The sequence below is a fragment of the Homalodisca vitripennis genome, chromosome 2 (genome assembly GCF_021130785.1).
Source record: "Homalodisca vitripennis isolate AUS2020 chromosome 2, UT_GWSS_2.1, whole genome shotgun sequence".
In the NCBI taxonomy this organism is placed as follows: domain Eukaryota; kingdom Metazoa; phylum Arthropoda; class Insecta; order Hemiptera; family Cicadellidae; genus Homalodisca; species Homalodisca vitripennis.
The window spans coordinates 61,781,993-61,840,315 of NC_060208.1; the positions used below are offsets into that span (position 1 = coordinate 61,781,993).

Below are 58,323 nucleotides of genomic sequence, written 5' to 3' on the forward strand. Positions count from 1 at the left end.
TCATCATAGTTAGGAACCCAGGAATATTTACTCAATGAAAACCCTAATTCAATAATCAAAATGTTATTTATGTTGAATCTTTACGTCTCACTGTTTTCTAATAACGTTATATAAATTGTCACTGTAATATAAATTTTTCATTGAATATTAATTCTATTAGTACACAAAATATCACATAAACATAAGTATTGCAGGGGAGGGCCAATCACGTATAGACACGAGATAAACCAGTGAACATCGAAGCCTACATAGCTGTAGCTGAGGCTTAAAAGAAAGAGAAAATAAAACATAAGTAATTATACTTTTGAGAAATAATCGAGAAAAACGTTTTTAACAGCTGAAACCCCTTTCTGCACCCAGAAATTATAAAATAATGTTTGTGAAGCCATAACTAACAACATACTAAACAAAATAAAGCATAGAAGGTTTTATTCAGGGTGTTCATACTCTGCACCAAGAAATTAGAATACAATTCGTTTGTGAAACCACAACTACTAATGCACAAAGTAAAATAAAGCAGGGAGTTGTATTCAGAGTGTCCATAATCTGCACCAAGAACAGAAACGACTATTCTGTGAAGCTATTGGTAGAATGATAACAAAAAAAACAACAGCTATATATATATATATATATATATATATATATATATATATATATATATATATATATATATATATATCAACAACATATCTCTGTTTGTATAGCCATGTTCTATTTTGGTACACATGAAGTTCGACTAACTATAATAACTGTAACCTTTAAAATGGTAAGTAGGGTCGACCTATGTTTACGTTTAAGATGTGCCACCGATTTCTTACGGACCATCCCCCTGAGGTGGTGAAGAACATCACTTGGACTTTTTCCAACCCTAATTTTAATTAATTTAAATTTAAAACGAAGCTTTCGTAACCCCAACCGCTTCTGAACGTGGTTTGCACAGTAAGGTTGAAAATCTTTACGCCAAACCCACAGGGGGTTCTTCTTCCAAAAGTAGCTACAAAGAAGTGTCCATCTTCTAGATGATTAGGTCTAGATCTTAGATGTTGGGCCTAACGCCTAACATTATTTCTGAGATCGCACTAATCCTTCTCTGAGATCCTTCTGAGATCTTGATCTGATCATGATCTTTCTGTAAGTCTGAGATCTTTCTTCAATATTACTAAGCCTACATGGTGCAGTTTATAACTACAGGCTATAGCTTCAATCGTATGTATTCGGTATTTTAGTTACAGTTTTATATGGAAAGTAACAACACAAGGAAAGTAAAGATTCAAATATATTTTACAACTACGTTTACCTTTACCTATTATATTTCCGACTCAATGTTGAGTTTCCTTGTTGCCACAATTAAGTAAATATAATTAAAAATGTATATTTATGGTCATCGTAATTTACTTCGATGTTATTATGTTTTGTCCCATTACATTGCTGATTTTACCTCTTTTCTAATCAAGAAAATATATAACTTATACTACACAGCTCTGAGAACCCTACTTTTGTCCAAAGACAACTAATAATTTAGGTTTGATAACAGTCTTTAAATATAAAGTACAGGTTAGACATTGTCTCATTGTGTACACGGTGCAAACCTGTATGAAGACTTCTGGTTCGTGTGAATTATATTTCCAACACTAATGTTGAGTTTCCCTTCTTCCCAAGATCAAGACAAATTTTAAAACTGGTTTATTTATGGTAATTGTAATTTACTTTTATATTAGTGTTTTTCCCATTACATTGCTGATTTTACCTCTTTTCTAATCAAGAAAATATATAACTTATACTACACAGCTCTGAGAACCCTACTTTTGTCCAAAGACAACTAATAATTTAGGTTTGATAACAGTCTTTAAATATAAAGTACAGGTTAGACATTGTCTCATTGTGTACACGGTGCAAACCTGTATGAAGACTTCTGGTTCGTGTGAATTATATTTCCAACACTAATGTTGAGTTTCCCTTCTTCCCAAGATCAAGACAAATTTTAAAACTGGTTTATTTATGGTCATCGTAATTTACTTCGATGTTATTATGTTTTGTCCCATTACATTGCTGATTTTACCTCTTTTCTAATCAAGAAAATATATAACTTATACTACACAGCTCTGAGAACCCTACTTTTGTCCAAAGACAACTAATAATTTAGGTTTGATAACAATCTTTAAATATAAAGTACAGGTTAGACATTGTCTCATTGTGTACACGGTGCAAACCTGTATCAAGACTTCTGGTTCGTGTGAATTATATTTCCAACACTAATGTTGAGTTTCCCTTCTTCCCAAGATCAAGACAAATTTTAAAACTGGTTTATTTATGGTCATTGTAATTTACTTTTATATTAGTGTTTTTCCCATTGCTGATTTTGCTTTTTTCTAATCAAAAACAATATATACATACACAGTTCTGATAACCCCACTTTTGTAAAAAGACAAATAATTTAGGTTTAATAACAGTGTTTAAATTTAAGGTAAATGTCAGACTATATTGTCTCATAGCCTATCTGCATTGCTAGCAGTTACCTGCTATTTTGCACGCGTTGCACTTGTATGACCATTGCTGGTTCGAGTGAATTATATTTTCGACGCCAATGTTGAGTTTGCCTTGTTACCACAATCAAGAAAATACGTCAAAAAATGTATAATTAATATTTCACAACTTTAAAGGCCAGTGGGGATTAGCCCAGAGGGATTATCAAAATAAGAATAGGCCTATATTCATCCCAGGGACCCTAAGAATGTCCATGTAAAATTTCAGCGCAATCGGTCGGATAGTTTACGCGTGAAAGCGTAACAAACAAACTTACTTTCACATTTATAATATTATTAGGATTAGGATTATAAACTATTCTTATTAATCAGTAATCAGAATATAGGTGGCCAACTTGGTAATTAATTAATGTAGATTCTTCATGAACGAATTCAATTCAGGTAATGAGATAATAATGTAGTGATGGAGTTATTTAAAGTAACAAAATAAACAATAGTGTTCGACAACAATATGACAGCTAACAATGAACTTATTGGTTTTGTTGCCGACAAGCAAACTTAAGCTGGAAACAGTCAAAAGCGGCGGACCCGGAACACTTCAGCTGTGTTTTTGAGCAACGGGATTGTAATTAACAACAGAGTGATAGTGTGACTGTTAGTATTTCATTGCCGGAAATATATCTACAGCTTGACAACAGCAGCTTGTTTATAAATTAGAGCCCTGGTGTAAATTATGTTTAGTAAACAAAAGAGACTTTTTAGTTTGACTATACGACATTTGTGTGCTTTACAGTTATGCAATGTTAACCCTTAAAAAACATGAAATTATTTTCTGTTTTGTTCCTTACTAATTAACATATAACTTGTTATCCTAATACGTACTCTAAACCCATGTAAATAGATTCTAACTATGTAGTTAATTCCCAACCATAAATTTATATGAATTAGGAATCTGTCCTGTCATAAAACCTCAGTTAAGTGTTTTTTTATGCTTTATTGGCTCAATACAAAATGTGTGTTTAACATTTTAATTTATTTTAAATTATCATAAATGTAAATGATGAATAATGTTAAATTAATTCTTGAAAGTGTTTACTTAATTAAACAATATATTGAATCTTAAAATGAGTTGGGAAAACACCCTGTTTGTTTGAAAATTTCTTTTAAAAGCGTAAAGTTAGGGTATTTCTCATAGACATATTTTTTGAATAGTGAGTAAGACAGAAAATATAAATTTGCAATACTTTTTTAAGACATTAGAATGCATCCAGAGATTACTATAACTGGATTATGTGGAATTAAAATTTAATAAAATATATAAATAATTGGAAAATTTAAAGATTTAGATTGAACAGCGGTAAGGCCTGTTTACTGGGATAAAAGGATTTCGATTTAAATGTGGCAGAGTTGTTGATAAAGTTAGTATTTACAAATATAAAATTTTCTTTGAGATCTTTTGTGATAACCCCGTTGAGTTTCAATTCGCTCATCCCACATTTAGATGACGACGATTATAAATTAGAATGATTATGATTAGTGTTTGTTTTGTTTTTGTTTGCCCTCCAAGGGCTGCAACCAGCAACAACCAAGCCAGTCATGGTCGTATTTTACTCAAGCAATAAGTTTTATGTTCAAAATTCTTTAATTTATAATAATTAGTTCTGGTGGGCCATTGATCAGTAAAATAAAGGCATTTTGAAATATAGTCTGTTAATTTATAAATTTTTGATTACCAGCTTTAGTTTCTTATAAACTGATATTATTTGATGAATTGAAGGGAACGTTTTGTTTGGACGTCAAACTTTTTCAATATTAGCATTTAACATATTCCGGAGGTGGATCTCCCTCCCCCCAACATTAGGTCTATGTATATCAATAAATGTTCTACAAACAACCACTGGAAACGTAAAAACAACATCGCTCAACAGATAGAAGAGCCGACCGCTTCGCAATGGTCAATGGGCAACAGTTGCTGAAATGTTGCCGCAACCTGTTATCGGTTGGCACAAAAACATCGCAACACGCTGCTGCTAAACAACGACAATTTCGATTCTAACATAGCATTCCACATTCCATTCGACAGTGTCTTTCTATTATAATGAATCAGATCAACGGAAGGACATTATCATAGTTCCGTCATTTGCCACCAGGCGGAAGCTAATAGCTATCTCAATGTTCGCTAGGTGCCGCTTTTGACGTTCTTTCTTCTAATAGTTGTAAATAAATACTTTGAGTTTTTTTTCTAAAATCAATTTTGTAATTTATTTAAAATTTTGATTTGAATTAAAATTCAGGGCTCCATATAAAATTAGTACGATTTAAACTAAACTAAATGAACATAATGTAACATTGTGTGTGTGGTTCTTGCAGTAATTCTCATTCTTAAAAATATCTATATTTACACATACTGACATACAGTATAAGGTTTTAAGACTCTGGTGTAGGAGACACATAGTTGTTAAGGTTTGGAGGCTGCTTGTCTGTTACCTCTTTTCTGAGTACAGACAAGAAGCTCATTACATATCATTTATTACGGTTCATTGACAGTAAAAGCAGTTAGGGGTAATTTTGGGACTGTGTATGGTAGTTGTGGGGCGAATGACCCACGCTACAAAACATCTCTCCAGTGATGCTCCTCTTCGTGCAGGTTGAGTATTGTTATGTTTTAGACTATTGTTATTGTTATTAATAGACTAATAAAGTGTTTTCCAAACTTTTTGGGCTCAATGCTCTCTTTAGTTTGTACTACCCTTGATCCTTCAGAAGGATCTATAATCAAGGGTACTACTTTCCGTGGCTCCCCTCCTCTTCACCAGCTCATCTCAACAGAGTTGATGAAGAATGATAATATTAAAGTATTGAGACCGTATAATTCACATAATAAATAGTTTAAATCCGTAAAATATTTGCTTCTGTGACTACTGTAATTAGCCATCATAAAAATATTACGTAAAAACTGTGTTTTTAATAAATGATGTAAAACTATGTACTAATACCTATTACTCATTTTTTTTAAACATTACTATTATATTGTTGTAACATTTGGAGTAGTGCAGGTAAAGTACAAAGCGCTTAATATTTTGAAATTGTTTTAATAATTAAATTATTGCTTCTTAAAGTCTACAATTTGGCTAGTCAGATTATATCTACTCAAATTCATCACAGTTCATAATATTCTTTTAAAGTTTCACACAAGCCAATCAGACATATTTCGTAAAGTCTATGCGAATAATGAGATTTATCCTGTAATTAGTACATCAAAATCTAAACTCATGTTCGAAACTGTAACACACACTTCTTTTTAAATTTTAAGTTGGGTCTGTATGTTTATTTGATGACTTCCACAGCTGAGAAGTCTGCCTCGCAAACGTAAGAAGGAGTAAAGGGTATCAACACAAGCAACGCTTTTATGGTTTTCGCTACACCAAAACTGTAGTATATAATTCATCTTGAATCCAGTCTTTAAGGAAGTATCTATTTTGAATTCAACCAGTTGTTCACTCTCTTCAACAGTTAGATGCCTTTTTTTGTTAAATGGATTTGATACCTATATAATAGAGTTGACATTGTTGATAGAAAGGTATTCATCAAAATACACTCAGTTTGGAAAGCCTCTTCTTTAATAAACTGTTTCAAGGCTGAAAACCGATTGAGATTTAGACAACCTGTTTTTTATGGCTTGGAAATAAACTAATCCATAAGAATGACACGCCTTGGTTGCCATGGGGTTCTATTTGTCGAGCAATGTTTTGTGGTCAACACTGTCAAATGTTTTAGAAAGGACAAGAAACACACTTAATGTATGATTATGACTTTCTAGCCCCCCAACAACCACATCAACAAGATTCACTAATGTATTAATTATTGTTTTTCTCTTACTGAAACCAAATTGGTCTTCTAAAGGTTGGTTGGTTTTTTCTACAAAACTGAGCATTCTTGACAAAAACAGATTTTTATTGTCACAGCAAGGGCAAAATAGAAACAGGCTGATAGCTATTTACTGAATAAGTATTTTGTTTCCTATAAATTGCATGCACTTTTGTGACTTAGAAGAGAGGGAAAAACTTGTTTGAAAAGATAAATTTGCTTATTTGGCAGTGGCTTCACAATATACTTTGAGCAATGTTTAAGAGCCATATCGACAACAGATCTATATAATTTTTGGGATTTTGTTTGGGAGTTGTTGAATGTTTTTATTGACCTCTTCTTCAAACACAGGAACTAACGCCAATGAAGACGCTGGACTTTGTCTACACCTGGGATCCTTGTGCAAATGATGAACGAGGATCTTGCCCACCAGCTGCAGAAGCAAAGGATGTACTAAACTCATTGGCAACCTCAGAGCCATCAATCACAAGTCTATCTGCATTGCACTTTGTTAATAGTAGGTCTTCAGTTACCAAACCCAATTTATAAATACCTACATACCTTAGACTGAGTAATAATAATAATGAGTTAAATTGATTAACTATGGCAAAGAGTGTTACTCTGCTAACAATCACACAATAAATTACATGTAACAGTGAATATATTTGTTAGTAAGACTAGTTATTCATCTGAATTCCTCATTAAATTAACTATTAGATGAAAATAAAACAAATTATGTAACACGAGTACAATGTAAGTACAAATATCTATCCTGTAAACTTCAATGTGCAGGTCGTTAATAACAAACTAGATGATATTAGTTTGTTTCTGAGTGAGACAGATTCTGATATTTTTGTATTAGTGAAACTTGGCAAAACCAACATAACGCACATTTGCATATCTATAAAATCTACCTCCCTCCAAGCTTCAAGTTTTTAAAGAAGAATCCATAGACATGGATGGTTCATCGACGGTGGTGTGGTTATATTTTCTAAAATTTGTTATGAAAGTTAACAATTTCAATCGGTTAACAAGCTAGCATTGAAGATGGACTTGGAATGTGTGGCTATTATTACACCCAAAATTAAAATAAATTTAATAGTTATAGACCACCCAGAGGGTAATTTCATTTATCCTGAAGTACATTAAAAGACGTATTATTGGTAATACAAAAAAGAAGTTTTAAGTCAATATTAGTATGTGGTGACTTTAATATTGATTTTTTTCTGAAACTCATATAACAAAAGAAAAAGTTTTATTGATTTAATAGAGACCCGTACATTTAAAACATTGATTAATGAACCAGCTAGAATTAAAAATTACAGAAAAAGAATATTAGACAATATTATTGATGAAAACATACTACAAATTATTGCTTTTAGATCATAATGCACAGGTATTGAAGTGTTCTACTCATAATTATTATCCAATGTAATTAATAAAGTTCTGATAACAAAGGAAAAGAATAATTATTACAATAATAAAATAAAGAATTCAGACAATATCTCAGAAACTGTCTGAGATGTTGTTGTTGATAATATGCCACTTATAAGTAATAATAAACAAAGGAAAGGCATTCAAGAATTTTAACATATGATTCTGTAACACAAATATGGGAATGTGGTTGCAGATGTTTTTAAAGAGTAGGAGTACAAGGATGTGTTCATGACACAAGTATGTGAGGTCATTAAGTGGCTGAAGGAAACCCTACTGTTTTTGACATTGTACAATGTAGAGTTTTCAAAAGCACCTTCTCAGGTGTTGCTGTAGTTTACACTCATCTAGTACATGCTTCTACACCTTCCAGTACACTTCATACTATCTATAAATGTACTAAAATTATCCCTGTTTTTCAATTAGAGGGAAAAATTAAGTGGAAAATTATAGAACATATTCAGTGTTGTCGGTCTTTCAAAGGTTCTTGAGATCATAATATGCAAGAAATAGTAGATATTTTCCATGCTAATCATAGATTAAGCCTAAGACAACGTGAGAGTTCATCACAGAAAGATCAACTTGTACTACAATATTTAGTTATTTAGTTATGAAATCTCTGGATGACAAATTTAGTTCTATCAGCACTTCTCTTGATCTTCAGAAGGCATTTGATTCAGTCAGCCACAAAATATTGCTTAGTAAAATGGAGGGTGAGGAAATTTGTGGTATTCTCTTATAGCTCTTTTGTTCCTATTTGACAAGTAGAACCCAAATAGTTCAGTTTTCAGTTGGTGATACTGGGCATTACTCATTGCCATTATCAGTTAAAATTGCTGTGTTCCTCAAGACTCCATATTGGGACTCATCCTTTTTTTCTCATATTATATTAACGATCTGCCACATGTTCCACAAAGCAAAGTGACTGTCTATGCTGATGGCCATACGCTCAGTGTATCTGAGACTACTCTTCCACTTGCCATTCGTTTAGCAAATATAAGGTTAAATGAAAGTTACGCATGGATTCCTCCAATCAATATTAAAAACTGTCATGCGTTTTAATTCTCTGACTCTGAAGGACTCCCTAATTGCATGCTCTGTAAACACAAAATTCCTTGGGTTTTACATAGATAGTGACCATTTTCATAGATGAAATTTTCATGTTCACTTGGTTTGCTGGAGATTAAGATCAGTATATTATGTGATTGACCACTTGCACAGAACTGCAGCATTGACCTACTTAGGAATGTGTACTTTTCTTATAAAGAAATCTATTCTTAGGTAAGGTGTAATATTCTGCAGATTTTCTTCCAAGGCGAGTTTACAGAATGCAGAAGCAGTGTCTTCAAGTCATTATGCAACTCAAAAGCTGTGAATTATGCAGACCTATTTTCAAATCTCTCAATATAAAAAGAGCTTTTGCTGGGTTGGTGTAGTTCGAGGGCTGTATAATTGTGAGGAAGAACTTCTCAACTTTCACAACACATGCAAACACTCATTCATACCCAACAATAATCAGAATTTGATGAAGCATACCAAAACAACATCTGTGAAGAAACCCTATAATCTTTGTGTTAAAATGTATAATTCATTCCCACACTCTGTGAAAAATGAAGTAGACTTTAATTCATTTAGAAATAAGCAGAAACATTATTTTAACAGTTAATGTCATTATAACATTTTAAATTTTTAAATTGTGCTCTATTGTCTGACCAGTTTATATGTAATATATACAGGGTGTATATTATGTCTGGAAACACCCAAATATATCCTTTAATAATTTAAATATAAATTTGAAACCTCTTACAATCGTGATAGAGATTGGGCATCTACTTTTTGGAACAATGTTTTGTTATGTCACACCAACGGGGGACGTCCTGCCGAGGGTATCGTGAATATTCTTAATGGAAGCCTATACCTTGTGATACATAATTTTAAAGGTAATAGCTTACTGAATTGAAATGCCACAAACCGGCATCTCAAAGGAATTATTCTATCAGAAAATAGAGCATTTTTAGTATTGAAAATTTACTGATGTTCAACAATGTAATTTTAACATGGTTCTTGCCACAAAATGTGTTTACACTAATTTTTTAGCATTTTTTAAATGTTCAATTAAAATAAAATAAACAATTTATTTTTTAAGCTGGTTTCATTTAGTACAAATTTACCAGTTTTTATTACAATGAATAAAACTTATGAGTCACTTTTCTCTGATTACTTATGAATCTGTACTTGGTGTTTTCCAGTCAGCAGGAAGGTTTAAAGAGACAAAGGTCACTAGCCTATGAGAAACATTATTGTGTTATTAATCATCTGGTCTACAGGTTTTCAGTTTGTTGAGCATGGAGCTTTCACTAGACAGGTCTAAGCTTGGGAATTACAAATGGACAAAGGTCATATCATTCCTGTCGAGTTAATCAGTGTCTCTGAAGCATTGCTGTCAACAAGTTTATCTAATTACAGTAGTTCAGTTTTTTATTTGGCATTTTTAATGGAATTGTCTGAAAGAGAACGAATTACTCTGTTGATGATGCGAGGATATGGCGATCGTCAAAGATCTTATCGGGAAGTTTGTAATTTGTTTAATGACACTTTCCCAGAAAGGGAATCCCATAAGTGTTTCAAACAATATCAAAAACTATTGAGCGTTTTGAAATGACAGGGAGTGTACGTAATCGGCCAAAGTCGGGTAGGATACAATCTGCAACAGATGAAGAACATGCACTAGATGTTTTGCAAACATTTATTGAAGACCCACATACATCGCTCAGAAAAGCTGCACAGTAACATGATATGCACCCTATGTCTGTGAGTAAGATTTTGAAAATTAATAAATACAAACCATTTAAAGTTCATTTAGTCCAACAGTTAAGTGAGGATGATTACGACAGAAGAGTTGAGTTTTGTGAACTTGTGATGCGCAAATGTGATGACAATAGAGATTTTCTGACCAACATACTATTTTTCTGATGAGGCAACTTTTTTCCTAAATGGCAATGTTAACAGGCACAATTGCCGTTACTGGGCTAGTGAAAACCCACATTGGATTACTGAGGTCCCATTCACAGCAACCACAAAAAAACTGAACGTATGGTGTGGAATTTTAGGTAACAAAATTGTTGGACCCTTTTTCATCAATGGAAATTTAAATGCCGAACTTTACTACAATATGCTCCAAAATGAAATAATCCCAGCTATTCAAATTGCATCAGGAGAATACTTTGATAATGTATGGTTTCAGCAGGATGGTGCTCCACCCCATTATGGGAGACAGGTAAGAGAGTATTTGGATTTAAGGTTTCCTCATAAATGGATTGGCCGAAGAGGAGAAATCGAATGGCCTCCAAGATCTCCGGATTTGTCACCAATCGATTATTTCCTATGGGGTCATTTAAAATCCAATGTTTATAGAAGAAAGCCTCATAATTTGGAAGACCTAAGAAAACAGGATTATAGAGGAGATTGCTTTGATAACTGAAGAAATGTTAGGCAACTCTGTCGAATCATTTTACACAAGATTGGCTCATTGTCAAAGCGTAGAAGGAACACAGTTCGAACAATTGCTTTGACACACCAAATGCAGGTAAAAACGTTTGTTGTAAGACTTTTCTAACAGCATACATTATTTTTTATTTGTAATAAGAAATCAATAACATAAGTATTTCCATAATTGTACTGTAATAAAAACTGGCAAATTTGTGCTAATAGAACCAGCTTAAAATGAAATTTTTTGTTTTATTTAATTGAACATTTAAAAAAATGCTAAAAAATTAGTGTAACACATTTTGTGGCAAGAACCATGTTTTAAAATTACATTGTTGAACCATCAGTAAATTTTCAATACTAAAAATGCTCTATTTTCTGATAGAATAATTCCCTTGAGATGCGGTTTGTGGCATTCAATTCAGTAAGCTATTACCTTTAAAATTATGTATCACAAGGTATAGGCTTCCATTAAGAATATTCACGATACCCTCGGCAGGACGTCCCCCGTTGGTGTGACATAACAAAACATTGTTCCAAAAAGTAGATGCCCAATCTCTATCACGATTGTAAGAGGTTTCAAATTTATATTTAAATTATTAAAGGATATATTTGGGTGTTTCCAGACATAATATACACCCTGTATTGTATTTTGAAGAAGTAGAAGTGACTTGATTTGACTATACCCAATTTAGACTTGTTCCTAATATGAATTGATCACTTTCATTAAATAATTCTGATTAAATTTAATTACTTCTATGGCATATGCAATCTTCGTTCATAAAGTAAAGAAAATTAGTACAAATACATCAATAGGCTATAGCGAGGTGCTTTTTTAGAAAGGTACCGAACATTGCCAAATGTCTCCTGCTGAGAGGGATGTCCAACGGCATGGGACGAGTGATTCTCTTGTTGACCCTACCGTTACCAGCACTGTGCGTGATCTGATTTCATGAAGAATGTTTTATGTTTAGTGAACAATTCATGAAAATAATTTAAATAGTCCTTGAGGTAGATTTCTAAAGTGGACAACAATAAATATCTGGTTACTGAAGAGCCTCGTTAACGAAAATAGTGTGCTGCAGGCATGACATTGGTTCTTGAGGACACTTGTATAAAAAATATGAGTTTATTTGTACATACTTATTCATTTATAATGGTCCGAGTCGTGCAAAAAATACTAGCTAATTTTTACATACGGTCCAGACCGAAAGCTCTTCTTGTACTTCAGCAATACCATTACATCTAAGTACCACCCTTGATTATAGATCCTTCTTTATACTCCTCAGAAGGATCTATAATCAAGGGTACCGCAAACCACCTTAGTAACAACAAGCATAGCAAATCTGACATCACTAGCTAGTGACTTGTTCATTTATAGACTATGTGAAAATCATTAACACAGTTTATGTGCATTGGTGGACAATGCTAATTAGATACACGCTGCAGATGCATATCTTTTTTATGTATGTCATAAATAACTATTCACTTTCTTCAAGTGTCATAGACACACTTGACAGAAAATAGGGATTGTCACGGAGTAGAAGAACACTGGTGGTGTTAAAGCTGTTGTGATCATGGATGTTGACTTGGTACCCCCTTTCATGACCTCAGATTGATGTTACGAGCGAGGGGAGGGTGCTAAATCATCCACACTTCTGATCCGATGTCTGTTTCACTCCGTCCAACTTGTCTGGTACATTCAGAGCCGTTTGCAGAATCATTACAAGGAACTGCACCACAATCAGTAATAGACTCAAGTTGATGATAATAACCATGATTATGAAGGCATTTTCTACAGAGTTTTGTTGACAGTTTTAAATCTGTCAGTGTTGATAGTTGCTATAGGCTATTGTTTGTTCTTTGAAGCTTCTTTTAATACCTTTCAGGAGTCCTCTAGTTCCAAGAATGCTCCTAGGGATGTTATATTAAATAAAAAAAAGGGAAAAAGGGAAAAACTGGTTACTGAAAACTGCTTAGAAACCTCTTCTCTGAGTAATTTTGCCTCTTCGAATCAGATGGCACTAAAAATGTAATCTACTGAAACTTTTTCTTGATTTCTTCCTCTGTCTTAAGACTTATTACAAGTGAAGAAACGTTAGTGAAGAACTACGAATACGCATAAAACAAAGGAGAGCCTGAAACATGTCTACTAGTAGGACTGCTTTCAGGCAGTAGGAATTTTTTACAGAAAGCACCTAATACCCTTGGAAACGAACAGGGAGGTAATATTTATTTTTTTGTTACCATAAATACAATATTTAAAACGTAGATAAAATTAAGTCATAAATTTTATCTTCATTATTAAATTTAAATTAAGAGTAATTGAAGCTTTAATCCTTCTGTTCTAGTTTAAGGACTGTCAAAATATTTTTATTGGAAAATATTGATAAATAGTTTTCTATAAAGATTAGTATTCTGTAGTTGTAATACTGATACATGGATGATCCATTCAACTGATCTAGAACTTGATTTAGACATTATTACTCCAGATTCTGCAGCCAAATTTGTAGATTAAATACAGTGTATTTCAACACAACTCCAAAACAATGAGAGAAAAACATTTTAAAATAAATTAGGACATTTTCTGGTTGGGAAAAAGAGTATTTTTAGCACGATATGAAATGAAAAAGTGAAGGGGCCGATTTAAGCGTATGGTAAAGACCCATTCACATGACGCTAGTTAGGTAGCAGCTCACAAACTAGCGTTGTGTGAACGAAAAACTACCAGCTATAATAAGAAAGCTCTAGTGACTTTTGACATGTTTAATTTTACTAGCTGCTAGTAAAGTCAACAGATCATATATGACTGATTAGCACTAGTGTAGCAGCAAAACAAAAACATTGGTAACCCTACTGAACGTTCTGCTAGCTGTTACAAAGTCCAGTAGTTAAGATCTATATTATGTTGGAAAAAACTAGAGGTTTAAGAGTAATTTGGAGTGTATAGATTCTTAAACATTTGTATTGAGAGTGTAATCGGTTTGCAGATTTAAATAATCTTTTTTGAAATTTTCAAGAAAGTTTTGGTCACATCCCTTAAAATACTCTTTCTGAGGACAGCAAAACTTGAAGAAGGTTTTCTTATTATTCCAAAAGGAGTGGAAAAATTTTTAAGCAGAATTCCCATCAATCTTATAAGGACCAAAGGAAAACTGTTGAAGACAGGGATATAACTTTTTGCAGTATACGTGAAATATGATCGGAGGGAGTGTCGTTTTTTTTATTTATAAAAAAAGGAATTTTCTTAAATTAATTGAATTAAACAGATATAATTTCTATGTCATAAGTGAATAAGAGGCATATCACTTTCTGAGGGATAATTCAAGTATAAACCGCAAAATTTTTACATTTTTATCTTTAGCAGTTTTTATTTGTGACATGCAACAACACATGGTAGCTGTCTGGCCTATATGACTACAACGAACTTATCAAGGTGCAATAAATAATTCGTGACATAGGACTAAGGAAGTACTGACTTCTAATAAGCACCAGAATTACTTGTGCAACGCTAGGTTGTGAAAGAAATGCTTCTTACACAATATAACAACAGACAGAATAAATCACTAACAATATAATGATGCACAGTATTATGTCAATAGCACATTTTACACAATCACTATGAACTTAATATTATATCTAAAACTGTGACGGAGTGAAATGGCTGTAATCGTTGTGGAGTGATGAGAAAATCTTATAATTAATGTTTTTAGAAAAGTTATTTAAAGAGCTATGAATAAAAAAATATTTACCCAACTAAAAATTGATTGCACTATCTGAAAAATTTATGAGCCACACCAAATCTTGTACATGTGATGATTATAAGAAAAGGGATTATGAATTACCCCAACAGAAGCCATAATTTATATACTCTAATACTGCATCATTAAATAACAACACTACAGATAATACTGGTGGCTTTAAAGAACTGTCATGTGATTTAATTAGCTCTGTTTGAACTATCAATTACACACTAGTCATTCTTACTAGAATTAGCAGCTAGGAAATCGTGTGAACGGCCTTAATTGTATGTACTCCTTCCATTCATAACTTATTTACTCCAGGTTTGATGTGATAAGACAAAATCCTGCATATTATTCTTAACAAAATTACAAAAATATAATTCCTACTAATCTGGCTTAAGTGTTAGACTTAGACTTTTAGAAATCTTTAAACGTTCCAAAGCCAATACCTGTATTGTGGTTGTTGAATGCACACAATCATTTTACTATTCTCTTTTTATTTGAGTATTTTGTAGCCTAGTAATAATCAGCATCTAATTCATATGATTGCCCTCTCATGTCGCCAGACCACATCAGTGACCATGCAATGTTCTGTACCTCAGGTAGTGGATTTATAACCATGCCCTGTGCCTTAGCTCGGTGGGTAAGCTCACCAGGCCACTAAATATGGCCCACTATATTGTACAGTTCAAATTCAATTGCACACAAAATTCAATTCTTATCCAGTTGTGGCTGTAAAGTGCTGTAACCTCTCGGCCAATTAAGTAAATTAATATTTGTCTATTTGCAGCATATACCAAAGTATACATCATTCAGAATAAGTTTTTATCCGACAGTCAGTGCCACTGTAGCTGTTATAATGTATCATATCTCCAAATTATCAATTTGGAGGACATTCTCAGAACATTTGACGGTAATATCGTGGTCACTGATGACTTCATTGTGAAAGCTTCGACCTGTACTGTACAGATGCCAGAGGAAGATACATGCTTAACATCGTTGCAAGAACACGACTCGCTATGATCAACGATGGGAGTGTATCCACTTTTCGCCGGCCGGGGTATATGCAGACAATACCGGATGTTAATTTTGCAACAGAGGCATTTGAACTTGATATTGTACGCTGGAGGGTAAGTGAGGACTATACTGGTAGCAATCACCAGTATATTACTTGCAATTCGGCCAAGCAGAGATCTCTTGTGGCCTTCCGTGAGTTCATGCCTACTGGTTGGAACGTGAGAAAAATGAATTAAGTGCTTTAGGAAGTACTCGATACAGGTAAGAATGAGGTATTGGATGGGGCATAGCCGAAGACCTGGTGGAAGTAACCATGGCCTTATTATGGAGGGCCTGTGACGCCTCCATGCCCAAGAAGTCAATGCCACGAGGGAGAAATACTGTGTACTTGAGGATAGATGCGATCGCAGGTCTACTACGGGACAATGTCTGCATCAACGTAAGTTCTTGACCAGAGAGAGGAGAGCAGGTAATGTTGCCGATGAAGCTCACTTAAAATACAGGCATGCAAGAAGAGAACTTAACTTTGCAATAAATTAGAGCAAGCGCCTCAAGTGGGGAAAAGCTTAGACATGACGTTAACACAGACCTCTGGGGTGTGTTGTATACAGGATCGTAATGCAAAAGCTTGGATCTCTGTCGGCCAACCCCATGATGTAAAAAAATTCTCCCTTATATAAAATATCTACATGCATATTTTTGTACACCTTTATTTGTGCAAATAATTTTTTGCTGTTAATTATATTTTTAACTTTCAAAAGTTTTATATAATTTGTAGTGAATTCTATTACCATGTAATGATAGCCTCTTTTAGACCATACAGAATAAATTTAAAATTGTTGGACAATTGTACAACTTCTTCCTAACACAATATTTTTTCCAATAAAGAAGAACTTCTACAATGAGGTCCTTCTAGATTTATTTAAAAGTGAAATTCAGATAATTTGATAAGTCTGTAGCAAATAGGTGTTCCATTTTTTAACTGGATTAATGACCTGGGGAAAAAATATTTGTTAAGACGATTTCATTTTAAGCACCATTATTGCTCTTGTAATCCCATATGAAAACATCTGCTATTGCATATCTATCAAAGTGCGCTCATATTGCAATGCGACAGGGAAAGTCGGACAGGCGTACGATTGACTTAGCTGTGTGCGTACCAGGACTTAGGAGTAGGAAATAAATACTCAATATTCACTTCTGAAACATGTTTTATTGTGCACAGGTTTTGGTATTTAAAGTTTTATACAATCAACTACTCATTATTGAAGAAATTATTTAAACAACAGTTATTGTATTTTTCCAACTTTTAACTATTCAAATCAGTTAATATGTATTTTAAAATAATTTTACTACACTCTGTGTATTAAAACTTTTACCTTATACATGAAATGAAATAAATAAATTTAAACCTGTAATGTTAAGTCACCGGTAACACAAAAGTAGTTTTGAAGCAAAAATTAAGTTTCAATAATTCCACTGAGTATCGTCAAAACAAACAGTCCAGATGTAACATTACTAATATAATAATACTACCATGAATATTAAGAGCCTATGTGTTTCATTATCATCAAAATTAAAATGAAAAAATAAAGAAGTAGAAAACAAACAAATGGTGATTAAACTGATGAATCCTGGTAAATTCTAACTTGCTTCATCTGTGGATGAAGTATGCCAAGTTAGCCGTTCTTCATAGAATTGAATGACGATTTGAGGGCATCGGATGTTAGCCAGCTTTGCAGGTACCAGATCAGCCTCGTCAGTACCTTTCCTGTGGACAGGTTAGTAACATTTACGTATTGGAGTAGTTATGTTTGCAAGATTTATAGAAGAGCTCAAAAATAGTTCATTATTAATGTAACAAAACTAATTAATTAAACTATACACAATTTATATGAAGGTTTTTAATTTCCTAAACTATACAAACTCTCTGCCTCCTCTAACAGAATGGTTTTGGGTGTTGCAACCAGCTAAAGGTTGTAATGACTGTTAAAACTCAGTAAAGTAAACCGTACTGGTTACCTTGTGCCTCCCTATGGACTACATTCCGAGTCACATGTTGGTTACAGTGTCTACATTTTACTTTCCACTGTTCAACAAACTCAATGTATTTCTACCATGAAATATTGTCGGAATGTCTATAGTCACGTCAGTTGGATTCATATTACGATTGAATGCACAGGTATGAATTGTATAATCATTTATACATTCACATCACATAAAATTTACCACCGTTACAGGTGCAACCATCCACAAACACAGTCCGTACTTATATGTGTATATAGAGTAATAATACTAAATAACACGTTGTGACGAGGCTATCGTGACAACCGAGTCCTGAGGACAATTGTACCATATACACAGGTAAGAAATTTTAGGTTTTCCTGTTAACAGCATTATCAGTTGTCTTGAGAGACAGGGTTGCTATTTGTTGCTGCTAAACGAATGGTTACTGTCGCAATATGATTGACATATTATATAGAAAAATGTTGGTTAATAAAGATGTTCATGTTTTTGTATACTTGTTTGTAGTGCCTCTCTGGTTGTTTATTTTTCTTAATAAGCATAGAATGTTTTACTGTATCTGTAACATTTAGCACATGTTTTTAATTATATCAGTGCTTCAAGTGTTATTTAGTTAATTGGATGGTTTCAGATAACTGCCACTCAGTATAATGTATTCGTAGTGTCTGCTCTTAACCACCCACAATAAGTTATACATAAATACAATCAAGCAGTAATATGTCATTTATTGTATACGAAAATAAACTTATGTAATTTAATTCAAATGTTATAAACGGACCTAACAGACAAGTTTTGTCTAATTTGGTGAGATCAAAGCTTGAAAAACTATTGTTCAAATAAAGAATGACATGAAATTAAAGTATTTAGATGGATGTAATAGCCAACCAAAATATTTTATTTTCTAAAATAACACATGACAATTTTTTATTATGTTGTCATCTGGTTTTGCACATTGGTTGGTTTGGTTTATTCTAATTGTTTATTATGAAACAGTTTGTTCACACTTTGTGTGATGATGGATTATGAAAACCTATGTAATTCTAAAGTTTATAACCTTCTCTTTAATGATGATGCGTACTTAAGTTACAGTAATAATGATGAAAGGGTTGAACCAGTCAACCTAAAAACAATATTTGTTCATTCTTAAGTTCCAGATCACAATACAACACAGTCCATCCCAGAACATAGCTATCATCAGTGTTGAAAAAGGAAGTGCAAGACTAGTGAAATGCATGAGCTTGAAAAGCAGTTCAAGAGCCCATGCAGACAAGCAGTCTCTAAGATAGAATGGCACCATACTTGTGCTACAGAATCAGATATATGCAATTTATAACACAATTATACGATATACATTCCATAGAATAAACATGGTTGCCTGCCTAAAACATCCACAATATTAAACTAGGTTTAATTTGATCAATTGTTAAGAATTAACAAGAATGAAGACCGCTTACTTTAACTAATTGCTGAATCTCTTAAGTTGAAAAAGATACCACAAAAAAATGCATGAATTGAATGATCCAACTTAGAAAAGACACAAACACAAGATAACCTCATTTATTAAATCATTTTAACATGTGCTATGAAGAACAACTTAGTATTACCTAAAGGGTCCAGTATCTATTAGACTTGTATTTATAAATAGTTTTTTTATCAACTTGGACTGAGACTTCCAGCTGCCACACAAATGTGACAGAATCAGAATTATGTTGAATGACTGCACAATCATGGGAAATTCATGTCAAATCAACCATGAAAAAATAGTTTTCAACTTAACCATTTCAGATTAGGCTAAAATTCCGTATATTTATATATCTGAGATCCTGAACTAAAATATAATTTTAAAAAAGTGCTAACCCTCATAGTCATTTAGTTACAAATGTTCAAATATCAGAAAAAGCAGTGTTTTTAACGTGACCTTAATTCTAAAATCTGAGAACTGAGATGGCTCATTTTAAAGAGAATTTGATGGGCTTTGATTTGATACCAAACTTGAACACTTTGGATAAAAATTTTTTTGTAAAACTCAAGAAAATGTTTTGGAAAACTTTTTGAATTGGTGTTTTTTTATTTTTATGTTTTCTTCACAGAGACCATAACAGTAAGTAAATAAATAAATACACATTTAAGAACAACGGATTAAAAGATTAGTTATTAATGTACAATATTCAAGATAATTTAATAATATTAAAAATCAACATTTCTAAATTTGTCTAATGCTTACTTTATTCAGTATCACAACCAAATCTAATAACTGTATGAATTCAATGAAACGCATATGGAGGGAATTGAAGTAAAAGTAAATTAAACAAAGTTACTTCTGGTATTTTTTCTCTATTGACATGTTTTTTAAATTTTAAAACCTTAAAAGTATTTTTTTTGCACATATTCATTCCCACATATCTTTTGACCTCAATGTTTACGGGCCATCTTTAATAAAAGAGAATGAGCTGGTTTACTAATTTTATTAAAAAAAGCTCAACGGAATTATGCTTACGTTAGATGGGCAACAATCTGTGAGAGAGTTATTTAAAAATCTAAACATAATGACTGTCTTAAGTTATTATATTTATCAGACTTTCCTTTTTTCAAAACAAAAATATTCATGTTTATTTGGCTATTAAAAACCTAAAAGTCATTGAGACCCTAGATACGTTTGGATAAAATATTAAAATTCACTTCCAAGTTTTGTAAAAATGAAAATAACATCCTTACCACTTCATCAAGAACATAAGTTCTCCACTGGAGTCTGTGGCACCAATCACTCTCTCTGGTTCCAGTCCTCTCTCGAATCCTTTTGGGGTGTCATCCTGCTGTAAAACCATCAATATATGTCAGAAGTTAACCCTTTCAGAACTCATTAAGTGCTAATTTCTCTACCTGGTTGTATTTAAATGTTCAGTAAGTACAGTGTTGTATATTAACACTTTTTATTATGAAAAATGAGTAATGTATGATTTTTTTATGTTTACAGTTTAAATGTAGAATAAAACAATGTTTTTTTTTTTGTTGCACCATTATATTTTTTCCAGTATAATTTTGATTTAATACTGAAAACAAATATTTTGTTGTAGTTTTTAAATCAAAGTCCCAAGTTTAATGTATATTTTAAAGCTATTGGTGCATCAAATCATATTTTTTTAATTGAATGTGTGTATCAACTTATTTCTTCTGTTTTTAAATATTATTTATCCTCCAATATACTGTAAAAGAATAAAATTTATACAAAATAAATTTAGCGGTTTTCCATTTTTTTGCTCTACATAAAACAATGCAAGTACACAACACACAAGCAAGACACACATGCAAGTACATGTGTTTATGTGTTGTAACTATAAAACATGCCAGATCTACACAAATTTACACTTTATATTTTATTTACAGACAACAGATTGTGACTAAACTTTTAGTTTATTTCAGACACTACAGGTGCCTACCTTTAGCAGGTTTTCAAGTTTTAGAGAGTGGGGTAGCGGTTGAGGAGGTTTACATTGAGAAACCAAAGTGTACTCAAAATTTAGTCAACAAATGTGTAATTACTTAAATGTATAAACTTCAGAGGTGTTTTTTTTCTGTTTTTTGAGACCCACTCGTTTCCTGAGCAGCTACGTCTAAATCAATTTCATAATCAGTCACATGACCTACCATGTCATCATCGCTATTGTGAGGGATAAATAGGCCTAGATCAGGTGGAGGATGTAAATCGGTCTCTTCATCACTGGATGTTTTTTTTTTTTATTTTTCCCTTGGGGCGGCCTACTGCCATGCACTTAAGCCCAATGTTAAATCGTCATCTAGTATATCACTAATGTCATTAATTTGAACTCTACTTTTACTAGTAGCCATTAGAAAAATAAATGTACTAAACTATTTAAAAAATAATTAAAACAGTTGTCATACCATGGTACACAGTCTCTGTATACATCGGTTACCTGTGATTTCAACAACTGGCTTACACCTACTCCCCCTCTCCTCCCCACATAGAGGTTCGCCTCTATAAATAAACATATTTTCATTTCATTTCATTTCACATACATCTTGTTAAACCAAACCGATTAAACTCTAGCTTATTATATAATAAATATCTTAGTGACATGTTTGGTTCATTTCAAACAATTTTAGTTTAAATAATAATCTATTAACCACATTAATTGTTCCTCACAGCCCGGATTATTGTATTTAATGCTAAGTTCAAATAATTAGTTCTCTACACCTCATTCATAGTTCATATCATATGTCATCACCTCAACAACTTTTTTCTTCGGTTGTGGTGTTTTTTCTTCTTTCTCTTTCACTTCCTTCTCTTTCCCTTCTTTACCATCCTTGGTTGTTTTCTTTTTCTTGGCAGGTTGTTTGGGTGTTGTTTCCTCCTGCCTTTTGAGCGATTCTTTTTTCTTTCTTGCGTCCTTGAACTCTTGGATCAGCTCCGGACAATCTAAATTCTCTTCTGGTTCCCAGGTATTCTCTTCACTGCAATCAGAAAAAAGCCTTGATCCTTCCGTATCAAGAACAATACATCCTAAAAGTTCCTTATAGCTTTATATCTTAAAAGTTCCTTATAGATTTATCTCTTAAGGCTATGGCTTAAGTTGACTTACTGTAATACCATGTCTAATGATGTGTTTGTATATTTCTATTAATATGACAAAGCTGAATAATAAGACTTGTGGTATGACTAAATATACATTATGATTTATATACTTTCAACGAATCAAAGGAAATGAACTTTCTTCAAATAATCTTTAACCTTAATTTTTAAAATTTACAACCACTTGATATATAAAAATACTGGTATGCTATAAACAAGTGCAAACGAAGCAGAAGAATTGCTCCAGAGATTGTGAATAGAGCTAAGTTTGTAACCGCATTTATAACATTTACAAAAAATTAGATAAAGTCTTGTAAAAAAAAACAGAACAAAAAGAGGTACACAGGATTCCAAAAACTATGTTTACAGTATAAAGTGTAATTGTGTTGGCAACTATCAAGTTGTTAGTGGTTCGTTAATGCAAGCAGCAACAAAAGTGTTGTTCAACATGTATTATTTAGTTCAGTTTATAACAATAAGTGTTGGTTATTAAGTGCATATTTTAAAGATAACATGAAAAGAGTAAAAAAATTAAAGCATAGAATTCTTATTAGTACATAAATGAATTCACCATTTTCTCAACTTACCGGTAAATTATTAAAACTGTTTGAGCATAAATTGGAAATATTCTCTAGCTTGAGTATGGTTGTTACGGAATGCTTGAACATTTGCTGCATATTATGATTTCTTGGTTAGCTAGAATTGGTTAACCTCAAATATTTTTCAGGAATTTGTCTGGCCAAACGCATTTACAGAGTTAAAAAGCAGTTCAGAACATGATGTACAAAATGTTGTATATACGTTAATAAATTATTTTTAAATGTGTCTTTCTAGACGAATTTGATAGATTGAACAAAGAATGGACCAATGTGCCACCAATTTCAATAATCAAGGCTAGTTACACAGTGTACAACCCTAGGATATTCTCTGATACTGAAAGTGGTAATGAAGATAACTCAGTATAATTACCTATGTACATATTTTGGGTGTTCAAGTAAATACAGTAAAACCCCAGTTAACTAAAATAAAGGGGGCAGCCATTTTGGATAATCCAATTACATCTAAAAATAAAGTTTTAGAATTGGTGCATAGGGGGAATGAATTATGTACTAAGGAGTTGACTAATAATAGCGTGAGCTGGCTGGCGTTGCAGTAAGCACTGATGTGAGGCAGCGGTAAAAGCTTAGGAGTGGTGCAAGGCTCAGTGTAGTGTGCAATTGGTTAGGAGAGGTGGGATAATCTCTCAAGGACACGATAGTCGCACAAGTCGCTACACACTACGCACGCACTCACTCTTCAGCGGCACAGCGTTCTGTGGTTGAATATATACTATTTTGCTCAGATATTTATATACACGTCATCATCCGCATTTTAATTTACCCAGATTGTGGTTAATCCAAGTTCGATTTACCAGAGTTTTACTCTAATATTCATTTAAAAGAATGTTGAAAATATAAATATGATAAAATACTAAGAGTACCATTCCAGGTTCGTTTGTACCAAAACACAGAGACACAATTTTTTTTTATAGTGGTATTAATGGTTTATTCAAATGTCACTGCTTTACAAACCTAACCAATAAACAGTCACCAATCTTTTATATCAAACACTGAATTTTAATGTGATTTCAATAAAAATGTTTTTATTTTTATTCAAAATATAGTTTGCTAGAATCTATACTTTACTTATATAAAAAACAGTACAATTCTTATTCTTAACTTTGATATATTAGCTAGCATGTTTTAGTAAAATACAACAGAAGAAACATTTGTTTGATTCAGATCTAAATTACAGGAGTAAAAATTAAATTGTAATTTTGTACACATGGACGATGACTCTCTGTCATATTTTAAGCCCTTAAAAATTGTTTGTATGTAATCCAAACAAAAATGCATTTTACTTTACTTTATAGGGTTTTAAGCATAAAACTTAAAGAGAAAACTCAAAACCTTTTTTTTCAAATTCCCGGTTTTTGATTCTCTAGTCAGATTTAAAACTAAATATAATAATAATAATAATAATAATAACTCTTACGCTGAGTGCAATGTAACGGTTTTTGTTGTTAGCTGTATTTTCAGGAAATGCCGCGAAACTGTGGTGGCCTAGCAAATTTCATAGCTAATGGTATAGGAGTATACAAGTCTATTTTCAAACCAAATAGACAACTGTAGTACTGTATTTAACCCTTACGCCAAGTGCAACAATGACGTTTTATCGTCACTAGCAGTATTTGCAAGAAATGCCACAAAGCTGAGGTACTCTAGCATTTCGTCGCTAGCGATATGCGAGAAATTATGATGATTTATCAAATAACCTAACATAACATAACATTGTGTATACATAATAACTTTCCTTTCTGTGATGTTTAGAAAATACATGTGTCCAATTTGGAAATACAAAGACAACAAATAAATACCAACACAGCGCTACCATGGTGCAGACTGCAGCCCAGTATTGCGGGTCAGAGGTCTAGCAGTGGACGAACTTTCGGTACGAAACAATGATTTCACCTGAACACAAGGTCGGTTCAGTATAATCAACAAATAAACCATATACTTACATCTGAACCCTACTTAATTAATTTATATTTTGTGGGGGAAGGGGAAGCCCAAGAATACCACGTTACTTCAAAGTGAAAAATATAAACACAGAAAAAACAAACTTCAATTATAATATTATTTATAAATTACGTTATTGACACTAGCAATGGCAGACGTGAGCAGCAGTACCACACAATGGCGCTTATCTGCCGCCAATTCTAAACATTAATGTTTCTCCTACTGCTCACCCCTCAGGTCATTCTGTCATTGCTGTGCAACATGAAGTAAACGCCCCCTTCTCGACATTACTAGTTGTAACTAATCCATTACTTTCTTCTCCAAAAGGTATCTTATTAAGCTTTGTATAAATCCAACTAACATGCTGGTGTACTCAAAAACCTGGGCTGCACCTCTTATCAAACCTTCAAACATTATATTATTCAAGGAACCAAACTCCGAAGCCTGTTTATAACACTGTATTTTTAGGCACGTGCTATCTATCTAACACACGTCTTTCCAAAACACTATGTTGTCTAAAGAATAAGAGTTGGACAATTTCGTCCGAAGACCCCACTTTGGCGACTGAATAATACTTAAGTACTATAAAACCAGTTTTGTATCGCAGTTACCTCCGCTCTGCCGCATTACCGCTTAAAGCGTATTACTCGTTTAGTGCTGAAGTTTGTCCAATGATACAAGCAGTATTTTTTTAGATTAAAACCAAATGTAAATTACAATAATGTTAGAGAAAAAGTACTTAAAATTAGGCCTAGTTTAAAGGGAAAATCAAAGTTTCAAAAACCCTTTTCAAAATATAAGCGTAGTAATTTATTAATATTTCATCAAAATATTCAGCACCTACCATCTCGAATCGATCTGCTTGACATAACACTGTCTGAATTCCAGCCAAAGCCTGAAATTTTATTCTTAACTGAGCATAAATGCTCTGAAAGTGATTTTGCTTACCTAAAAATTCCAAATTATGAAATAAGCAGCTATTACTGTAGAAAAACCACAGTTGGTGGGGGAACAATGATACTAACTCGTAGTAACAGTAATATTAAAGTAAAACCAATAATGTACCCTCAAATTAAGTCTCTGCTTAAAGACAAAGAATTTGAATGTTGTCTTTCTCAACTCTTTTTTGGTGATGACTCCTACTTACTAGTATGTATTTATAGATCTCCATGCAAAAAGTATGATGATTCCTTCCTAACTAAGTTTGATTCTCTCCTAGGCACAGTAGCAAAAAGACATGGTAAAAGTAATATTGTAGTGGGAGGTGATTTCAATATAAATGTATTAGAGCATAGCAACACATATTATATAGAATTTGTAAATATTCTGAAAGCTTTTAACCTTTATTATTTAGTTGACTTTCCTACTCGAGTTACTGATCACTCCAGAACTGCCATTGACAATTTTGTAACAAATATAGATAAAAAACTTACATGTATAACTGGCATAGTAACTGAAATTTCTGACCATGATGGACAATTGTTGGAATTACACAATGTAAAAACAAAAAGTACATCCAATAGCTTTTATAAATTTAGTAGAAACATTTCTGAAAGCAGTGTAAATGGATTTGTGAAAGTTTTGGAGAGAGAAAACTGGTTGGATATGTATTGTGCTCCTGTTGAAGAAAAATTCAATGTTTTTTATACCACATTTATGTATCATTTTAATGTACATTTCCCTTTAACCAAAGTCAAAATTAATGCAAATTGTAAATCTTGGATAACTGACAGTATTAGGAATAAAAAGGCTACATTAGTTAATTTAAGTGCACAGGCTAGGAGTACTAAAGATAGTGATACCAAAGAAATGTTAAAACACATAAGGAAAGAACTAAAACAGAATGTCATTTTAGAAAAGAAAAAGTTTTTTGACAGAAAGATTGAATGCTCTACTAACTTGATAAAATCAACCTGGCAAATAATTAATAATGAATTGGGTAGAAAGTTAACTGGTTGTAACTCAGAATTACTTCTGAATGTAGATGGTAGACAAATTTCTGATCCTTTATGTATAGCCGAAAGTTTTAATAGTTTTTTCTCATCAACTGTAGAAAATTTAATTTTACCAAACTTGCCTAATAACCTTGTTCTAAATGAGAATTCCCAAACTATAATATATGTCCAAATGAATAAGTCCTTTTACTTTCAACCAGTAAATTCAGATGTAGTTAGCACCATAATTGCCTCTCTCAATAATAAACTCTCATCAGGCCATGATGATGTGTCTGTGGCTGTCTTAAAACAATGTGGTAGAGTTATCAGTGGCCCTCTGGCTCATCTCATTAATTCCTCTTTTGTCACAGGTATATTTCCTGATCAAATGAAAATTGCCAAAGTTGTCCCAGTTTTCAAGAAGGGTGACCCTCATGATGTATCTTGCTACCGTCCTATTTCTCAGTTATCATGTTTTTCAAAAGTCTGTGAGCGAGTAGTGTACAACCAATTTGCCTCTTATCTAGAATCTAATAGTTTATTTGACAAGGAACAGCATGGTTTCCGATCTGGCAAGTCTGTGATTACAGCTGCAACTGATTTTGTGCAGTCAATAATTGAAAATATTGATAAAAAGAAAAAAGTGGCTGCCATTTTCCTTGACCTGAGCCGAGCATTTGACAGTGTCTCACATCCTAAATTACTACAGATTTTGGAAAACCTCAATATTGATAGAAAAACAGCTGCTTGGTTCAAATCTTATTTAACAAACCGCAAGCAATATGTTGAGATAACAAAGCAAAATGGAAAACAAATCAACAAAATTCAATCAAGACAACAGTTCATAAGATATGGCGTCCCCCAAGGTTCCATTTTAGGCCCTTTGCTGTTTGTATGCTATTTGAAGGGATTGCCCAGTGTGGTCATGGGAAACGGGAAAATTTGTTTATATGCAGATGACACTAATCTTCTTGTAACAGAGGACAATATAAAACAGCTTGAATTATCATCTTTTCTTAATATTTCCAATCTTATTCAAAATATGGCCCAAAAAAATTTATTAGTCAATTATGAAAAAACACACCTTATGCAATTTTTCACAAAACAAAATTCAAATAAAGAGACCAACCTTAAAATCCTAATAGAGAATCATGAACTGGATCAAACAGACAGCACAAAATTTCTAGGGTTGACGATTGACAAAAATTTAGACTGGACAAACCATGTAAATAGAATTTCATCCAAAATATCATCTGGATTATTTGCTCTGAGAAGAATGTCAAAGCTGAGCAATCTCAAAACATTGAAAACGATTTATTATTCACTCATTCATTCTCACATCAACTTTGGAATTAGCCTATACGGGGGGACAGTCAAAGCAAATCTCAATAGAATTCTGAAATTACAAAAACAGGCTGTCAGGATCATGTTAAATCTTAGATGGAGAGACTCAGTTAAAATTTATTTTGCTCAGCTACAAATTCCAACAGTATTTGCCTTATATATTACTGCCACAATCTTAACTGCAAAAGAATGTATTGAAATATCAGATTATCCTACTCAAAAATACAATACCAGGAATTCCAGATATAGAATAATTGGGCATCATAATCTTGAGTTCTATAAAAAAAGCCCAACCTACGTGGGACTAAAATTTCTTCAAAGATTACCTTGCCACATTAGATCGGAACAAACCTTGCCAAAATTTAAGAAAAAATTAACAAGTTACCTGACAGCAAAGGCACTTTACTCAATAGAGGAATTTTATGAATCAGATGGCCCATTAGTTAGTTCATTAATTTGAAGCTTATTTTTAATAATTTAAAGTTCTCTTTAATTTATAATATGAACTTGCAGAAATATAATGTTTATAGATTAACCGTTATATATTATGTATGGCTATTTTAAATTGGAAAATATACCCAGAATTCTAATTTGTTAATGTAAAGATTAGTCAACTATATTGTATATACAATGCTGACACTATTCATGTATAAAATGTATACAACTATGAATAAAGAGATTCTTATCTTATCTTATCTTAAGTCAGTAACGATCGGTCGGCGTTTTTAATTGTCCAATGCATTGTTACGGTTTTTTAGAGCGGGGGGGGGGGGGTGGAGGTTTGTCACGGCACAGGAGTAGAACTAACCAAGATAAACTCACTGCAGCAGTGGAGGTAACCTTAGATCAACAGGCGTCAGATGTAACTCACGAACATATGTTGATTTTCATTCACAATTTCACGAGCCACGTCGCGTAAAATACAATGTTTAGTGATGAATCAGTTCTTGATTCAAGAAGCTGTCACATTATGTCTGGGTTTTATAAGTTCTTGGAGATGGAAAAACAATTTTTTTAATTTTCCCAGTTCTCAGAAAAATTCCCAGCTTATTCCCGGTTTTCCTGGTCGGGTGGCCACCCTGAATACTATAAAACATGTTTTTCTAATCTAAAAAAAAGAAAAACATAAAAGTTAAGAGTTAGTTACCCTTAACTAGAAATTGCATATTCTAGTTAAGAGTATTTTTGTCATATCTTATGTTAGTTATCACATATTAAAGTTACAGTGTTGGTGTGAGTGTCTTCATTACTCAGTGAGGTGCTCAGCAGTCTAAGAGCTAAAATTAAAAATATAAATAAAACAATTTTATTAATTGTTTGCAGCTGAATAAAAATTAATAATATTAATTTAATTACTTTATGGCTAAGATCGTGTCAAATGGCTAAGATCATGATTTTTGTGAATACAACAATAAAAAAAGAATTGAAACAGAACTTACTCAGAGTAGCCTTTCCACTTGAGAAAATACTCTGTTTTTCCACTCTTAGTAATCCTCACATCCAGGACCTTCTCCACAGAAAACTCTTCCTCCACTGGAGGTGTGTCACTCTTCGAGGTATTCTTGCCTGTAAAATCATCACAAAGTATAGATTACGAAGGTGTGTGTTCCACTTGTCCTACTAAGTTATCTTTAGCTTCAAAGAGGTGTTTTAATTAAATACATGATCTCTCTTATTATAAAAACGTGTTTCTTAACTGTGAAAATTCGAAACCCTTTTTTTTTGTTCTAGAGCATTGAAGTATCAACTCGCCACATACAACTGCACATGTGAGTTTCTATTACTGTTAAGTAAAATGTACAAGAAATAATATAAAGAAATAATGCATAGCTGAGAGGTAGATTTAAAATAGTAAAACTTTTCAAACAAATTCCTCTTTAGATTTTTTAAAACTGTTACAATGACAACAATATGTATATATTGTTCTTTTAAACTTGAAACAAATTTTTGACATAAAAATGCCTCAATTATATGTGATGTGATTGGGATGTACTCCTAATTAATAGAAATACACTATAAGCTTTCCACTAATTAAATTAAGCCTGATTCAAGTTAACAATAATCTCCAAAATGTTATCCCTCCTTCTGAAACTTTTCAATGCTGGTGAGGAAAATTATTTATTTTAGTTTACAAATAAGTCATCAATTTTATTCAAGTTAATAACAATTTCCATAGTCCCTAGCCATTATCTTCAGAGTAGGACAATGCCTGCTGAATGAGGAAGTTATTGATGTCATTCTAATGACATTCATACATTTATTCCTTTAAGTGTAGTCTATATAATGTCATACCTTTTGAAGACATCGTTCAGAGAGTTGTAGGATCAAATACAATTTATTGACCCACGGATTTTCTGAAACAAAATGAAATGAAGTGAAATTCAAATTAAAAATTCCTTTACAAATGCATGGCAAATATAAACATATGTTATCTATTATTGTATAAAAATCTAATGGTGTTTGTGTGTTACTCAATTACTTAAAAACTGGTTGATTGTACTTAAATTTTACATGGACATTCTTAATGCCCGTTTAAAATGTAAATCTTTTCAAAAAAATATCTCGAGAAAGAATCATGGTCTTTCTTGGATTCTTTTGACCGAGTAGAGGACGCCTTCAACGCGTTTCTTGGCAAAGTAATTTTTCATTTTAAACATCACTTGCCCGTTCAAAAATTTCAAAGAGCGTATCAAAGAGGGCAAGAATACCTGGATTACCCAGGATATTCTTGAACTAAGAGAAAGGCTCATGTTTTACCATTCGTTATATGTCAAGACTGAAAATGAAGAGTTCAAAAAACTTTTTTTTCGCAATTACAAACAAAATTATCGAAAAGAAATAAAGAAAGCCAAGGCACGAGACGTCGAAGACCAAATTACAACAATCAGAAAGCTTTTCAAAAAGCGCGTGGAACATCATTAATAGCAGCAAAAATCAACCACAATTTTCCAAATTCTCGGTTCCGACACTAAAAACAATAAATGACAAAATTGACGATCCCTTTAAAGTGGCAAGTGAATTTAACACATTTTTCTCGGCCGTAGCTGAACCAGATAACTCGTTTATCTTGGACAGCTCTCGCGAAGAGCCATTGACGGGACCGGTCTCATCTATGGTTCTTTTTCCTGTAGGTGAGGCTGAGGTGGCCCGTATCGTGCAAGATCTGAGACAAAAAATAGTCTTGCGACATCAACGGAATGTCTGTATGGTTAATCAAAGGGTGCTTCAAGCACTTTTTGACACAATCACAAAATTGATTAATCTCTCTTTTGCACAAGGCGTTTTCCCCACTGCATTGAAAACAGCCAAAGTCATTCCAATTTTCAAGAAAGACGATCCTTGCATCTCAAGCAATTATCGTCCGATTTCCATCCTCCCTGTTTTCAGCAAAATTTTTGAAAAAAGCATTTCTCAAACAATTCAAAAAAATTTTTGAACCGTTACGAAATTCTTTGTCCCGAACAATTCGGGTTCAGGAAAAAACAAATCGACAATCGATGCTGTGACGGATCTCATTCACAATGTTGTCGATGGCCTGGAAAGGAGAGAACATGTGCTAAACATATTCCTCGACCTTTCCAAAGCTTTTGACTGTGTGCATCATGCAAAACTGATGCACCAGTTGTGGACAAGTGGTATTCGGGGTCTGCCGCACGACTGGCTCTCGTCTTTATCTTCAGGATAGAGAGCAGTGCGTACAGATCGCGAATGCCATGTCAAGCAAAGTGAAAATGCCCTATGGTGTCCCTCAGGGATCAATATTAGGGCCAATCCTTTTCATAATTTACGTCAATAGGTTGACGTCATCAATCCAGAATGGAAAGGTGATTCAATACGCTGACGACACGACTCTCTGCATCAGATCAAAATCAAAACACGATCTCGAAGTGAAGGCATTTATTGAGTTGAATTCATGCATCGAGCATTTCTCAAAAACTCAATCTGAAAACAAACAGCTCGAAATCAAACGTCATGAACTTTTGCCTCCGGCAGCAACAAGACCAAGAAAACTACGGCCTGCAGTGATGGTGGACGATGTTCTTCTTGATGAAGCTGAATCCATTAAGTTCCTTGGAATGCACCTTGACCGAGGACTGACATGGGACGATCACATTGAAAAGGTTTGCTCCAAGGTTGCCTCGGGCATTTTTGTCCTGCGCAAATCTTGCAAAATTTTGTTCTTTGGATGTATTGAAAATGGCATATTTTGGCCTGATTACATCCACATTTGACTTACGGCTTGAGACTGTGGGGCAGCTGTTCTAAGTACAAATTCGAAAGAGTATTTAGAACTCAAAAGAAAGCTGTCAGAATTCTTTCAAAATTGAACCCCAGAGAGTCGTGTAAAGGTTCCTTTAGGGAGCTTGGATTGCTGACTTTACCCTGCCTCTATATTCTCGATGTCGCCCTGTACTGTAGACTCAAATGTGAGTTGCTGCAGGGTAGGGATGTCCATCAGTACGAGACTAGAGGCAGGGACAACTCTAGAATCGACCAACACAGAACAATTGCTTTTGAACACTTGCCGTCACAAGTTGGTGTCAGAATATAATCAATAGGCTCCCTGAAGTTATCAAACAACTTGATGATCCAAAAAAATTCAAAGCTCATCTAAAACACCTCCTGGTATCAAAGGCATTTTTATTCTGTTGATGAGTTTATGATGGGCCGCTGGGATGAAAATTTTGAAAATTAAGAGCAACGAGAAAAATCCCTGGTTCTGATTATTGCCTTTCATTAAATAATAATTTTAGTTGACAAATCATCAAATAAACTGATGTATTTTTTGTACCATTACTGACGCTTGCAATGCAATTGTTGTAATTGTTTTTTATGCAATAAAGGAATATTATTATTATTATTATTTAACAAAATAGGCCTGTTCTTATTTTGAAAATCCCTCACAGCTACACCTAACTATTGTCTGTAAAGTTGTGAAGATCCCATTTTGGTCTTTAAAGTTGCATTACACAGCCATTACACTGGTATTTGGACACATTTCTGAGTATTTACAATGTTTTTATGTCATATATTTTGACGGATTTGAAATACAGAAGTTCAAAACCAACGTTCTGTATTTGTACATTATCAGTCTTAAACATAATTATAATTTTGTTTGTCGCCTATTACCATTTTCTCAAATATTGGTATTTCTTGGCCTGTTATGACGGAACAACAAACGGATGATTGTTGTTTTTTCAGCCTCAACTCCAGACATGCTCAAGATGAACTCACTGAGCTACGTCTACTGTTACGATTGTGAGAAATATATCATCGGCATACACAAACTACCTTCAGAACCAGACTCAGCGGATGTGATCCGTGTACCTCAAATGGCATTCTTGAGGTTTTGCCAAACCCATCTATGGTGGTGAATGGATGAAGTCATTAAAGTGTTCACTAAGCCAATACATGTTAAAGAAAAATAGTCTCCCAGTGGATATTTGCAACTTTCCAATGGCTGTAATATACTCTACTGTAATAATCTATTTTTTACTTTACATCTAATTATTTCAATTTATTAACTACTTATTTACATGTAAATAAATACGCAAGTATGTACATTTTCCTCCCAACCGTGATTTTATTTCTCTCAACCATGTGATGAAATTAAAAAAAAATAGAACTTAAAAATTAATGATAATTTATACTTACTGTTTCACTGATATCTTAAGTAACGTACATCAAGGTAACGTACATCAAATTATATGATTGAGCCATTTCATTTAATGGCTTATAAATTGGAATTTTCAACTTTAAAATTGCTACAGTGGCGAATTGAATGGCTGTGACATCCACCCCCTAAACCATAATTAGTTTTGTTCAGGTGGACTATCAGAATACTCTCTGTAGATCGCAATTGATACAGAATTTGAAGATCGTCTTTCTTAGTTGTTTTCACAACACCAACTAGTTTTGCATTTTGTGGTGTGTATATATATATATATATATACTACTAAGTATATATAGCATAAATAATAATATATTTACATGAGTGGTTTGATGCAGCTTTACTATTATGCTGTGACACGCGTGGCCAAACAAATTGATGTGCAAAAGGGTTAAACATGGACATTTGAAAATGATGCAGTATGATAAGTATGCAACACTCAAATGATCAAATCAACTATAAATTAGAACAATTTAATTGCTATCAGACATGTTTATCCTGTAAAGTCAAATTGGAACTACTAAGCTGCTCAAACATAGTATAAATAAAGTTGTGTTATTTTCTATAATCTAAAATATGTATATTTCTTTTGTATATAAAAATATAGCTCCACTATAGTAAAATGTTATAAGTCTATAACGTAATTCAGTTCAACATTATTGTTCCAAATTAATTCAATCAAAGTTAAATTATGTGTATGGTATTTGCATAATGGCCGCTAGAGACGAAAACTTCTGCCGTTTCTCAATAACCTATTACAATATAATGTGTTGAGGTATTACGTTCTAGTAACCTGTTACCATGGTAACATGTTAGTACACAAAAATTTAAATAACTAGTGTGTTAGTAGTGACAAAGTAACATCTAATCTGATAAACAAGTAAAAATATAAACTGGTTAGTTCAAATTTTCACTACACAACACAATTATTGCGTACTAGCAGCCATATCTACTATTTGTAATTAGCTATATTATATTACATTACATCATTAGGTACATATTATAAATATAAAAAGTGTAAGGTAACCTTTACAAGCGCTCTCGTGATCTGAGCTTGAATTTGAGTATTATATTGATTTTCTTTTCTCGCCTGGTGTGCAGGGTAGAGTCAAAGACGCCAATGAAAGCCGCACTAATGGCCAGGGGATATTTCTGATAGGTACTTTCTTGACCTCAGATCACATCCCAGATCATCCAATTTTCAAATGCCAGATCACGCTTCGGCACCCTGCACTTCTGGCAAAAACATCCCTAGAGATAGTATTATAATTCAAGTCCAGATCACATCAGCGCTTGTAAAGTTTATTTTTAACTTTGATACTAATAGTAACATATTTACGATAACCTAATATAAGTCTACTAATATTGCATAACATTCCATAGATAATATTTCCATTCCTAACCTCATTGCTTGCATGAAATGGCCTCAACTGTTACTGGTTACTGAGTAACCTAAAACCAGAAAGTCTTTATGAGAACACCAAATCATTCAGTCTAGCTGTTACTGAAATAACAGTGGGGAGACTTTAATAAGAGGCACACCGAAGGTGCTGCCGAAGCCCGCGCTGATGGCCGGAGGCACTCGCATTTTGGGTGGCGGAATGTGATCAAGAATAAAAATAAGTTTTGAGTGTTTTTTCAATAAAGAGTTTAGTTTTAGTTTGGTAATGTTCGTTTTTGTTGAATTTTTGTGTTTGGAGAAATGTAGAGGTAAAACACGGAAGTACAACAAAGCGACGAACCAGCTGAACGGGCGGCGAGACCCTGCAATCACGTTATCTACTAGACCGCTCGACTTTGACCTCTATCTGAGGATGGGGAGGGATTTGCGATAAGACAATTCCTGTTTTATATTGACGAAATATTGTTCTATGCTAATCTAGTAATCAGTAGAAGCAAAATGTCAAATAACGATTCATGTCTGGGTGTGGTCGGTATAATCCCAAAGTACCCAATCATCTGTTTGTAGCATATGGGTGTATATATATATATATATATATATATATATATATATATATATGTGTTTAAAATGATCTTCTGGATGTATGCATGTATACTTTATTTTTGTGCTCATGTATTGTAATGGGCCTAACGAGGGGGTACCCAAAAGTTTCCGGAATAGCACTGCTCTTTGCCAGCTCAGTGCCGCCTGTTGCGTTGACCTGACGTGTTCTGTCCCCGTGCAGTAATATTTTTTGCTAGTGCTGTTTTGTGATCTTGCCGTTTTTTACGATGGCAAGTTTGAGTGAACAGCGTGCAGCTGTGAAATTATGTTTTCTGCTTGGCAAAAACACCGCTGAAACAGTTGAAATGTTAAAGACAGCCTACAAAGACGATGCGATGGGGAAAACCAAAGTGTACGAATGGTTTTCTAGGTTTAAAAATGGTGACATGTCAATTCAGGACAAACCTGGTTCTGGACGACCATCGACTTCCCGAACAGACGAAAATCTTGTGAAAGTAAAAGAAATTGTACTTACAGACAGACGACAGAGTATCAAGCAAATATCAGAGGCTAGTGGACTGTCATGGAGCTCAGTTCAACGGATTTTAACCGAAGACTTGAAAATGAATACGGTTGCCGCCAAGTTTGTGCCTCGTGCTCTCACTGACTTTCAAAAAGAACGTTGAACTGAAGCCTGCCGTGATTTGAAGCAGCAACTTGAAGCCGATCCAGATTTCTTGTCAAAAATAATTACAGGTGATGAATCTTGGTGTTATGGGTACGACCCAGAAACCAAACAACAATCCAGCCAATGGAAGACGGTTTCATCACCCAGACCAAAAAAATGCTGTCAAGTCAGATCGTATGTCAAAACAATGCTCATTTGTTTTTTTTTTGATGTAAAGGGTATTGTCTATTCAGAATTCGTTCCACCAGGCCAGACAGTAAATCAAGTGTTTTATCTTGAAGTCTTAAGTAGACTACGGAACAGCATTCGTCGCAAAAGACCCGATTTGTCGCAAACAGGGGACTGGTTTTTTCACCACAACCAATGTCTGTCACCCAGTTTTTGGCCAAAAAATGGCATGGTTTCGCTACCACACGCACCTTACCCACCACATCTGGCTCCATGTGACTTCTTTTTATTCCCACAAATGAAAAGGGACATGAAAGGTCTCCGATGTCAAGAAAAACAACGGAGGAAATGGCAGGCATCACTGACGAGGAGTACAAAACATGTTTTGAACTTTGGAAACAACAATGAGTGTATAAAGTGCAATGGAGAATACTTTAAAGGTGATAAGTTTGTTTTGTAAAAAAAAATAAATATAGGTATGTATATTTAAAACAAAATTCCTGTTTTTTTTTGGGGTACCCCCTCATATGAACAGAACTGTGCCCATATGTTGTTTAGTTTAGTAAATGTTAAAATAACTGATTGGGTGTTAAAATTTCTTCAGTTATATTTTAGGGTTTTGAAAAATTAAGGTGGGTTAAATATTTTGTTATCATCCATCTGGTATTTTCAAAGGCTCAAAAGTTGATTAAGTAGCCAAGTTATCAGTTAATTTATGCACCAATTAGCCAAAAACATGAGGATTTAACATTAAATTAATTAATATAATATGCATAGTGAATATATGATTATATTTATATTGGTCTTGGCTGCAGTACAATAAGCATCTAACACTCTAATAATCAAGAGTATCACATCATCGATATTTATGAGTAAAGAATCCTAGAAATGACTACTTAAACTAAATTATGTTAGAGGTAAGCTATTTCAAATTCCAATATAAAAAACAAATCTAGGATATATGTATGGGTAGGGTACGATAAGCGGACCCGGTTTTTTATACCGAAATTGGCAAACGATATTACTTAATCATAACCATCGATATAATAAATCGATACTGATTAATTATTGTGAACAATTAACTTAAATAATCTACATCAACAGCTGTAAATGCTTTCAAATAATACTCGTAATGTAATATTTCAATTTTATATAAGTAACATTTGATTATTAAAAATGGCAGTCAATTTTAGGAAAACTACACGGCATTGTTTTGAAAGATGATGACATGTTTTTCGTGACCAACATGGTGGACTCGTACCGAAAAACCCATTATGTGAAATTTATGGAAAAGAAACAACACTGTAACTGTGAGAGGAGCAAATATGGTCATCTTCAGATTTCCTAATTTTGGTTAAAATAATTTGTTTGATCACTGTAAATATTAAATTCATATTTTAATTTAAAACATATGATTGTTACCGAGGACTATAGATACTTTTATATCGATTGATAGTCTAAGATTTGAGATGCGAATTAGGTATCGATGATTACATTTATTTTGAAGTATAAACATGTCTGACATAAATAAAACATGTACATAACCGTTGTACTTGCTGCCAATCAGATGGCGTACTTGATTTCAAATGGGCAGTGGAAGTTGGATGATCTGGGGCGTGATCTGAGGTCGTCAAAATACCGTTCAGAAATGCTCCTAGCCATCAGTGCGGGCTCCAATGTCACCTAGGGGCCACTCCGCATTTCTGGCAAAATAAAAAACATCCCTCGAGATGGTACTCAAATTCAAGCTCAGATCACAAGTGTTTGTAAAGGTTATCTTAAACTCTTTATATTTATAATATGTACATATGTATAGCCTAATAACAAATAGTAGATTTAAGGAATCCTTAGTAGGCTATGGGTAATTAACGGCCGGAGCGGAAAAATACGAGTTTTGCGTTATTAACTTATTGGAATCGTCCTATAGAACAAAAAAAGTATAAGGTTTGATGGGGTGGAAATGAGAAATAACGAAGTTCTAGAACATAAAAAATTAAATAACTATTCAGTAATATCTCCATGTTCTACATCCACGTCTAGTGTCACGTGACCTTTTGTGACCAATGACCATGATTCAACCTCGTGATGACGTCATCGGTTGCGCCGCCATCTTTGCAAACGTAAATGAAAAATAATACTGAAATGAGCAGAATTTTGGTCGGTAATTCTAAGCAATATATGGGTCAACCTCGATTTTTACCATATTACAATATAATGTTCCAATAGTCAATTAGAAAAGGAAATGACTAGAATTTCTTGCCGGAAAGCAGTTATAGGGAGCAGGCAACTCATATTACAATATAATGTTCCAATAGTCAATTAGAAAAGGAAATGACTAGAATTTCTTGCTGGAAAGCAGTTATAGGGAGCAGGCAACCGCGAGAATTACCTATTAGTAATCAGGGGCACTGACGTGATCTGGGCTTCAAATTTGGAACTACTCGAGTTAATTTTTTTTCTAGAAGAGCAAGCAGCGCGAAGCGCTGCGCAGCGGGCAAGCATCGTGCGTGATCTTCGTATATACTGAATTGATTCAGGCCAAAGGAATGACACAGATTCCTTTACCAGATTTTTACGGAGATTTTGTATTGGGCGGATTATATTGGTTTACTTTGCTTTCCAGCATGTAATTATGTGTTTAAAATTGTTTTACATACATTACCTGCATTATATTGTAATATGTAATAACAATTTATCAGAAATTTTTAATAAAAAAAGGATCACGCACGATGCCTGCCCGCTGCGCAGCGCTTCGCGCTGCTTGCTCTTTTAGAAAAAAAATTAACTCGAGTAGTTCCAAATTTGAAGCCCAGATCACGTCAGTGCCCCTGATCACTAATAGGTAACTCTAAGCAATATATGACCGTCTGGCGGTTGCCTGCTCCCTATAACTGCTTTCCGGCAAGAAATTCTAGTCATTTCCTTTTCTAATTGACTATTGTAACATTATATTGTAATATGAGAAAAATCGAGGTTGACCCATATATTGCTTAGAATTACCTTTTGGTCAAAATAAACAATGTTTTTCTTAATTTCGAGCAACAAATTAATTACTTGTTATCGAAATGAGACCAGTGCCTCCCGCGCTGATGTCAATTAAAGAAAAACATCCCTCGAGATAGTACCTAAATTCTAGAAGGGCTGATCAGAAATATAAATTGAAATGTAATGCAAAGGCAATTATGTAAAGTTAAAAAACTTAATAAATCATGAAAAACTCAAATATAAAAATATAGATGGATATTAACAGAGAACACTTACCATTAGTGTGTTGGCGGATATAGCTGAGCAGCAGCAACAAAAAAGTGGATTTTTAAAAATTGCAACATTTAAAACTTCTTTTCTTAACTAATTTTTCTAATTTTCCTATTGCAACGAAACAACAAAGTCTCCCGGTTTAAAAACAACACGCGACTGCACGACGAATAAATACACTCATTATTAAAAATTCCATGTTCAATTAAAAAGGAAATAATTTCGTTTCGGTTAAAACGTAAACTCTTTACGTGCAATACTAAACACTCCGACACACACAATTCACTAGGGTTGGTCGAACTAGTGGATGGTTGGTTGATTCACCTACTGAACACGATATCTTGTGAAGAACTGACTCTGCCCCCGAGAACTCAGATAACAGATACGTTATCAGGCTGCTATCAGTCCCGGCCACAGATAATATTCAAGTAAACAGATTATCCAGACACAGCACACAAACTGAACATTAAAACATTAGAAACTTAACCACTTATGAATATACCCCCTAAAATCATGTTATTTGTCATTTGCACCCCCTAGTAGCCTACTATATTATTTTTTGTTCAGGAGAGTGAGCAGAATACGTTGGTAACGTCAAATTCGTGATTTGCCGCCCCGGCCTTTTATCTTACAGCTACGAGGCTATGAACCCATTACTTGTATTGTACAGTGAAAATTTGAATTAACCTGTTTATAATTTTATTCACCTATGTTACATTGTCGTGAACAATAGAATCTCTTGCGGCCATCATTCAAATACCATACACATGATTCAAGTTTGAATTAATCTGGAACAATAATGTCGAACTGCATTATTCCTATAAACTTTTAAGATTTTATATGTCGAAGAAATTTATTTATGTATTTGTGTATGAATACACAATTTAGATTATAGAAAATAATACAACTTTGCTTATACTAAGTTTATACTACTAGGCTACAACTACTTTACCTGGTTAACATGTCTGACAGCATTTATATTGTTCTACTCATGATTCAATATTATGAACATTGGAGTGTTAGACACTTACATACTGAAGCCTTGGTCTTGCCTTTAAAACAATAAACTACTTATGGTTAGGCCTAACATTTATTGATAATTAAGCCTACCTAAAAAAATATTAAAGAAACAACTAAAATTTAGCATTAACTTATGTACAGATTAAATCAACTTCACTGAGTGTGATATAAAGCTTCTTGATTACTACTGTCGTCATCGAAAGGCGTCTTTTGGATCTACTTTATGCACAAAGAGCCTACATCACCATTTTGTTGTTACTGCATAGACTAGTTGAACATATCAACATGTACATGATTTTACAATCCAATAGTAATGTCTCTACTCACCAAAGAAACAAAACGTCTATGAATAACACTGACAAAAATTAAAAATTAATATTCAGTTTAGATGAAAGCTTAAAACTGACAGTACTTCACTTGTTACTCTACCAAACGACTTGCACAACTTTAACCGCGTAAAATCGAACATACCGATTTGGTAGTGCAACACTGAATATACCCTACAACACATTGTGTACACAATAATCCCTAGCCAAAGTTCATATAAAATTATAGGGAAAGTAGTAATCACTTTACATAGTACCAAATAATAACAAATTCAGTATTCAGTGTAAAACACGTTGAAATAATATAATTATTTCACTTACATATATAAAAAAAAGATTTAACATTTTCAATATTTAATTAATAAATGTACAATGGTCATTCTTTGAAGAAAACAAACTGCAATACAGTGTTTCATGACTGTTATAATCAAGACATCGCAGAGATTGTTAAGAAGTCGCGAGATTATCAGTTTTAATTATTGGTTATATTACTGACTCTTTACTACTCAACAAACACAGTTACATCAGCTTTTAAGTGAAGTTTTTTAAACGATCACGAAACTGCGGAAAACGTAATGTTAAAAAAAGAACGCAATCGACCTCAAATTCTAACATCTATATGGACCTGTTGAACTGGAATTTATTTTTACGTTATAGAGCATACTATCTAGTGTATTTTGAATGTTAATTTTGTATTCAATATCAATATGTATTCTCTTCATGTGAAAATAAAAAACCAGATATTGGTAAACTCTTTTTATGAATTTTCGTATGTCAGCATACTTCTTCAGATAACAAAAAGTGTATAAATATTTACAAAATCAAATAATTAAACTAACTAAATAGAAACAAGAAAAATAAATTAAATAGAATAATAAACAGGGGAAAATACCTCACAGCTGATGTTTCATCATAAACACCAAAGAGTAAAACTTTTTAAATTAACGAATGTTCAAACCTAAAGGAAATTTTGACCTTAAAACAAGTTGGTGAGCAGTTTCGCTCCTTCTCAAATTAAACCTATTTAAATTTTCGTTGGCATGCAATGGAATATTATTGATGCCTTTTAGTTTGTAACAGTTTTCAATTTTGTCCTGATTATGTTCCCTGGAATGTACAGCTGAATGAATTGATTCGGGGTTGCCCAGCTCTCCATGTTCATCGAGCATTTTCTTTTGCTCCTGCCTCGTACAGTGAAGTGTTGAGTGTGACTAAGGGTCTCAAGGCCAGCTCCTCTTCTGATGTATATGATATGTCTCCATCCATTGTCAGGAGGGTTTCAGATTCACTCTCGTGTCCCTTAACTGTCCTGTTTAATAATTCTATTAACCAAGGACTCTTTCCTTCTGCGTTAAAATCCGCCAAGGTCATTCCTGTCTTTAAGAAGGGAGATAGAACCTCAGTTAACCAATATCGCCCCATCTCAATACTTCCCACGTTGAGCAAAATATTTGAACGATTAATTCACAATAGAATGATTAATTTTCTTAACGAAAATTCCTTACTATCTCCTTCACAATTCGGGTTTCTTAAAGATAAATCAACCACTCACGCGATAAATGATTTCCTTAATACCGCCTTCTCTTCTGTTGACTCTGGCAGTGAGACTGCGGGCATTTTTTGTGATCTTTCCCGTGCCTTTGACACCGTCAACCACCAACGTCTCCTGGACAAGATGGAAGTGTACGGTGTTAGAGGCATCCCTCTAGAGTGGTTTCGTTCCTATCTTTCTGGTCGCTCTCAGTTTGTTGAGATCACCAACAAAGGGGGTAGGGGTAGGTCTGCTCTCTTACCGGTCAAGGTTGGTGTGCCGCAAAGCTCAATTCTTGGCCCTCTTTTATTTAATATATACGTGAATGACCTTAACTCATCTGTGAGGGGCCACTTGGTGCAATATGCGGACGACACCAGTGTACTTATTCGGGCTGACGCAGCTCAATCTCTTTCCACCAAGCTGGCTTTTTCACTCAAGAGTCTTAGTTCTTGGTTTTCTGCTAACTATTTATTTCTCAATCCTGAAAAAACCTCAATAGTCCACTTTAGACCCCACAAGAATGAGAGTGCGTTAGTTAATCTCCTTGACAATATACCTATCGAGCATTCTTCAACGGTCTGCTTCCTGGGACTCCACATTGATTCCAGATTTGATTGGTCAAATCACATCAGTCATGTCTGTCAAAGACTTGGTGCCAGCATTTACTCTTTAAGGTACCTAACAAGTTTTCTGTCTAGAGATACCGTTAGGCTGGTGTACTTCAGTTTCAGTGTACTTCAGTGTACTTCAGTTCAGCTTAGGCAGCCGCGCAGTCAACAGCTCTGTTGCCTCGCTCTCAATACATCATTTCTATATACTGCAATTGATAGTTTTGTTCACTAATATCGTTTTATTACGTGTTAAAGTGGATAATAACTGTAAAAAAGTAAAAAATGTCATCAATCTGTGGCGTCTGTAAAGATCAACTATCAAAAGATGGAAGTGAGGTTATATGCTCCGGTGGTTGTGAGGTTAGTTTCCATATAAAGTGCATTAAGACTGATCTAGAGGGCAGAAAGACAAGGTCTTACAAGGACTGGAAGTGTAAAATCTGCAGATCATCTCAACCTGACCAACCTAACGTGAGTAATGATCTAAACATTGATACTGATTGCCTAATTAAGATCTCTGAGGAACTTGCCAACCTAAGAAAGGAGATGAGTGAACTCCGTGCATCAGTTGAGTTTATGTCTGATAAAACAGACTCTACAATACCAATCATGAAAGAAATTAAAAATGAACTAGCCTTGGTAAGGAAAGAAAATGAGCAATTGAAAGTAATTAACAAAAGCCTAACCTCTGATGTATACGAGCTGCAAGACCGAGTGAGATCTCTTGAGCAGTATACTAGGAAAAATAATATAGAGATCAGCGGATTACACCATCATCGCCTAATGAAAACATACTCGACATACTGAAGGATGTGAGCCAAACGATAGGCGTAGAGCTGGAAGATAGTCATATCTCGGCTTCCCACCGCATACCGTCATACAGCAGGCAGCGAACACCATCCATAATAGTCCAGTTTCCAAAGGAAGGCATTAAAGGACACTTGGATTACCAAATACAGAGAAAAGAGAAATTTAAGTGCTAAACAGGTAAATCAAACTTTTCCCGATCAAAGGGTCTTCATCAGTGATCATCTGTCCCCGGAAAACAAAAGGTTCTTATCAAAGCTAAAGATAAAATGTAAGGACATATGCTACAAGTTCGCCTGGAGTAGAGATGGAAAATTTTTTGTTAGGAAAAGTGAAGGGGAAAAATGCCAGAAGATTGTGACCAATGATGACATTGAAAAAACTCAAGTAAGCTTAAATGTTATGTTTTGTGTTATCTAATAAGTAAATTTAGACTTATAAATTACTTCTGGGGTTTGCTCTATATTTTTGTTTTAACCTGGAATATTGTTACTACTTATTAAGTTCCACTAATATTACACTAACTGTTTGATGTTGGATACACACAATCAGGATTAAAATATGTCTCTTAAATGACTTCTTTGGTGCCAATAAAAAATCAGGCTTCAATATAATATTACGCAAAACATAAGAAAGCCTTAGAAAAAAACTTTAATACTCTACTAGCAGAAATTAGCCAAATTCAGAACAAATTAGATTTTATTATTTTGAGTGAAGTCTGGATTGGAAGTGACGAACTCCATTCTCTATAATATTCCAGGTTACCAATTTTTTGCTTCATGTAACAACACATATAGATCCGGTGGAGTAGTGTGCTATGTTGAAAATGGTTTTTTGTAGTTGATAAGGTTGAAATGGATATGGTTACTGCTGACTTGTTGTCTCTAAATGTAAGCTGTTTAGGTTATTTTTTTTAGATTAGTATGTTTATATAGATTACAGAAGTACTCAGAAAGTGAATTCATTGATGACTTAGCAAATATCTTGCCTCTTCTGAATAATGATACAATATATATAGGCGATATAAATCTAAATATACTGGATAATAACGGAAATACACAAGATTATTTGAGCCTAATGGACAGTTTTGGATTTTTTTCAATGGTTAATTCACCTACACGAATATCAAGTATTTCCAGCTCTTGTATTGACCACATTTTTATTAAGAACAGAAGAATAGATATATTTAGAAGTAATGTGTTTGATAATGGTATAACCGATCACTGTATGTTAGGTCCTAGTTAGTAGAAAATTGTATTTTAAGTAATATGCATGAAAAAAACAAAAAATAAATTTTAGGAATAAATATAGACTATAATATGGTTAAACATAAGTTAATGAATATAAAATTGGGGTGATTGTTGTCGATCCAGGGATGTAGATTCAAGCTACGATACTTTTATAGGTATTTTTATCTGATGTTATCAGTAGCAGCAGTGCATGCAGTAATGGAAATAGTAAATTAAGTAAAGCAAAACTTACCAGTCCTTGGATCACACTTCAGTTAATTAATAAAATAGAAACAAGAAGGAAGTTACATAGAACATTTAGAAAGAGACCTTATGACAGTGCTTTTAAAAACTATTATAACAGATTTTGCAATAATTTAAAAAATGAAATAGACTTCGTAAAAATGCAACATTACACTAACAAAATTTAGCGCTTGTAGTGGAGATTCTGCTCAACAATGGAAAATTATAAATAGCCTGACAGGAAGGAATATAAACAAAACTGTTGATAAGGTTATGTTAGATAATGGCACTGTTGTGACTGATGTGAGAGCTGTAGCCGAGATTATAAATAAACACTTTATCGCATCAGCTGATTATCGCGCGGTCAAGGTCAGACAACATCTGTGCCTAGCGACAGTCCACCTACATCTCGAGCCTATCGGTATTCATTCTTTTATGACACCTGCAAACTGAAGACGAGGTTATGTCTGTTATAAAACACTTGAAAAACAAACGTTCAACTGGACACGACTCATTTTCTGTTGAACTTATCAAGAATATTGCTGAATATATTGTCCCCCGTTTTAACAAACCTAATTAATTTAAGTTTGTACACTGGTATATTTCCTACAAAATTGAAAACAAGTATTGTCGTTCCCTTATTCAAAAAAGAAAAATCTATTAAATTGGATAACCTCAGGCCTATCAGTCTTCTTTCTGTATTTTCGAAGATCATTGAAAAAATAGTTAATGTTAGACTGTTAAATTACCTAAATAGAAAATATTTGTTTTAAATACCAATCAATATGGATTCATAAAGGGTAAATCCACTGAAGACGCTCTTATTAAACGTAACAAACAGAATTTACAGTAACCTAAATGAAAACAAAAAAGTGACTGGTTTGTTCATTGATTTTCGAAAAGCGTTCGATTCTGTTAATGTGATTCTGTGTGTGCTAATAAATAAACTGGAATCAATTGGCATTAGAGGCGTTCCCCTGAACTGGTTTAAGAGTTTCCTTACGAATAGATACCAACAGGTGAGAGTTACAAATAATTTAAGTCCACCTTTGCTTATTAAGACAGTGTCCCTCAAGGCTCTGTAATGTCTGCAACGTTATTCTTAGTTTTTATAAACGACCCTTCTTGAACAGCCCTTTGCTGTTGCGGTTAATGCGTTTGCAGACGATATCGCACTTTTCTATTCAGACGAAGACTCACAATCCCCTGTACCGTAAAATAAATCACGATTTAGATTTATTACAGAACTGGTGTAACTCTAATTTTAAGATAAATTAACGTAAAAAAAACGAAGTACATAAATTTTGGCTATAGAGATTTTGCTTTTCAATATCCGATTACATACCACACTCTTAATTGCACTAAGGTTAACTGTGACTGTTTGAATATTGAGAGGGTAGATAATTTTAATTACTTAGGATTAATTTTGGATGACAAAATTAAACTGGAGCGAACATACTCTTAATCTTCATCGAAAAATTTCGCATACGCTAAGAACTTTCTACTTTTTTGAGACGCCTATGTGATCCAAATTTATTACGAACACTCTACTTTTCTTTAATTCAATCTAGGTTGCAATACGGGTTAAATTTGTTGGGGAGGTTCGTATAAAACATTAATGGATAGGTTAAGAGTTTTTCAAAATCATATAATACGTATAATTTTAAATAAAAAACCACGGGACAGTTCTTTTCCATTATATTGCCAACTACAAAATCTTACCTATACAACACCTTTATGTGTTTAAGGTTCTAAAATTATTCTACCTGAGAAGTGGAAATGACGGAACACATTCTTTGAGGTATGTCACAAGAAATGTAAGTCGTAAAATCTTTAGAATTCCTAAAGTCAACAAAGAATTTTTTAGACAGTGTTTCCTCTATTCTGGACCAAAATTTTTTAACATTTTACCTACAGAAATAAAAGACATAAACAATTTTAAAATTATTTCTTCGTAAGTTAAAACAATGGCTTTTTGAAAACAACAATACAATTTTGTTTAATTTTGTACTAAAGTAAATGCTCCTGTTGTGGTTGTACGAATCCTCCTCTTATCTATTTTTGAAAGTTAAAAAATTTAATCTTTTTGTTTCTTTGGTTAGTTTTATTTACTATTTTTGTTCTTATGTTGTGTATGTCGGCTACTTGATCCTACTCGTTTTACCTTTTTTTATTTTATGTTGTTGTGATACTATTACGTTTTTATTCTGTCAGTGATATTGTGTATGATATTCTGCATCTTGTATTGTATAGTATTATAGGTATTTATATTAGGCGCCCAGAGAGTGGCATTCTGGCTGTTTTTTATTAAATTGTTTATTGTGAACTGAACTCACAACAAGTTGTATTATTACTTTGAAATTTAATTTACATGCAGCTAACCACATTACTGGCAGCGTGGTTAGCTTATTCTTAAGAAAACTTTATATATTTTTGTATTTTGAAATTTTTTATGGAAGAATAAATCATTATTTCATTATTTCATCATTATTTCACTTTGGTTACTTTGTGCCCATTTTAACATATGGATTGATTTTCTGGGGGACGGCTTCAGGTAGGTTGATAGTAGGGTTTTTAAACTGCAGAAGAAGGCTGTTCGACTGATGTGTGGTCTGGGTCATCGTGAGAGCTGTCGGGAGGTTTTCCCTAGGGAAAGCCTAATGACATTGCCATCACTTTATATATATTCGGTTGCCACATTTACATTTAAGAACCTTCAATCCTTCCCATCATTTAACCACGTGTATTCTACAAGAAACAGAGATGCTCTAATCATTCCGCAACACCATAATAACACATTTAAAAAATCAATGTCATATATGGGCCCTAAAATCTTTAATGCTTTGCCTTCTAGTATCACAGCGTGCGAGACTGAGACGTCTTTTAAAAAACAACTTAAAAAAATACCTAATCAGACAAGCATTCTACTCCATTAACGAACTGGTGAGCGGTGCTCCAGCCTAGTGGACGATATAGATTAGAATTGTTTGTAGTTTAAGTTGTACTATTTTATATTTTAAACTGTTTTTAACTGTTATTTAAATGTGTGATGTTGTTATTCTTCTGTCTAGTATTAATCGGTTCTATAATATCTGACCACGTTCCATGCATGTCTCATGTCAATGAACAATAAAGAATTTGATTTGATTTGATACAGCGACGGGCTTGTCATCTCCATGAACAATACTGTAACGGTGACCTGCCATTCTGATACGGAGAGGGTTAGAGGTTTTGGCCAATATATTGTTTATTACAACAATTACAATTTAGCTGATATATTATTTACTTGAATTACAATCAATTGTTCCTTTAATTGGATACGTTTTATTGGTTATGTTACTACTAAAATTTTGACTAGAGGACATAATTTTGCACGTAGCACAACGTGGTTTTTTACAGGGTTTACAACCGTTAAAAAATTTTCTCTCGATTTTTGTGTTTGATTGGTTTGGACTAGCATATTTTTAAGATTTGACGGCCTTCTACAGATGACCCTAGGTGGTTTTGAAAATATAATCTTTAGTTTCCGATTGATGACTGTAGAATATGGAAAACAGTTTTTATTATAGGGTTTATTTTGTTAAGTCTGGGGTAGAATTTGGTAATAAATTTAGGTTCATTTACAGGAAAAGATTTGTTGTAATTAAAGTTTTTTGTCCTATTAATTTGATTTTTTTACAAGTTTGTCGGGATAATTTAAATTTTTGAATGTGGTTTGTTAATTTGTTAATATAATTTGTGAAATCAGACTCTTTGCTACATAAATTCTTTTGCTCGAATGGCTAAAACTTTTTGGAATACTTTTTTTACATGTGTAGGATGGCAACTAGTATAATTTAAGTAATTCATAGTGTTGGTATCTTTAACGTGAAGTTTTGTTTTAAGAAAGCCTTCTTCTAAAAAACACATCAACATCTAGGAAGGTATGATTGTGTGGGAATATTTCCAAGTGAAATTTAATGTTGAAAATTTGTTTAGGGAATATAGAAAATCTTTAAGGAGATCTTCACCATGTTGCCATATCAGGAAAATATCATCTATGTAACGATACCAGATCAGAGGAAGTTTTATTATGGGGTATTTAAGAAATTTTGTTCAAAGAAGCCCATAAAAAGATTTGCAGAAGAGGGTGCCATTCGTGTTCCCATGGCTGTACCTTTTATTTGTAAATAGAAAATCATCTTTGAATTTAAAACAGTTCATTGTTAGGATAAACTCTATTAGTGTTAAAAGGAAAGAAGTAGAGGGCTTTGAATGTGCGGATCTGGTATTAAGGAAATGTTTAGTTGCGTTTATGCCCTCATCATGTGGGATGTTGGTTGTATAGTGATGTGACATCAATTGTGGCTAGGATTAAAATTCTTTGGTATAGGTTGGGTAATTTGGGAGAGTTTAGCAATAAAATCATTAGTATTTTTTAACATAAGATGGAAGTAAGTTTTACAAAAAAGGCTGCAGTTGGTCGTCAATGTAACCTCTAGAGTGGTTTCGTTCCTATCTTTCTGGTCGCTCTCAGTTTGTTGAGATCACCAACAAAGGGGGTAGGGGTAGTCTGCTCTCTTACGGTCAAGGTTGGTGTGCCGCAAAGCTCAATTCTTGGCCCTCTTTTATTTAATATATACGTGAATGACCTTAACTCATCTGTGAGGGGCCACTTGGTGCAATATGCGGACGACACCAGTGTACTTATTCGGGCTGACGCAGCTCAATCTCTTTCCACCAAGCTGGCTTTTTCACTCAAGAGTCTTTAGTTCTTGGTTTTTCTGCTAACTATTTATTTCTCAATCCTGAAAAAACCTCAATAGTCCACTTTAGACCCCACAAGAATGAGAGTGCGTTAGTTTAATCTCCTTGACAATATACCTATCGAAGCATTCTTCAACGGTCTCTGCTTCCTGGGACTCCACACTGATTCCAGATTTGATTGGTCAAATCACACATCAGTCATGTCTGTCAAAGACTTGGTGCCAGCATTTACTCTTTAAGGTACCTAACAAGTTTTCTGTCTAGAGATACCGTTAGGCTGTGGTACTTTGGTTACTTTGTGCCCATTTTAACATATGGATTGATTTTCTGGGGGACGGCTTCAGGTAGGTTGATAGTAGGGTTTTTAAACTGCAGAAGAAGGCTGTTCGACTGATGTGTTGGTCTGGGTCATCGTGAGAGCTGTCGGGAGGTTTTCCCCTAGGGAAAGCCTAATGACATTGCCATCACTTTATATATATTCGGTTGCCACATTTACATTTAAGAACCTTCAATCCTTCCCATCATTTAACCACGTGTATTCTACAAGAAACAGAGATGCTCTAATCATTCCGCAACACCATAATAACACATTTAAAAAATCAATGTCATATATGGGCCCTAAAATCTTTAATGCTTTGCCTTCTAGTATCACAGCGTGCGAGACTGAGACGTCTTTTAAAAACAACTTAAAAAATACCTAATCAGACAAGCATTCTACTCCATTAACGAACTGGTGAGCGGTGCTCCAGCCTAGTGGACGATATAGATTAGATTGTTTGTAGTTTAAGTTTGTACTATTTTATATTTTAAACTGTTTTTAACTGTTATTTAAATGTGTGATGTTGTATTCTTCTGTCTAGTATTAATCGGTTCTATAATATCTGACCACGTTTCCATGCATGTCTCATGTCAATGAACAATAAAGAATTTGATTTGATTTGATACAGCGACGGGCTTGTCATCTCCATGAACAATACTGTAACGGTGACCTGCCATTCTGATACGGAGAGGGTTAGAGGTTTGGCCAATATATTGTTTATTACAACAATTACAATTTAGCTGATATATTATATTACTTGAATTACAATCAATTGTTCCTTTAATTGGATACGTTTTATTGGTTATGTTACTACTAAAATTTTGACTAGAGGACATAATTTTGCACGTAGCACAACGTGGTTTTTTACAGGGTTTACAACCGTTTAAAAATTTTCTCTCGATTTTTGTGTTTGATTGGTTTGGACTAGCATATTTTTAAGATTTGAACGGCCTTCTACAGATGACCCTAGGTGGTTTTGAAAATATATCTTTAGTTTCCCGATGATGACTGTAGAATATGGAAAACAGTTTTTTATTATAGGGTTTATTTTGTTAAGTCTGGGGTAGAATTTGGTAATAAATTTAGGTTCATTTACAGGAAAAGATTTGTTGTAATTAAAGTTTTTTGTCCTATTAATTTGATTTTTTTTACAAGTTTGTCGGGATAATTTAAATTTTTGAATGTGTTTGTTAATTTGTTAATATAATTTGTGAAATCAGACTCTTTGCTACAATAAATTCTTTGCTCGAATGGCTAAAACTTTTTGGAATACTTTTTTTACATGTGTAGGATGGCAACTAGTATAATTTAAGTAATTCATAGTGTTGGTATCTTTAACGTGAAGTTTTGTTTTAAGAAAGCCTTCTTCTAAAAACACATCAACATCTAGGAAGGTAATGATTGTGTGGGAATATTTCCAAGTGAAATTTAATGTTGAAAATTTGTTTAGGGAATATAGAAAATCTTTAAGGAGATCTTCACCATGTTGCCATATCAGGAAAATATCATCTATGTAACGATACCAGATCAGAGGAAGTTTATTTTGGGTATTTAAGAAATTTTGTTCAAAGAAGCCCATAAAAAGATTTGCAGAAGAGGGTGCCATTCGTGTTCCCATGGCTGTACCTTTTATTTGTAAATAGAAATCATCTTTGAATTTAAAACAGTTCATTGTTAGGATAAACTCTATTAGTGTTGAAAGGAAAGAAGTAGAGGGCTTTGAATGTGCGGATCTGGTATCAAGGAAATGTTTAGTTGCGTTTATGCCCTCATCATGTGGGATGTTGGTGTATAGTGATGTGACATCAATTGTGGCTAGGATTAAATTCTTTGGTATAGGTTGGGTAATTTGGGAGAGTTTAACAATAAAATCATTAGTATTTTTAACATAAGATGGAAGTAGTTTTACAAAAGGCTGCAGTTGGTCGTCAATGTAACCTGATATTCTTTCAGTCGGGCTCCCATAACTGGCAACAATTGGACTGGTGGTGGTCTGACATTCTTATGAATTTTCGGGAGTGTATAAAATGTTGGATTTCTGGGGAATTTTGGTGTTAGTATGCGTATAATTCTCTGTGATAAATCTTTTTCCAAGCACCCAGGTAGATTTGAAGGTTCAGATTCGTGAGTTGAAAAATGTTTAATACGAACATTACGCGCAAAATTTAAAGTGTCCTCGACTAAACTAATTTGATCACATTTTGGTGTAGGACAAAAAGTGAGACCTTTTGACAAAACACATATTTCATCACCAGGAAGGTCATAAATAGATAGGTTTTCAATGTTAGCATGGTTATCTTCAACAAGGTTGATTGTGTCGCGTGAATCACCAGAATTGTACAACGGATCACAATCAGGATGGTGGTTTTCTACAGGAACATGAAAATCACATGTTTTATTTGCGGATATATTGTCTGATGAAAGTAATATGGTTTGAGGTAATTCTAAAATAATTCGGCGCCTGATATCAAAGTCAATGTTCGAGTCTTTTGTCTTTTCCCACAGCCCTCTAAGCTTTTTTTGTAGGTTGATCATCTTCTTGTTCATGAAGTCATCAATTTTTGTCAGGAATTGGTTTATTTCTAACACAGGGTTTTTATAGTTGAACTTATTAACTAATTCTCGGTGAATGCTTCTAAGTTCTTCAGCATGTTCTTTGCAAAGAGTCTTATAAGATTGCAACACAAAATGTGAGAGCTGAAATCCTGTTTTTAAGGCAAGTAAGTTTACTTGACGGTGAAGTGTAGATGGCAATCCAGAAGTAGGCAATTTAACGTTAAATCCTTTCGGGCATAGTCCTAACATCAAACAAGTACCAATAAAAGCAATATGACAATTTAGCTTGGCCACTTTCATTAAAATAGATCTAAATTGGTTCATCAAACTTGTGTAGGATTTTCCACTGTTCATATTGCCAAGAAAGATATACAAGAAAATGCAATAACAAAATATAAGGTACGGCGAACAAACTCAGAAACAAAAAGAGGGAATAAAAGAAGAGAATAAAGTTGGGTTACCAGAAGGATATTGTCTTCAGTCTTGAGGTTAATTATGATGAAACATCAGCTGTGAGGTATTTTCCCCTGTTTATTATTCTATTTAATTTCTTTTTCTTGTTTCTATTTAGTTAGTTTAATTATTTGATTTTGTAAATATTTATACACTTTTTGTCATCTGAAGAAGTATGCTGACATACGAAAATTCATAAAAAGAGTTTACCAATATCTGGTCTTTTATTTTCACATGAAGAGAATACATATTGATATATGGAGTCTTCATAGGCTTCAACATTAACATGATATTCACCATTAACTTTGTTATAATTTAAGTAGTTATTATTTCATTTCAGTTTACAAGCACAGCTTATGACGCCCTTCCCTTACATATAAATACATAATACGTATGCTTTACAGAATTAAAACTTACATAAAAATCTCAAGTTCTGTCTATAATAAGATTTTTTTGTTACTACCTACAAAAAGGAATGTATTTCTTTTTACTGCTACTTATATCATTCTAAATTAATTAGATTTAACTTCACTCATGCGCAAAATACCTGAAATCAACTATTTCCATCGGTTGGAAAATCTACGTTAGCAACGTACGGTTGTGAAATAAGCAATGTAAAAGTTGCCCGACGACTGGTCAAAACTTCATGTTATTACAACGTCCATACCATATGTTGTAATTGTCATAGCACAGAGAGAATTAGTAAGGCAAGTAGTGCATCAACACAGTATTCACTGGAGTAGAGTGGTCAGACCGCTCGCTACTTAACTCAGTAAAATAAGACAAAATAAGGATGCAACCTCGGAATGAAAGATAATAAGCTAAGAATTTGCATACGTCTTTACTTTGATGGTATAAAACTTACCTCAAAAGTCTCATATAATCACGTGTACGCGACTTCAGATATTTAAGGTCAAAGGTCATGAAAATCAGTTGTTTGCAAATATCTCGTTTCCCTTACGTTAAATGACTTTAAAGGTGGTTAGAGAAATTGTAGAACGGAAAATTTTCTTCAACTTTTGTCTTAACTAATTTTATATACGTTCAACCCTTTTTGAGATACAGCGCAAAGAGTAGGGGCCCGCTTACCTGTATATACGATAATGCGAGGTCAGCCAGTAGAATACAATAAATAAATGAGTTTATACACTCGTATTGTTGATTATTCACTTACTATTATTATTATTACTTAATACTATTATTATTATCATTATTATTAAATTATTATTATTATTTATTATTTAATATAATTATTTAAAATATTATTTAATATTTATTTACAATAAGATATTAATTATAAATTATATATTCTCTAAATAATACTTATTTTATTTTTACCAAACATACAATATTAAAAGAAATACTTTTCGTCCATATTACTATATTACTCCAATAATCAATTTATTAGAATTACAAATATAAAATTTTTCTTTATTATTAATGATTAATATTTTTGTTTTAATTTTCTTCTTGTTCATCGTCTTCTTCTTCTTCTTCTTCCTCTGGCTGTTCAATATCGGATTCATTATCATCATTCTCGTTTACCAAAGTATCAGAAATAGAAAGATTCAAGAATATCAGGTGCATATTCACTTCCTTCATTGAAATCATCTGAAGTTGATGAAGCGTTGAGGCATGATTGTCCATTACCTCTGCCCACAAATTAAAGTGCATCGAAATCCCGATTTCCAAAGTAGCAAATAGCATGATATTTTTGCCTCAGCAGCTACCAAGTAATGTTCAAAAAGTATACGATTTTTGACTAATTCTCCTAACAAGTCGCCTCAAGAGTACTTACTTTACTGACGGTGCGTTTACTTTTCTTTTTTTCTGCGACTTCATCAGCTACTTGACCACAAAACAAGCAAGATGTTTTAAAATCAAATACCTCTTCTCGTTTTTTACGAGGTGGACTTTCTGCAGTTGGAGTTTCATCGTCTTCTTCACGTCGCTTCGATGCAGCAATTGAATTTTTACTTATATACACTTTTTCGACAATCAACATGCACCATCACAGAAGTCAAAGTATTTAAAGAATTTACATGACCGTCATTTCTGTCAATACTTGCAGTTTTTATTGTTTGTAAGCCACGCACAACACTCACATAAGCACTTTCTGATATTAATTTATTACAAATAAAACAACAATCAGCCATTGCAATTAAAAGATACACTCAAAATCGTACGTCTGTTAATGCTAAGATGTCGTTTTCACTAACGGATAAAATAAATTTTTATCGGTATAGAAATACTAACACAGAGAAATACCCTACCATTCCCATCATAAAGTAAAAATATCTCACACCACTACTGTACTTATACATAGAAATTCCAAACTCATTCGTTTACGGTGTGTAGAAAGTCACACAAAAAAAACCAGTCATATATAACAATGGAGCTTCGCAGAAACAGCAAACGTCGTACAAGAGATTTTTATTTCGAGATATAATATTCATAGTAATATAGTAATATGGACGAAAAGTATTTCTTTTAATATTGTATGTTTGGTAAAAATAAAATAAGTATTATTTAGAGAATATATAATTTATAATTAATATCTTATTATAATAAATATTAAATAATATTTTAAATAATTATATTAAATAATAAATAATAATAATAATTTAATAATAATGATAATAATAAATATTATTAAGTAATAATAATAATAGTAAGTGAATAATCAACAATACGAGTATAACTCATTTATTTATTGTATTCTACTGGCTGACCTCGCATTATCGTATATACGGGTAAGCGGCCCATACTCTTTGCGCTGTATCTCAAAAAGGGTTGAACGTACATAAAATTAGTTAAGACAAAAGTTGAAGAAAATTTTCCGTTCTACAATTTCTCTACCCACCTTCAAAGTCATTTAGCTTAAGGGAAACGAGATATATGCAAAAAACTGATTTTCGTGAATTTTGACCTTAAATATCTGAAGTCGCGTACACGTGATTATATGAGACTTTTGAGGTAAGTTTTATACCATCAAAATAAATACGTATGCAAATTTTCAGCTTATTATCTTTCATTCCGAGGTTGCATCCTTATTTTACCGGACTAACTATGGAGTTTCATTCACGGTGACCGTCACATTTGTTTTTGCCGCCCTCAAGAGGCGACTACAAATTTCGATGTATTTACTGCTTCTATTATTTTCCTTTGTTCGATGGTGTCGATTTATCTTTCTAATAGATTCCAGTTTATGTCTACATGCGGTACGAACCGGTGGACTACAGGGAGATTCCAATAAGTTATCTAGCTAATTTTAATTTTGCATTTATACAAAGAAGATGTTTACATTTTTAATATTTTTCATTTGCTGATGACACTCATTTTATCACGAAGAGAAAATACTACGCCAAAGATACGAGAAAAAGCTTTACACGATCTCGTGATGGTTAAAGATAGTTTTAGAATAAAAAAAAACTCGAAAACATTTTAAAAAGTAAATCCATGCCTATATCTATAAGTAAAATTACTTATTACAATATATAAGATCCCATTATTAATCTTGTAAATAGTTTTCAAAATGTAAATAGTTCATTTAAAAGTATTGAAAAGGTATATTCGTACTAGTTTTTAATGGGTTTTTATCGTAGGTTTAAATGGACATATCATATTCAATACATTAAAAATTAGAGTTGGGAAATTTATATTTAGTTTCAGACAAAAAATTGAATTTTATTAAATAGAGAAATTAAATTAACTTACTTTTATTCCGTTCAGTCCTTTTTAACTTTTGGATTTACTACATACGAAGTTTGCTCTGTGATCTTATTTTAAGATGGAATTAGGAAAATGGAGACAATACCCAACTGACGCTTTCAAAAGAAATATCTGTACTTCTTTCTTCATGTTAGATATATTTATATTAGATATTTATCAGGCAATTAATGCAAAACTAACAATGACTTTTTTTAAATAATTTATTTGCATAAAGTATTTTTGTAAAGTTTAGATTACTATCTTATAAGTCAACTATGCCTTCTCTACCACAAATTCTTATTATATTTATTTTATTATTTATCGCAACTTTTGTAAATACTTCAGTGACTTAAAAATATTCTCTCAATAATATTTTAAGATTTCGCATCACAATTGGGCGTAAATAGTCAGGCCTTACCACCACGGCAGATTACCGGTGTATCTGACTGTAAACGCACTGACATCTTCCGCCGGTTACCCTCGCCTAAGCCTGTTTCAGTTGATATGAGTCAATAAAGTAAAATCTGACAACATTATTAACTTAATTAAATATTTAATTTCA

The 58,323-nt window shown here is 33.2% G+C and overlaps 1 protein-coding gene across 4 annotated transcripts; it reads right to left on the reverse strand.

Moving 5' to 3' along the window:
• Positions 1-17,324: 17,324 nt before the first annotated feature.
• Positions 17,325-41,711, reverse strand: LOC124354041 (chromobox protein homolog 1-like). Of its 4 annotated transcripts, none has more exons than XM_046804200.1 (6): positions 41,554-41,711; positions 30,772-30,833; positions 29,919-30,045; positions 22,300-22,525; positions 20,771-20,865; positions 17,325-17,801 (listed from the first exon to the last, which is right to left on the reverse strand). In XM_046804200.1, exons 2-6 carry the CDS (start codon positions 30,782-30,784, stop codon positions 17,675-17,677), a joined length of 588 nt encoding a protein of 195 aa, XP_046660156.1. In that variant the 5' UTR covers positions 30,785-30,833; positions 41,554-41,711; the 3' UTR covers positions 17,325-17,674. The 4 variants fall into 4 exon arrangements, with proteins under 4 accessions (XP_046660156.1, XP_046660152.1, XP_046660154.1 ...); XM_046804196.1 differs by having other exon boundaries at positions 20,771-20,868; XM_046804198.1 differs by lacking the exon at positions 41,554-41,711 and adding an exon at positions 41,317-41,413 and having other exon boundaries at positions 20,771-20,868.
• Between the last annotated feature and the right edge of the window lie 16,612 nt (positions 41,712-58,323).

Coding starts and splice junctions, on each gene's coding strand:
- LOC124354041 (XM_046804196.1), bottom strand. Junction 20,869..22,299: donor CGAAGAAAAAAGTTGTTGAG/GTGATGACATAT, acceptor ATGGTTTTACAG/CAGGATGACACCCCAAAAGG. Junction 17,802..20,770: donor CTTATGTTCTTGATGAAGTG/GTAAGGATGTTA, acceptor ACCTGTCCACAG/GAAAGGTACTGACGAGGCTG.